At 43.6% G+C, this 71,940-nt stretch overlaps 1 protein-coding gene and 1 non-coding gene across 5 annotated transcripts; both read right to left on the reverse strand.

Moving 5' to 3' along the window:
• Positions 1-11,444: 11,444 nt before the first annotated feature.
• Positions 11,445-38,476, reverse strand: Cldn18 (claudin 18). Of its 4 annotated transcripts, none has more exons than XM_021207504.1 (5): positions 38,211-38,476; positions 19,230-19,394; positions 18,502-18,628; positions 16,424-16,534; positions 11,445-13,488 (listed from the first exon to the last, which is right to left on the reverse strand). In XM_021207504.1, exons 1-5 carry the CDS (start codon positions 38,428-38,430, stop codon positions 13,317-13,319), a joined length of 795 nt encoding a protein of 264 aa, XP_021063163.1. In that variant the 5' UTR covers positions 38,431-38,476; the 3' UTR covers positions 11,445-13,316. The 4 variants fall into 4 exon arrangements, with proteins under 4 accessions (XP_021063163.1, XP_021063165.1, XP_021063162.1 ...); XM_021207506.1 differs by having other exon boundaries at positions 16,412-16,534; XM_021207503.1 differs by lacking the exon at positions 38,211-38,476 and adding an exon at positions 29,917-30,246.
• Positions 38,477-65,026: 26,550 nt separating this feature from the next.
• Positions 65,027-65,154, reverse strand: LOC115064915. Its single transcript, XR_003844735.1, has one exon. It is a non-coding gene; the product is annotated as a small nucleolar RNA SNORA17 (small nucleolar RNA).
• Between the last annotated feature and the right edge of the window lie 6,786 nt (positions 65,155-71,940).

A 71,940-nucleotide genomic window follows, 5' to 3' on the forward strand; every position in this document is an offset into this window, starting at 1 on the left:
GGCTCCAGAATAAACTATCTCTTAACCCCTGTATGATAAGAGCTATGGTTTTTATGTCAACACTACATTTACACCTTATGACTAAGGAATACAAATCTAGACTCTCGTGTCTGTCTATTGCCTGTCTGAACCTTTTGGGCTGTGGCTGTGGCGTTCCCCAAACTGACCTCTTTCGCTGTTGAGACACCCTTGTCTTTCTCACACAACCACCCACACAATGTTGGAATGAGAAGTACTATGTGTGCCCGTTGATCAGGGAATGTCCTAACACTCTCCACCAGGCCATATAACAAATGCGAGGGTGCAGCATTACCATGTCTGGAGGAAAGAGATGGCATTGGTTGTGGGGTACCATTTTGAATCATTCACTGAGTCTCATAGGTTTTCAGAGAAGGTAAAGATGAGATCACAGTCAGAAGGCTGCAGAGCAGGCTGGAGAGATGGCTCACGGGTTAAGAGCCCTGACTGTTCTTCTGGAGGTCCTGAGTTCAAATCCCAGCAACCACATAGTGGCTCACAACCAGCTGTAATGGGATTGGATGCCCTCTTCTGGTGTGTCTGAAGACAGCTACAGTGTACTTACATATAATAAATAAATAAATATTTTTTTAAAAAAAAGTATTTTAAGATGGCTGCAGAGTACATTCACGGAACCTGTGAGGAGTTGGGAGTCTGCTGTAGGAGGCCCAAAGTGAACAGTGCTCTCTGCCACTGGATGCTGCAGAACTGGTGAATTCTGTGAGCAGTGTATGGGGGAGGATGCTTGGGTTCACACGTGATGGTGGGCAGATCCCTGAGTTTACTATGTAAAAAAGCAGAGCGAGTCACTTACCCCAGATGGGCATTGTACAGCATTTTAGGTGTTCACAGCCTGTGCTCTCGGCCTGGTAAATCTGCCCCTTTATGTTTCTATCATGGAGTGGGGTCAGGGTGGACTTGGGGGGGCGGTTGGGCTATGATGCCATCTGGGCTTTTCCTGTCCATCTTCACAGGCTTCACCCAACTTCAGCTCTCTAACCTGGGGTATCAATTTTGATTATCTGGATACAGTGTAAACATTCTTATTTGTAAGTGCCTGTAAGCTTAAAAAAAAAAATCACATTTAAGATACATTTTCAGGGCAGAATGTAACCTGCAGGCGTTCACACTTAGAGCTGTTGACTCAGTCTGGGCCTGCAGGGCCTCCTAAGGACACAGCTGATGCTTCCTGTGATTTTAAAACATGTTTACTGTTATTGTCATGAAGCTATAATTCATACAACATAACCTCATCACTTTAAAGGGTAGAATTCAGTTATCTGCACAATGTTAGATCATTCTTTTCACTACTCTCCTATTTAAAGGTTTTGTTTGTTGGTCGGTTTTTGTTTTTTAAATTAAAAACTCCAGGAAGTGCTGCCTGTCTCTGCCACTCAGCCTTGGGAGCAAGATTTACTGACAATGAAGGAGGCAGGTAAAACCTTTTATTTGAAGGGTCACTCATGTAGTGCTGAATGATGATAGCCATGAATGGCATGGGGCTCTGTGTTCTTCAATGCCCATCAAATCCTGTTCCTTAGTCACCCCCCTCCACCCCTCCCCAACACTTTGGAAGCTGCTCTTGAGAATTTGAAACTTCATTATGCTGTGTGGATTATTACTAGAAGAAGCAAGGATAGAGCCATCCAGCCGTAGAAACCTCAGAACCACTAAGGACTACACAGCTTAGAAACCCAGAGTAGAAGGGGCCGGCTTTACTTTTATCAGGTCTCCGTGTGGAGGCGTGTGCCCTGTGAGTTCCCTTGTTCACATACACATTTGTTGTGGCTTTAACAAATAAAGTCAGCATTCCCGCAGAGACCAACAAAAGCTGGATCCGTAGTGAGTTTGTGTCTTTCTGCAGAGACCGATTCTAGGCAGCGCAGATAATACCTTTCCACCCAGTGCCGCTATCAGGGGCGGTTCAGGGCCATATCCAACCTATGCTGTTCCTCGCTTTCATACAAATTCACAAGCAGGCTTAAACAAAGGGGAGTCCTCGCTTCGTCCCTGGCCAGCAACACCGCCAAATGAAGATCTTGAAGGAGGAAAGCAAGCCTTTGAACTTGCATCTACTGCAAGATTTTCTTTTATTAAAGACTCTCCCTGGCCCCCAATGGAGGAGCTAGAGAAAGGACCCAGGGAGCTGCAGAGGTTTGCAGCCCCATAGAAGGAAGGACAATACGAACCAACCAGTACTTCCAGAGCCTAAACCACCAGCCAAAGAGTACACATGGAGGGATCCATGGCTCCAGCTGCATATGTAGCAGAGGATGGCCTTGTCAGACATCAATGGGAGGAGAGGCCCTGGGCCCTGTGAATTCTCGATGCCCCAGTGTAAGGGAATGCCAGGACAGAGAAATGGGAGTGGGTGGGTTGGTGAGGGTGGGGGAATGGGATAGGGGGGTTTTGGAGGGGAAATGAGGAAAGGGGGATAACATTTGAAATGCAAATAAAGAAACTAATAAAAAAATTTTTAAAAAGAAACGTAAATAAAATAGTGAATAAAAAAATGAAGATGCTAGGTGGATTGTTAGGTAGAATTTGGTTCTAATCTTATAATGTTCTTATATAATCAAACATGCAGTGTTGATATTAAATTTAAACCTCATGGATGTACTGAAAGTAAGTGACATTTTGTTAAACAAACAAACAAACAAACAAACAAACAAAAAGACTCTTCCGAGAATTTGGGGACAACCTTCTTAAATCCTTGTGGCAAAAATCTTGTTGGCTTAGATTCTAGATCTTTTAATCTGTACTCATGACAAGTTCCAAGAATTCGATGTGTATGTGAATGGTGTCTGTTTCTTTGAGAAATGTTAGTTTGTACTGCTCTGAATAACGGTGACCTTTCTGCAAAATGGAGCACCACACAGAAGGAGCATTACGAGACTCTTCAATCCTTACAACAATCTTAGAGGGTTGTTATGAGCCTCTGGTGACAGGGTTCCTCAGGCTCAGAGGCAAGTAACTGGATCACAATCCTACAGCTTTCTAGGAAGCCTCTGGGCCCTTAATTTCCCAAGTTCCCTTCCCTGCTCTTTCCTGTGAATCAACAATATGCTGAATTAATGTCACAGTGAATGGAAACATAGACATTAATGGAAGTCGCACTTCCATTAATCAGTAGACGAGAAACCAGGCAGGTCAGCTCCCATGCCTTGGTTTTCTCGGCTGTAATTGTGATAATGATACTTTGAGAGCCTATTGTGGGAATGGGACGAACACTTCGAAGTTCCAGCACGGTCGGTATTGGTACATTGTGTAGCACATCAGAATTTCAATAAACGATGCTTCCTCCTTTCTTCCATATTCATTTTTGTACCTGCTGTAGCACCTGCCATGAAGGAGATACTCAAGAAATATTTGTGGAAATATTCAAACGATTCTCCGTGGCCTTGTTCCATGAGGACATCGTGAGGTTGGACCCTCTCCAGAAGCTTTCCCCGGGAGAACAAAAGAGCCTCGAAGCAAGTCAACGCGTCTCACGGTTGCAATCTGTAGGATGAAGCGGAGACAAGAAGAATGCTAAAAATAACAACAGCACTAAAATCCTGAAGTCTGATCCACTAGGCGGAGAGTTGTTCTCTGAGAAGCGGCAGCCCTTGAGGACTGTCAAGGATCCTGAAGCCCAGAGACAATAATGCGACACGAACGAGCTCCTGGGCTCGGTGGATTGTTTGACAATGACCGCACTGGTTAGAGCAGAGAGGGTGCACTTCTGTAAGTGTATCCTTGCTCAAGAAGAGAGAAGAAAAGAAAGGAGTCTTAAATGTGCACCGGTGGTAGGGGGAGCACATCCTCATTGTGATGGAGGAGGGGTGGTTGTGGAGGTTCAGCTGCAGGTGGATTTGGGAGTGAGTTTGTGTGACGCTGTGTGCTTTCGGTCCCCAGCCATGCCCCTGACAGCCATTGATAACCGGTCAGGACTGTTTTCATGCATCATCAGTTGGAGTGTCCCTGGTCTGACTACTTGTCCTGGGCTCCAAAACGGAGGCTCTTCATGACTACTCAATGCTCAGCGTTTCAGAGTCTTTTCGCTTCCCCTCGAAGCTTCAGCTGAGTTTCCGACAAGGCTGGGGCTTAACCTGAGCACTTTGAGAATGGAGAAGCGACCATTGATATTTTTACTTCTTCTCTCAGTTTACCTGTCCTAGAACTCAGATATCTGCCTGTGCACCACAGAGGATGGACAATCACAATGGCAACCGTTCCATTACATCTAGAACGGGCCCTCCCCTTCCTTCACGCAAACATTTTGAATTTTTTTCTTTTATTTTTTTTTTTGTCATTTTTCTTCTCTGAGATGAGGCTTTCTAAGATGTTCATTCCTTATGCTCTGGAGTCTACCAGATCCACTCATTGCATTATGAAACTGCATTATGGGCCTGCCCCTCTAAGATCCTGGTTACCGTCTGAACAAAAACTACCAAGCTATGCCCCTTTATAGGTTTTCTCAGGGACAAAGACTTGAGAAGCCATACTGCCTGTGACTTCACAGCCTTGAATTTATGGTTCTACCTCATACCTGGCTCCTTCATGCTCCTTGTCACACAGACTGAACCACGTGGTATGGAACTTCCTGCCAGATCCTGAAAGGTTATAATATATTCTTCTTTGTCCAGGGCATTTCTCGGAAGCCCCTCCTTTAGCATCCCCCATCAAATACCGTCTATGATATCTTTCTTTCCTTCACTTTAAGGGCTTCCCTGGGTTTTAAAGGGAAACTTCTCTTTTACATGAAAGCCTCATTCCTGTTGTCTTGATATGATATCCTGCCTCTTTTTAATGTGTTCCCACCCCGAGGCCCAGCAGTTACTCTTGACAATCATAGCAGCTCTGGGAGGCTCAGTGCTCTTGGACTGCCCTGTATGTACAAACGCACACACCTGGGTTCTCTGCATCCAGGAGCTCCAAGTTTGCTTATCAAAAATTTCCAGAAAAATTTGCATATGAAAAATTTGCCCATGAACAGGGTGTTTAGATAGTTGTCTTAGGAGCGTGTGCAGAGTTTATATTTCATATGTGCAGGAAGAATCTGGGTCTTATAGGAACTTAGTAAACTGTATTAAGAGCTAAGCAATTCCAGCCCAGTTTGGATTGGCTGGAACTGTTCATGTCCTGAACTCAGTTCTCCACAACAGCAGTATGTGTTCTTCTTACGTTTTTTTGTTTTTTGTTTTTTAAATGGTTTCTTCATTCTCCTCTTCCTTCTTCTTTAAATATATATATGCATTTTGTTTTCTGTTTTGTTCATTTGTTTGTTTTTGAGACAGGATTTCTTCGTGTAGACCAGGCTGGCCTCAAACTCAGACATCTACCTGCCTTTGCCTCCTTGCGGAGAGTACTATGATTAGATGGTGAGTGTCACCACACCTAGCTATTGTCTGTGCATTTCACCACACCATAGTATAATTCCTTCTCTGCAGCTGGAACTCTCCCTCTCCCTCTCTCTCTTCTCCCTCTTCCTTTCCCCCTCTCTCTTCCTCTCCTTCTCCCTCTTCTTCTCTCCTGCCTTTCTCTTCCTCTCCCTCTCTCTCTCCTGCCCCTCTCCTGCCTCTCTCTCCCCCTGCCTCCTGCTCTCTCCTGCCCCCTTTCCCTTGCCTCTCTCTCGCCTGCCTCTCTCTCCCCCTTTCTCCCCTTCCCTCTCTCTCTCTCTGTCTTCCTCTCTCTCTCTCTCTCTCTCTCTCTCTCTCTCTCTCTCTCTCTCTCTCTGTGTGTGTGTGTGTGTGTCTGTGACTCTCCTCCCAGCCCTCCACCTTGTGTTTTACACAATGAAAATCAACCATGCATTGAAGTTCACTGCCACAGCCCTTTGTGGATTGAGGGTGATTTCCTTTGTACAGATTCCTAAGAAATCCTCATGGGCATGGGGTCAAAGAGAAGGAGCAGGTGCAGTGTTGCTGTGTGGGACCAAGGAGGCTGTCAGAGTCACTTACTGTCAGTGAACTCCTGGTAACTCTCTCTGGGGTTCTTTCTACCATTGGCTATACCTCTCTGTGGATAAATGAATGGGGTTGGTGGGTCTGAACTGGTGTGGACTGGCGGTGGGGAAGGATGGCTGTTCCTACAGTCCTCATAAAACACATGGTCGCATCTACTCACCAAGAGCCTCCACTCGTTCGCACCCACCCCTGCCTTTTGCAGTGTTTGTTTAACATCAGACATTTTTTTCCCCACTCTCTATTAATGATAACTTGGCTCCTAAGACTTGGGCAAACATTCCTTGTATCATGGAGATTTTTTCAGGCTGGCTCAGCAGCCTGTGCTCCATTATGGTATTTTAGTCACCCTTCAGCCAAGCTCTATCCTCTTCACAGGGGCATTGCCATGGCAACCTCCCTTCTTTGGCAGTAAATATGGGTGGCAAGTCCTACATGCTTAATATGTTTGATATTTTACTCTCAAGATAGTCTTTAGGGGAAGTTCAAATTGGGCCGCTGAACAAAATAAATAAGATTTTGTCATCAACAAGGGCTAAAGGCGGCAGCTTTGATAACGGGCAAGACCAGGACTGGTCAAAAACTCGAAACCAGGGTGAGCCAGTCACTTCTAGCTGCACTTGAGACAGCAAAGGAATGGGCAGGCACTCAGGAAGAAGGGATACTGACGCCCCCTCCCAACCCCCCACCAAATGCGATTAGAGAACCCTCAAAGTCAAGGGGCTTTCAGGGATGAAGTGGATCCAGTTTGAGCTTTCGGCTGCCTCGGCTGGAGGACACAGCTGTTTCTTCTACACACAGTGCCGTTTCGGGGCTGCATCAAACCACAGTTGCCTTTAGAGTGGCAGCCCTTAGGTGTGCACACGCACCACAGAACATGCTGAGAACTTCCCAGGGGCTGAGTGTTGCTGGGAGGGACAAGCTGGCCACATGCCCTTCGCTGCATTGGGAAACCGTGTGCCCTTAGGATGCACTTGCTCCTTCTTAACGGTTTTTGAAATCAGAGAATTAAAACTAAAAAACTGTAGCAGATTGGCTTAAGTGTTGTGTTTCTTAGCTTCATATCCTTCCTCTCTCCCTTGTTTATTTACCTTTCCCTCCTTTCTTTTCTCCCTCCCAATGCTTTTATGTGTCCATGTGCATTTTTCCCATTCCTTGGTACCTCTCTTGTGTAATTGGGAGAGAGTGCGGTGTGGTAGAACACAAGCTCCCCTATTTACTGGCCGGGCAGTCTTGGCACTGCTGTCTCGTTTTCTGATTGCTGAGAGATTTTCCAGAACACAGGACTTTGGTGCTAAGTCCAGCATAGCCCTGGGGATGATGGGGCAGTTACTTAGTCAAAATAATTGACCTTTTAAAACTGGTTTCTTTACCTCTAAAACAAAGACGGCAACACCTCATAGGGGCCAGGTAAGGACTAGGGTTAGAGTTAAGGGTAATGTGACACTTGGGGTTAGGGCTAGGGCTAAGACTAGGGCAGGTTTGGGGCTATGGTTAGGGTTAGGGCTAGGGCCTGGATTAGGGCTAGACTTAGGGCTAAGGTTAGGGCTAGTGTTAACATTAGGGTTAGGGTTAGTGTTCGTGTTTGAGCTTGGGTTAAGGTTTAGGTCTAGGATAGGGTTAAGGTTAAAGTCTGTTAGGAGTAAGGGTAGGATTAAGGTTTAACTATTGTTAGGGTTAGGTTTTGGGTTAGAGCCAGGTTCAGCTATAGGTTAGAAGTTAATATTCAGTTACTTTCAAAAATGCCCCAAACTATTTTGTGGGATTGACAGATTCTCAATAGATGCTAATGACCTCAATGTTAATTGAATTTTTTTCTACAGTTTTAAAAGTTCAAGTGACATTGCACTATCATTGTACTTTTAAATTTCCTGTCCGTCCAAGGTATTGGGGTCTGTTTTCTTATGATACTTGTTTCTACAGCTTTCCTCTACTAAAAAGCCAGCTTTTCCCTCAGCTTCGGAACAACCCAAATGGCTTCTACACAAACGGACACTTAGACGATCCTCTGAAACCCGCCGAGTACCCCTAAATCTTCTTTAGAGATACTGTTTCTTCTGCTCAGCTCATGTGGGGCCCCTTGTTTGTAGACTCAGTTTAGTGAATTCCAGTTGTTACATGTTTGGGTCTGGCTCTCATCTCTTCCTGGGCTCCCACACAGTTGGATTGGTTTGGCCTCCACCAGCTGCCAGCAGTAGGTTTCCTTCCTGGAAACATCCCAACATTTTTCTACTTGTCTGGTTCTTCTGTCCAGGAAATGGTGTTGGGAGCTGGTGGGAGTGGAGTGAAGGTGAAGATTATGCGGCCTCTCTGAGCAGTCCAAAGGGTTAACTGGACTCCTTAGTTCTTGTTTTGGCCTGAGCAAAAGCTTTGAGTATGGTCTATCTCCTTTGTGGTCTTTTTCCTTAACAGGGATGTGGGTCTCAGTGAGTGGAGGTGACTGAGTGGAGAGATGAACACCGAAGTGTCTCGGAAGGAACAAGAATCAGGGCACTCAGTGTGAGGGAAGTTCCTGGGTTCACTATTACTTCATTTCTCCTTTCAAGATGCCTGAAATATAGTTTTTGCCTTTAAAAATCTGCTTTCAGCCTTTAGTTTTTGTCTAGATATACTTAAAAAAAATCTTTTGTTTTGAGACAGGCTCTTACTATACAGCTGTAGCTGGCCTAGAACTAAGTATACCAAGACTGGTCTCCAACTCACAAGGTCTGCCTGCTTCTGCCTTCAGAAGTTTGGGATTGAAGACATTCACCACCATACCTGGTTAGAACCTTCATTCTTATTAAATAAAGAGGAAAATTGTATCTTTAACCAGAAGCAACCAATTAATATTTTAGAATATATTTCCAGGGCACTTTTCAATGTATTACTTAATAATTCATATTAGGAAAAATTAAGAATGTATTTAAAAATATTTTTGCTTGTATGTGAGTATGGCATGCATGTGTGTGTATATGAATGTGTGATTGCCTGTGTGAGGGTGCATGTGCTCAGAGGTACGTGTAAGTATGTGCCTGTGTTCGTGTGTGTGTGTGTGTGTGTGTGTGTGTGTGTGTGTGTGTGCCCCACTGTGAGGAGGCTGAAAATTGATTTCAGATGTCTTCTCTGATTGCTCACCATTGCGTTTACTGGTTCAGGTCCTCTCGCAGAACCTGGAGCTTGCTGATTCCAGTTTGTCTAGGTAATTAACCAGCTTGTCTGGGAGATAGCCTACCTCTGTCTTGTGGGTGCTGGTATTACAGGTTGGCCATCACATTGCCTGGCTCTTGTGGTTCTGAGCATCCAAACTCAGGTCTACATGTTCCCCACGGTGGTGTAGGCAGTGCTTCATAAGTTGAGCTATATCCCCAGCTCTAGTAAAATATCTTACTAATTTTAATAGCTGCACCACAGCATGTATATGTACATGTATATGTATATGAGATTTTTGTTTTGTTTTGTTTTGAATTGGGGTCTTGTTGTCTTGTGACAATGTTCAGGCTGGTGTCCAGCTCACAACCTTTCTTCCCACCCCTGTCTCCTGAGGGAGGGTTAGGATTAGAGGCATGTCCCATACACCTGGCTGAAGTGTAGTCTCCAATTCTTGACCCCTTCCCTGCTCATTTTGTGCCTGCTTGGTACATTATGAATAGAATACCTTGTTCCTTTTCAACTCTGGATTGTGAGGTGTTGAAAATCAGCTTGACTGAAGCTAGGAGGAATATAGCAATTCAAAACCATTCCCGGGGCATGCGCACATGCAAATTGTTAAGAATAGAAAAAATCAAAGACATGATGATCCTCGAGGAAGACCCTGAAATCTTGCTGTGTCCGTGCGAGAGCGTCTGTGGGCATCTGATTCCTGATGACTGCCTAGAGGTTTTGGGCCTCTCAGGCTGAGGCACAGCCTGGAGATTGTCCAAGAAGTCAACAAAGTAAGAAAAAAAAAACCATAAATATTTGTCATCGATCCTGCAAACACTAAGTGACATACCTGAGGACTATTTCTCCCCCTCGGTTCCTTCCCGCTCGCCCTTCCTTTCTGTTTTCTTTTTGGTGCTGGACACTGAATCAAGGGCCTCACAGGCACAGTCTCTCCCACTGCGTTACACTCATTAGCAATTACTTTTCTAACTTCACACACTTAAAATTAAGTGCAAACTAAGACTTTCAATTGTTTTATTTAAATCTTCATCACTTTTCTTTGAGCACGGAGGGACTCTTTTAGGTCCTCTTTTCCATACCATGTGATGGTTGGTAATTAGAGAGACCCAGACAGACATTTGACCTCTGAAATTTTTCTTGCGATTCAGGTTCAAGCTAAGGATCGAGAAGCGAGACAACCACATTCACATTCCGGCCGGTGGCCCTAGTTAAAACTAGTGAGTCAAAAAGCAAAAGGAACATAAAAAGGTGTGACCGTGGGAGGGGGACTTGGTGGGACGGGGGAGTCAGGGAAAGAGGGAGGAGAGTAAGAGAGGGAGGGCAGGGGGAGGATGAGGCATGTGGGGGGGAAGAGTGTGACTAGAATGTTTTGCATATGTGCATACAACTGTTGAGGAATATGTTAATTATGCAAATAAATTTAGAGAAATGAGGCGAACAGTGTCCTATGGACTCAGTCTTTGCAGCACATAACAGTCTGCCTTTTGATTGGGCATTCCGGACTAAGAACTGATGTTCCAGTCAAGGAGGTGGCTTTGGGATGGAAAGGATTCATAGTCCAATGGATTTTGTTAGGACTTCTGCCTTGACTGTTGGCAAGGGCTTTCTGCTTGCCATATGATTAGCGCTCCCAACACCACTTGACCTTCTCAGGAAACCAAACAACAGAGAAGAAAAGAGAATTGAGGTGTGGGGTAGACCCTGCTCATGTCCCTCAGTGCAGCTATGCCTGAGCCAACCTTGGCTTCAGCTAGCCTGGGTATGTATTTAAGCTAATAAACTGTTTGTCTTAAAGTTGTGTAAGTGTGCACTTGTCCTTCATGAGGGCCCTGCATGTGCATTATTCCAGGGTCCTTATTATGCACACATTATAAATAAGGGAACGGAGATTCAGGACTTGAGGTGGAAGACGGCTGTCGTGACTTAGCAACTCATTCCATTTCTATCACTGGATATAGATTCAGTGGTTACAGCTCATCATGCTTTCATCCCAGCCCCAGGTCAGACTCTCTTGTCTCCCAGGGCTATGGCTAAGTGTCCTGGTGCGTCCATGGTCAGACAGGCTAAGCTGTCTTAGGTCCCTGAGCTTCACCCCTGCTTGTCCCAAGAACCTCCCTTCATGAGGGCTTCCAAGTACTCAGAAACCATTAACCAGGCTGGGTCCAGACCCAAGTGGCCTCCAGGCACCCAGGCTTCTTTGCTCTGGCAGACACAGATTCTGCCAGCAAGAGCAATTCTGAGAAAATGCATGCATCTTTGAAATAGTGAAACTTTTTACATCCACACCTCAAAACTTAGAGGGGTGGGGGTGGGGGAGAAGAAAAGGACAATTATTCAAATGGACATTAACAGTGTTTTAATATTTAAGTTACAAAACATGGAGGTTGATAACGCAGACAACAAGACAGCAATGGCGGAAACCGGCAAAGCACGGTGTATGGGAAAGCTTTGAAACAGCCAGGCTCTACACAGAGACCCACTAACTGAAAACAGCTGATTCTCACTGCCTCGAATCCAACTAGGGACTTTCTGGTGGGTGGGCAGGTAGGGGCAGGGGTGGGGCCCATTGTGTCCATGACCTCAAAGGGATGACCTTCCATTTGGACCCCAAGAACTTTAACAATCTTCATGCCCTAGATTGCTCATTTCTACCTCCTTACCCCCACCCCCTCCCCTTAAATTGTTTGGTCTGTTCATCCTTTATACCATTTCAGATGATTTTCTGGAGGGCCTTCTTCAATGTAGCCTAAAATCACTGTTGTCCCAGTAGGAAAATCTCTGTGTATTAACCAGGCTCTTGGTCAACACAGCTCCTTAGATGGTCTGCGCAGACTGGAGCCACCCCTGGGTATTACCCTTATGTATGCACTTTAGTGTAAGGACTGCCCTTTTCTCCATAGGAACCCGTTGGCCAGGCTCTTACAGCACAGCGCTATGGCTGTTCCTGGCTCGGGTGGGTTTTAGAGAGCACCCTGGGAGCATTCAGGCTGCTCACGGAGACAGAGTTCTCCTTGAAAGGGTCATCCTACAAGCACAGAGAAGGGTGTGGTCTGCATAGTAATGCCTGGCGCAGCTGTCAGAACCGCAAAACTGGCCACGGGACCAAAGAAGTGCCCTTGTCGATTGGCAGTAACTGTAGCTAACACCCAGGCTCACTATTGGTTTTTTGAAAAAGGAACCAATTTTAAGCTACTTTCATTTTTTTTCTTCTAAACAGGGGCTGCATCTGTGAGTACTAAGGCTATGGAGACCTCAAAAGAAAACAACTAGGCTCAGTGAGCTTTTGTTGAAGTTTGGATTTATCTAGGATCTTACGCTATAGACAATGCCAAGGGATGCTTTTTGTTTTTTTCCAGCTTTTTCTATATGTAAGGCTGAAACTAATTCACTGAGATATCAAACCATTTTGCCAATATACTATTTATAATAACTATACATAGGACTCAGGTTACCCAAAAGAATCTATTTCTTACTCTTCTAGGGGGAATTTGTGACTTCTGAGAGAAGGATGACTTCCAGTGGAAAGCTCTGGAAAGGCCTTGCTGGAATCAGCAGATGCCAAGGAGCGGACAGGCTTGCTTGCCTTCTTTGAAAATCATTGTGGCGAGTAATGTTCTAGATCACCGCGGATGGGGACTCAGATGACTGGCTGGGGGGTGGGGTGGGGCAGCACAACTGTCTTTCTTCTGGCATTCTTTCTTTAACTGGTGTTCATTATTATTATCAGTCAAGTTGGGGGTGGGTAAGGCACAATTGAGTAGGAAATAGTGCCTTTTAATCTATTTATTTTTTTTCCTTTTAAAATTTCCCTTGGTGGTCAAGCTGGAAAAGAGAGCATCAGCAGGCTTATTAAGTATGAGGAAGGAGAATTTCTCTAAATCATCCAAGTATTAGTCTGTGAGTCAAATTCCATTCCATCACCAGGTGAAAAAAAAAAAGCCTATGGTAAAAAAGCAGAGGATTGGGATAAGTGAGTGTTATGGCCTCTAACTCATAAATAATAACTCAGCTGTTTTGTGATGGGATATTTAGAGGCAGACACATGTGGCCAAGACTGTCTAGCCTCCCCACGGATGAAAGTAAGGCTTTACCAACTTTCAGATGTCAGTCGAAAGCAACAAGGGAACGAGGTAGACCTCCCCTTGCTTTGGGATGAGCTCTTCTTGGGGAAGGGTTCCTCCTGCACACGTGTTGGCGGGTCTTAGAGCACTACACATAGTCATACTTGGTAGGATGAGATTGTTCGTCATCTTCTGTGCGGGCACCCCCATCGTAGATCTTCTTGTTTCTGGTGTTGGACCCAAAGCCAGTGCTGGCCTTAAAGCCTCCAGGCCTGTAGGCAACATTTTGGCCAGAGGCATGGTAAGACACAGCTTTGAAGCTGAAAGACAAGGAAAGAGTCCATGAGTACTTGGGCGATTAGTAGGGGGACATAATCCATGTGCGTTTAGTAGGACTGACTTCCCCATTTACTCCTGATTGTTTCTGTCTTAGCAGGGGACAGTCCAGTGTTTGAAGAGGTATAATAGTCTTGATCAGACCAAGGTACCATGTTCTTAGGGAACATAAGCTTTCTGTGGTGGAGCAGAAATTCTTGCTTTTACATCAGGTCTTCAAAGAAGAGAGGAAACTTGGTGGGGGGAGGGAGAGATTTAAAGCAAGAGAAGAAGGGTGTCCAAGAGGGTGATGGAGTACACGTGACATGAAAGCAGGAGGGAAAGAGGGGATCAGCAAGGATGGAGGGGAGATGGGACACGTGGGGGGGGGGTGATGCGAGAAATAAGGGCAAAACTGGGCACGTGTCTGGAAATGTCATAATGAAACCTGTCAAGATTTTATGTTTCCTGCAAACTTAAACGAGATTAGCCTGTTCTTGTTCGTCTTCCTTCCTTCCTTCCTTCCTTCCTTCCTTCCTTCCTTCCTTCCTTCCTTCCTCCCTTCCTTCTTTCCTTCCTCCCTTCCTTCCTCCTTCCCTTCCCCCTCCCTCTCTTTCTTTCTTTCTTTCTTTCTTTCTTTCTTTCTTTCTTTCTTTCTTTCTTTCTTTCTTTCTTTCTGACAGTAGCCCACGTAAGTCAGGTTGAGCTTCTAACTTGCTGTGTAGCTGAGGATGACTTTGAACTCTTGACAACCCCCTGCCTCCACCTCCTCAGTGCTGACCTTACAAATGTGAACCTCCATGGCTTTGTTTGTTTTTGGTTCTAACCTAAAAAACTAATAAAACATTCTCTCTGCCTGTCTGTCTGTCCATCTGCATTATACATGTTTGAGCTGTAAGGAGATGGTTGTTACTGACCACAGAGTTGTTTCTGTTATTTAAAATGAAGGTGACAGTGTCCAGTGGGATCTAGAGGCAGGCGGATTTCTGAGTTCGAGGCCAGCCTGGTCTACAAAGTGAGTTCCAGGACAGCCGGGGTTAAACAGAGAAACCATGTCTTGAAAAAACAAACAAACAAACAAACAAACAAACAAGAGAGAGAGAGAGAGAGAGAGAGAGAGAGAGAGAGAGAGAGAGAGACTCACAGACCCTGTCGGCTGGAATGCACATGCATGCAACTTCTAATTTGTTTTTCTTATGGACAAGTTAGCAGAGGCTACTGTTGTGTGAATATGTACCCTCTAAAATTCACAGGAAACTTAGTCCCCCGGTTTGATGATGCTAAGGAATGGGCCTTTGGGAGATGATGGTGTCACACACCTCTAATCCCAGCACTCGGAAGGCAGAGGTAGGTGGATCTCTGAGTTCGAGGCCAGCCTGGTCTATAGAGTGAGTTCCAAGATAGCCAGGGCTACACAAAGAAACTCTGCCTCAAAAAAAAAAAAAATCAGGAAAAAAAGAGAAATGGGCCTTTGGAAACATGATCAAACCAAGAGAGGTTTGGATTTTGTAAAAGGCTCCAGGTTGAAGGGGTTTCTTCCTCGCCCTCCATTCCTTCTCCCATGCGAAGAGTCTTCCTCCCCTGCAGACAATGCAGGGAGGTCCCATGTCAGCCGCAGAGACTGGGCTCTTACCGGAGAAAGCTCTTGGACTTCCCAGCACTAGAGCCAGAATAAGTACAGGTTTTGTTTATAAATTAGCAACTGTAGGGTGTTGTGCTCTAAGAGTCCTAAGGCACTCGGTCAGAGGCCAGGAGAGCAGAAAGGACCTGTCGTGGTTGCAGGGTTGGTGAGTAGTAGAACCACCACACAATCCTGTAGGTATAATGTCCCTGAGCACGGTGTAAAGGTATGCGGTGATGAGTTATTCAAGTGCTCTCGTTATTCAAATGCTGGTTTCTCTGCCCTCATATCTTGTTTCAATCTGGACATGACATTGCAATGTCTATGTCAATCAAGAAGCTCCAGTTTCAAGTTTGTGTGAATGCTGATCACCTAATAGCTGGGCAGAAGGGGGAGGGACTTCTGCCAGCCAGTGAAGGGAGAGAGAGAAGGGAGAGGGGAGAGAGTGGGAGAGAGGGGAGAGGGGAGAGGGGAGAGGGGAGACGGGAGGTTGGAATGAGACCCACGAGAAGAGGCTCCGAGAAGACACCATGGGAAGAAACATCTGAAGCAAAGAGAGCTGGCACAGTATTAAAATGCAAGTATCTTGTGGATGGCTGGTTCATAGTCAGATTAGCATACGGGGTTGAGGTAAATCTTTTAACTGCCCAGGTATTGAAGTGCAGCTTGAAATAAATCTTAGTTTCTTTGTGTGGTTATTGGAGTCTAACAAAGGTAAAAACAAACAAACAACAACAACAAAAACAAAAAACCAAAACAAAACAAAAAGATACAGCTACTGGATTAATTCACTGATCACATTTATATTTATATTAAAATAATTCATTTTACACCGTCTGGCTCCACCAATCCCAGGGCCTTGAGAGCAGACTTGACATCAGAGCTGATCCTTTGTGGTGAGATTGGTCCTACGCATCACTGGGTGTCCACCCTAGACATATTCTCACTAGAAACCAGATTCCTTTCCCCTACCATTACCAAAGCAATCAAATATTTTCAGATGTTGCCAAATATCTCTGCAGGCGGGAGTGATGCAAAAATCTCTTCCAGTGTAGGATTACAGAGTTAGGAAGTGCTAGAGTTGGAGGGAACTTAGCGGGATTTACCTCTATCCTGCCCCCACCCCACAATTCCAAAGAGTATCCATTAAACATCCCCTGGGGGATCTTGTTCTATTTCTTAGGTTCCCTATAAAGGAGGAAGTTCATTGGTCCCTTAGTCAATGCCATTCTTCCATATATGTGGACCAATTATTCTGGCTACAAAGTATACATCAAATGATGTATGCAGTGGGAGGGAGGACTCACGGGAGGACTCACTTGCTGTCATCTGGTGTCAGGCCACGGCAGGCGATGCACATCATCACTCCCCCAATCAGTGTGAGGCCTCCAGCGACCCAGCCCACGAACAGAGCTGCACCAAAGGTGTACCTGAGAGAGGAGATGTTGTGATGACAGTCGTCCAAACCCTTCACGTTCTTCCTCTTGCTTCCAGTTATGCTCCTTCCTATTTAGTCCCCACTTTGTCTCTCTGCTGTTCAATGAGAGAGCCTACAACTCTTGGCCAGAAGGCGCTTTTGAGTGATGGAATCACCCTCAGTTCTTTCTGAAGAAGTTTTGGTGTTTCGAGTTTTCATAGTAGACCTTATCTCAGGTGGCATTACATAGCCCAAGATACGTCTTCCCTAAGGGCCCAGGCATTAAAGGCTGGTGTCCAAGGCAGTACTATTGGGAGATGATGGGCATTAGGAATTGGAACCTATGGGAGATTTTAGGTCATTGAGGGTGTGCTTTTAAAGGATGTGAGACTCTTAGGATTAAAATTGAGAAAGTCTCCTGCAAACAGGAATGACTTTATCAGTGACTTCCAGGTTGTTCTTCCTTCCTTCCTTCCTTCCTTCCTTCCTTCCTTCCTTCCTTCCTTCCTTCCCTCCTTCCTTCCTTCCTTCCTTTCTTTCTTTCTTCATTACTTTTTGAATATTATATATACATACATACAGATATGTGTATATATATATATATATATATATATATATATATATATATATATATATGTGTGTGTGTGTGTGTGTGTGTGTGTATGTGTATGAGTACTTTGTAGCGTACTTTGTAGCTGTCTTCAGACACACCAGAAGAGGGCATCAGATCCTATTACAGATGATTGTGAGCCACCCGTGGTTGGTGGGAATTGAGCTCAGGACCTCTGGAAGAGCAGTCAGTGCTCTTCACCTCTGAGCCATCTCTCCAGCCCCAGGTTGTTCCTTCTAACCAAGAAACTATGGGAGAGACACAAAGAATAATAACAGCTTCTGGGATCACTTTCCTTCTCAGTCCTGAAACAAGGCAGGCCCATGCCTGGGGCCTGGAGTTCCCGAGAGTCAGAACATGATGGCTGTATCATCTCCATACCCTGTCCTTTCCTCTTGATGGCTGGAGAAATACCAGGCACTTGCATGTACAGGATTTACACCACTCTCCTTTGGGTTTTGGCTGGTGCTTACTGATGAGATGCATCAATCTGATACTTGGGCTAAACAAATATAGGTATCGATGTTGCCAAATATAGGTATTGATATTGCCTTTCCATTAAACATTTTTCTGTGGCTGGAGAGAGGGCTCAGCGGCTGCTTTTCCAGAGGACCTGGGTTCAATTCTCAGCACCCACATGGCATCTCTGAACCATCTGTCACTCCAGCCTCAAGGGATATGACACCCTCTTCTGGTCTCCTCAGGCACTGCACAATGTGATGTATAGGCATACACAGAGGCAAACATTCATACACATAGAATAAAAAGAAATAAAATCTCAAAAATTAAAAAAAGGTCCTGCTCCCCCCCCCCCAGGTATAGTGAGGATTCATCTCTGTCTCCTAGCTCCCACATGAGTGGGGATGTGACTGCCTCTTGCACTCTGATCTCTGCCTGGGCCACAGTAGGTATTCAACACATTTGTTGAACAAATGAATGAGAGAGAGAAGGCGGCAGCAGTACAGGAGGGAGTACCAGTTTCCTCACCTGTAGGGCACCATACTTCTTTCTCCTGAAGATTTTCCCTGCTCCCACCAAGCTGCCATTATGGACTGAGGGTCTAAGTTGACATTCATTAACATTGTGAGTTAGCCACCACAATGAGGCCCGTGTAAGCATGCTAGATAAATACTGCGAACTGTCACTGTATTTCAGGGCAAATGCCAGATCAGCTTCAAGTCATATCAGCAAAGGTATTTCATGGAAATGAAGTTTTTGAATTTACAGATCATTGTTGAGTTACAGTACGGCATGGTTGCCTCTGATAAATGTTTGCTATTTCAGGCACTGACAGTCACGTTAAGCACATGGTTTAATCATCCTCTTTCAATATTCACTGTGGATCACGATGAAGTGGACTAGCGGGTTACCTGGTCTGAACGGTCTGCACCATGCCACCCATGCCACCCATGCCGCTGTACATGTTAGCTGTGGACATCCAGAAGTTGGTCACCAGCATGTTGGCAAACACAGACACACCAATGATTGCACAGATTCCTGTGGGCGAAGAACAAGGACCAGCTTAAGGGATCGCAATGTTTCTGTGGCAGTTTATGCTGAAATGAGTTCAGATGAAGACTGTAGGCTATTCCATTCCTGTAACAGAATGGCTGACTAACCATTGACCATTGAATTCCTACTTTGTGTGAGATAGTGGCCAAGATACTTATATTTAATTCTGGAAGGATTCATGTGCATGCACGCAGAAAGAGATGCTTCCACACACCTTGGGACCAAGCGCAAATAACCCAAGCATTTGGGGGATGATCTTTGGTTACTGGCAAGAGCTTTCCCCTTAAAACTACTTTCTAGAGTTTTACCTAGAAAATGCTTTTTAAGGGCTTGGGTCTATGTTTGCCTGTGACATTCTTATTATAGTGTCGGAGGCAGCTAAGAGGGTCCTTAGAGCTGGTTAGAGTGTAATTTGGCTTACACACACACACACACACACACACACACACACACACACACACTTAGATCTCGAATCCCAGTGTGAAACACCTTGAGCTCTGTTCAGTAGTGGGGAGGGACCACTTTTCTTCTATCAGGATAATTTCTTCTGACATTTGCAGGTGCATGAGAGTGGGGATCTGTTTACCGGAGATGATGAACAAGATTCCAGAAGTCAGAGTCATCTTGGCCTTGGCAGAGTCATCCATGCTACCAATGCGAATGCACTTCAGGGCGAATATGGACACGAGGATACCGATGACCCCCAGAACAATGCCCACGATCATCAGGGCTCGTACGGCTTGCAGCATGGCTGTAGGAGAAGGGGTGTGACACAGGCAGATCATAACTACACCGAGTAGGTTTTATGTTGGCAAAACTCAGCAACCCCAACTAACCAGTGCTGACCTTTGAGGACCTCAAGACTATAAACTGTTTTCTTGGACTCTGTGCAAAAATGTGGAGTTGTGGGAAATGTCGAAAGGCATCACTTGTAACTCCTCTGAGGGATGAAGGATGCGCTGAGATGCCCATAGAAGGAGAGATGCCGTTAAGAGAGCTCTGGGTATTTATTAGTATCATTTCAAAATTTTATAATCTGAGCCCAGAAAGGGAAAACATTTGTCTAACGTGATCAATAAATTATTTATCAAGTTGTCAGAAAACTCAAGTAACCCAAACATCATTCTACTTGGCTTTGCATAGGAACTGAAAGAAATTGCAGAGAAACTTAGCACTAAGTCTAGCATGAAGTAGTCAAGGTACTAACATTATACCAACGGTGCTTTATTTTTTTGTATATTAAGCCTTTCAACATGATCACAGTTTATCAACAGTGTCCCCTTTCTAGAATCAATTGTTAATGTAGGTCCTAGTGGACCTCACCTCCAGATATGCCCAACCCAGTTTCCATTTTATTATTGAAAGACAGTAAATCATCTATCTCAACAGTCACTCACCAAGACTCTCACATGGGGTATGGAACGTCAGTAGTGAACACTTTACGAAATATGGAGACACATGCTGTTACTTAAGAGGGCTAAACACCTTTTTATTCCTTGGGATCAAGGAGTTGTTCTGACATCATTAAAAAACACATTTTGAAGCTCATTCCTGTTGAGACTCTTAATTGAAATCAGGAGATTCTAAATTATGCAAGACACGTTCATTGGTGTTATTCTTGAAAGTTCAATTGTTGGACAGTTTCCAAAGCATGATCATTGCTGAAGGTCCTTGCTGATGGGAGGGGATGTGACATCACAGGATGTCACAACCACAGGAACCACATCCTACATTTCAATGTCAGTGGGCAGATAGAAAGATCTTTTTTCTCTTGCTTGAAACCACTGAAATTATTTCCTAATTATATAAGCACCAAATGCTCATTATAAACATCTCTGAGCTAGGAGTAACCTCCCAAAGAGTCCTTATCTAATTTTTTTTTTTTTTTTGTGGGAGGTGGGGGGAGATAACTATCTGTAGCATCTTGGTGAGTCATTTTTCTGGGAAACATTTCTTCTTAGAGAAGAGAAACAAAGCCCCACTGGGGGTCACATTCCTGTCTATTCCCAAGGCACCAAATCAGGAGCCAATTAGAGATGTATGGAGACTTCTAGGCCCTACAATGTTCTAATGATGAGGGGGGGGTCACCTGAAAGATATTATTCTTAGTATCAGTGAGACCGGTTAATAATTTCCAGGTGAAATTCAAAATTTGGGAGTAGAAAAGAAACAGCAGAAAAGCTTCCTGGTGGCCTTCTTACCATGGCTCTGGTGGCCTTCTTACCATGGCTCTGGTGGCCTTCTTATCATGGCTGTTGGCTGGCTGAGATGAGATCCCACTGACTCTAGCTCAACAGTGCAGACCTCCATCTACTTTGTCCTAATTCTCTTCTCCCTCAGGAACTCGAGGTTAATTTTTAACTTTGCTTCTCTGCTGGGAGAAGTGTTCTGTAAGCCACTGTCACTAGCTGTGGTCTCACCAGCAGGTACATTTCCAGTACAAGTTTCTGTGAGCTGTCTGTCCAATCGTGCTTGGGAGAACTAAGAAGTTTGGCATCTTGAGGTCGCAGTTGGGTTCTGTGTTAGTGTAATTGACAACTCCAATGAGACACAAAGAACACACAAGCGCTGAAGGGGTGCTAAGACTTGTCTACTTGTAAAATATGATTCAGCTCTATATTTCAGAGCCATGCCCAGTGGCTTTGTTGGCCGTGCAAGGTGCTAAGAGCAAATACATTGCTTGTTTCCTTATCAATACATGCAAATGCATATGCATGCCATCTACTGGGGTATTTGTTTCTGTCTTTGTGTTTTTAGAGGCAGCACACACTGAACTATTGTAGCCGTGAATTAATGACGCCTTGACATACTTGTCTATGGACTTGTTCATTCATCATGTTTTAGGAATTTTTCTTTTGCTTTTCTTTTGTTTAGAATTTTATAGTGTATCCAAGGATAGCCCTGGACTTGCCATGTAGTCCAGGTTGGCCTTGAATTCTCAACAGTCCTTCTACCTCAGCCTGTCAAATATTGGGACTACAGGTGCTCACCAACAGGCCTGCCTTTCATCAAATACTTAGAGCTCAAATCCTTTGCAAAACTTCCCCCAGACACTGTAGGGAAATGAACTTTCCAGAGAAACGACCTGCCTTCAAGCCTATGGGGTTCTGAGATTGGCTGTTTCCACAGTCCTGGGCTTTATATTTTTTCTTACCTTGGGAATGCTCTGGCTGAGTAAATGCCAGAGGACTTGGTGATAGTAGCTCATGGCGTGGGTCTGGTTGTCTTTTGTACACACAGTTGAATGACACAGTGATTTTGTGGTTCAGAACTGTGACATAGAGGACATTTGTAAGAGAGTCCACACCCTCAGGAAATAAATATCCTCAGGCTGTCCTGCTTTTACACGTTACCATCAGGAAACTGGACGTTTGAGAAAAAAAAAAAAAAAAAAGACTGGAGGCATCACCTCTGTCTTGCTCCCGCTGGCCCCTTTGAAGTTTTCAGTCTATCCAAGATCCTACTAAAAGTTTAAAAAGCTACTCTAGTTTTGATCTTTCAACTCCTAAGCTGCTAAAACAACAACAACAACAACAACAACAACAACAACAACAACAACCACCACCACCATAATTTATTCATGTTGAGAAACACGTGGCCAAGCATCCGGTTAAGGTAACACAATCAGAATCAACTGAGCCCCAGTGAACCAATCAAACCACCCCAAAGGCTGAAGGTGGTGGTCCTCTCCCTGATCCTATGGAAGTTATGTTTCTTCCACCCTCAGCAAGGATGAAGCCCCTGACTCCATTGGGTGGCTTTAATAATCTGTTCCCAGGAACATATCTTAAGTATGCTGTGTCAGGGGGTATCTGTGATATTATTGGATGAGGAGCAATGTGGGGGTGGCAGGCAGAGGGCAAAAGTGCAGTGGGAGTGGCTGCAGGAACCCTGGGGATTGGAGCCCTGGGCAGACAGCTTTGTGCCAGGTTTTCAGGTTCTTCCTTCTTGTTTGCTCTTTTTTTCTTTTTATTCTTTTAAAAATTTGTTTGGCTTTTTTATTTTTTATTTATTTATTTTTATTTTTATTTTTTTTATTTTTTGAGACAGGGTTTCTCTNTGTAGCCCTGGCTGTTCTGGAACTCACTCTGTAGACCAGGCTGGCCTTGAACTCAGGAATCTGCCTGCCTCTGCCTCCCGAGTGCTGGGATTAAAGGCGTGCGCCACCAGAGTTGTTTGCTCTTTCTTGACCTGCGATGTGGGCAGGACTTGCTTTGAGTTCCAGGGTTCCAGCATGTCCCTGAGCCCCTTCTTATTTTTCAGAACCTCTTCGTTACTTTTGCCCCCTCTTCTCTAGGGGGTCTGAAGGGCTACAACATTGATTTGTGACTTGAGGTTTAGGAACCTAGGCTTGAATGGATGGATCGAGGCCTTCTCTGCTTAGAAACCCCTAGTGTGACAGAGGCAGGTAACAGGAAGTGGGTGGACAAGTGCTGCACCATCTATAACGATCTTGGAGAGACAAGAAGGTGATCTGAGCTCCCCTTTTAGCTTAAAGAGTCTATCTTCTGAAATCCAAACCCTTCTCCATAGACAGAAACAGGAAAATTACTCAGAACCGTAGGTTTCTCTTTTTGCCACTGAGTCTCTTATTTGATATTTTGATCAAATGGCAAGAGCTTGTCAAATGATAAGGCGTGAGTCAGTAGGCTCTGTCCTCTGATTCCCCCTCACCAAAGGTGTGACTACAACATTCTTCCCAGTGAATAATTAGCCTTATCAGCCAGAAGGGCGGGCAAGGCTCTGGCCTGATAAAAGCAAACAGAAAGGTTGGGACTCAGAATTCCCCTTCCTGTTGCAAAATCTCTCATTCAGAAGAGTAGCTGTGGACTGAGGGGCAAGGGGCACCAAGGTGTGGGGCTCAGTCCTGGTTGCATCTAAGCATGCCCAGAATCTTCAGAGACATGACAATGGCCTTGCCTCATTCAGAGCCTGTCACTGGGTTGTTCTGCAGTGTAAGACTTTTTAGAGTGAGGCGTGACAATGGTCCTGAGGGATGCTCAAGGAGGAAAGAGCGCCCAGATCTGTGAGCACTGAGCTGGCATCAGAGTAACTCTGTGAAGACAGTAGTTTGCTGAGAACCAAAGGCCCATGGATTGGGCCTTGGAGGAGCAGAGAGAGAGAGAGAGCCCACAATTTTAGGCAGCTGGGTCTCTGACTGGAGGCAGGAAGGGATAGAGGGGGATTCCACATACCACATAGGGAAGTCTGTGGCTGACCTCAGAGGGAAGTTTCAGAACAAAGCAGACCTGGGTTCTCCAAAGAGCTCAAGGAATCAATAGGAAGACCCTCAGGTCTCTGAAATTCTACCATACTATGATGATAGCTGAGTGTCCCCAGGATAGTCATTTGATTCCAGGGATGTAGGTCTCTCAGCTCTGGAGTTTGAAGTAAAGATGTCTCTTGCAGAGAGATGTACAAGGCCTGGGTACCACTTGGTATCTGCATCAAATTAAGCCAGGCTTGATAAATTACAGTTTACTCTGTTTCCCTAAAAGAGCCATTTCCACATGGCTTTGGCTTGTGCAAACTATACATGAACATGTGATAAAACTAGCAAGACTGTGTGACTGTGAAGAGCAAAAGAAAAAAATGGCTGAGAAGAGGGAGGCTGGACCTAGTGGCAGCAGGGAGGGTTAAAAGCACAGACAAAGTGGGGGACTGGGACACAGGATCTGGCCAGCAGTGAACAGAAGAGTCAAATGCACTTAATCCCCAATACAATAGTTATAAATAGTATAAAGAGGTGGGGTTTGAAAGGAGGGTTCAATCTTATGAATGACAGAAGGTTTTATCTAAGGTGTGGGAAGTCTGGTTGTACCTTTTGGCCATTTCTTCCCGCTCACTGTGAGAGAGAGAACACAGCAAGAGGTAACATCTTTCAGGAGGAAGCAGACCTGCTGTGACCTTGACCCTGGACTTCCCAGCTTCCAGAGAGGTGAGAGATAAGCGGAGGGGGCAGTTCATACATCTCCCAGTCTACGGTACTTCTGTTATAGTATTTTCTCAGCCTTTCGGGTGAGACACAGCTATATAACTCTAGGGACATGTCTCTCCACCAAGAAACAATGCTGTACCCTGACAAGGCCAGCCTCGGCTTGCCACTTTGTGGTGGCTGGCCCTGCCATGGAGACCAGGACCACCAGGGCGGCAAGCTGAGCACGCATTCTGGTCCTTAAGCCTCGGCTTTACTTCCTGAGAAACTGGGGCAAGCAGCCTCGTTTTAACCTAAGTTCCAGGTCCTCAGGAGCTCTGTGGACATGGGCTTGACTCTTGTGGCTCTTCCTTCACTTGTGTGATGATGTAGAGACATTGGAATGCTTGTTCTTAGAGTAAAAGACATCCTGTGCTTTTTCTCTTCTCTGTTCTCTTTCTTTTCTGTTCTCTCCTTCCTTCCTTCCTTCCTTCCTTCCTTCCTTCCTTCCTTCCTTCCTTCCTTCCTTCCTTCCTTCCTTCCTTCCTTTCTAGTTTGAAGGGAGGGAAAACAGCTTGTTTAAAAACCACAAGGCACTCCCAGATCCCAGCTTAACTTGGTGATTAATAGACTCATCCATCTCCCAGGGCCATGTTTTTCTGTTAGCAACTGGAAATAGAGCAGCTGGCTTCACATGAGCGCGAGCACTAGGCTTCATGAGAACACCTTCAGACAAGGGCGAGAAGAAACGAGCAGGACAGTTTTAGAAAAGATTCTTCAGAATTGTCATACAGTTTTTCCCCCTTGCAGGTTTTGGGGCTCAATGCTGACGTGCCTATAAATGTGATTCACTGGTTGGTGGGAAACTCTCCAGTTCTCTAGTGTGGTGGCTTTTAGGCAGTGATGCAGAAGCAGGGAGCTGAAACTTCTCATATGGAAACTCCCAAGGTTTTTAGTGTCTGTGGCAGGGCTGCGAAATCTGAAGGCCCCTGGACACAGATGTGACAGGCATGGAGAAGAAAAGACCAGCACTCTAAGTCATCTTTACTCTGAATATTTCGGGTGGTATAGCCACAATGATGACTTAGCACTGCTTTTGTGAATAGGCTGCTTAGCTTTTAACACACACGACTTAGAGTTGGGGAAAATTAAGCCAGGAGATGTGAGGGGCCAAGATATCCCTAACACACCCGCCTCTAACCCTAGGGCTTGGCATTGCCCTAAATATGGTCCAAATGTGTGCAGACATATTAAGCAAGTAGTATCTGACGGTAATGTCTCCATGAGGGCAGTGAGTGGTACGGGGTTGGTAGAAGTTGCTCTCTCTCCCCTGCTTGCTGAACGATCTTTGCTTTGCCGTTGCACTGTCTCCAGGAAGTACTGGAAACTGTGCACCCATCACCCTCTGGATAGAGGCGGTACTCTCTTGTGCACAGTTAATTGTGCTATATAAGGAACATGGGTGATGAAGTATCTTTTATGCTCATTGTCCTCGAGGGCAGACCATCTCTCGTCAGGTCTCAAAAAGCCAATCCCCAGCTGGGACTAGAGCCAGGCCACACAGGAGGAAAGGATGGTTTAGAAAAATCACCGAGACTTGTGGCTTGTCCACACATGTGATTTTGGCCACATTCCATTTCCTTTCCCTCAGTTTCTATGTTTTAAGAATACAGCAGTACTACATGCTTCCCTCTAAGAGAGTCTTGGGGCAGCCCAGCATGTGGCCACTCCCTTCACATCTGGGCACTGCAGGCTGCATAGACTGGCACACAGCAAGAGGAAGTCAGCTCTCAGGCACACAGAGCTGATGAAGAAGAGTAGCGACATTCAGCGGCACGAAGCGCATTGCTGTGGGACCTTAACACTTATTTTTGCAGTCCTTGCTCACTGTGTCCTAAAACTCAACATAGCCCAGGACTCTCCCTGCCTCCCCTCCCCCCACCAGCAAGTTTGAAACATCTCAGGGCTTTTTTATGGTGTGAACCGGGCTTCTTCTTTAAAGCTGCCCGACTGTCTTGACATGGAATAAGGTACTGCCAAGTGTCCCTTCCTTCCATCTAAGTTTTGGGGGAAGAAGCTTGAGTCTCTGCTCCATGGTCATATTTATACGCACCCCCCCCATACCATATTCTTGTATCAGACTACATATCACACGCAGAGGAATTTAGCAATCTTTGCTGAAGACATGAGTAGACATCCATGGTATGCCTTTTCTCGCACACTCCTATAGCCTTGGACCATTGTGCAGTTGAGGAATTACCTGCTTTGTAGACTGAGATCAGTGTGGAAGTGAGGCTAGGATTGTAGCTCAATGGAGAGCAGTTACCTAGTGAGTGTAAAGGCCTCGCCCTAGGTTCCATGTCCAATAAAGCAAGAACCACAGTCCGCTTACACAAAACCAAACCAAACCAGAATGAAACAACAACAACAAAAACCAAAATCAATGGTGTAGAAAGCAGAAGGGGGTGTTGGGAGGTTAGCATGGTGGGTGGACTGCAGCCTGGACAGTTACTGCTCAAAGGACCTCTGTGGCTAAGGTGATCATTGCTTATCCAAATAGCTGTAAGCCCCCACATCTCTCACTGTCCAGGTCCATGTGTCTAGTTCTAGGCAATGCTTTCTACGTGGAGGTGACACATGTCACTTCCAGGCTGATGTCTAAGAGCTCATGTGCTTCTGATACGACTTTCTCTTGCTTTGGCTGAGTAGCATATCAACAAATAATCTAGGATCTTTTCCCACGGACTTCAGGTGGGCAGATGGCAAATTTACATTGTGTGAAGCTACTGAGTTGTGCAGTGTGGTTGTCGCAGCAGCTAGCATTAACTACTCTTAACTGTCTTCAAAACTCTACTCCATGCAATAAGCATGTAGAAGATAATGAGACTGGGTGATCAAGTGTCTACTTCAGAAGGAGGAGGACCAGGTCATTTTCTACACATGGAATCTCAACAGTAAAGTCCAAAAGCAAAAATCCATCTTCTGCCTTTTGGGAGAGGAAATTTCTTATCTGTAATTTTGTGTGTGTGTGTGTGTGTGTGTGTGTAAATAGCTTGCATAACCATTGAATTAAATTCTAATTATTCAGTTCAACCTAATTTATCAACCATTTGCTGAATAGTTTCCCTACCAGGCCCTATGCTTAGAACTGGGAGGAGACTCTTGCTCTGGTTCACAGAGGTGTTAACACACAGCTGAATGGGACAAATGTATAACTAATGAAGTTAATAGTCTAAAGTTCAGACTCAGTCTGCCTCCCCCACCGATGAATAATCATTTTCTTCCTGCTCCTGTTAACATCTGTGTCAAAGTACCATCAAAGCCACTGCTTTCTCATAGACATAGCTACACACTCATGTCCCCTCCACCATGATTTACAGGTAACCACAAGTTTGAATTGAGTCCTCTGAGATATGCAAGAGCTACTGCTGAGATTCATGAACAGAGTCAAAGGGGCAGGAGAATTTGATGCTCTGAGCATTCTCTTGGGCTGCTCCAGTTTGTGGGTCACATCAAATCTGAAGATGAGGGAAAGCTTCAGATAAGATTTGTGGAAAGGCCAGTTGGGGGTGGTGAAAGGAGAGATTCTGAGCAGCTGGGCCAGAGAACACTGAGAGCAGAGAGAGAAGAATGGGATGGAGCAGAAGCCTTAGGGAGACTTAGCAGAGGAGGCAGGAGGGGGATGAGGAGAGGCTCCTGTGGTAGGCTCACATCTACTCACTAATCAAGCAGGGAATAGCCTGGGGCTTAACATGAATAGGAGACCAAGGACTGCAAGAATTAATCACCCCAACCCCTGTGCTATGGTCAAAGAAGCAGAGAAGCTAGGACACGGGATCAAAACCAGACTGCGGGAGTGGATGAGTTTGTCTAGAAGTACTGGGAAAAGCTAGACTTTTAATTCGGCTGTCAGTCACTAGGAAGGAGATAGACCTTGACAATGGTTAGAAACGGGAAGCCACTTTCCAGGAAAGGAGGGCAGGAGCCCAGGTTAGCAGGAGAGGTTGGAGGATGTGAAGAGAGGGGCGGCTCAGCAGGACTGGCTCCTAGACAGGAAGACGAAGGGCCTCCAGAACATGGGTGGAAGGTAAGTTTTGTGGAACTATGGGGCAGGGAGGAGATTCTCATCATGGGGAGAAAGGATCCCGCAGCAGGACAGGATCGAAGGTGCTGCAATGGGGTTAAGCCACACGGGTGAGTCGGGCTTGGAATGTTCGGAGCAGACATTGCGATAGGAAGCACGTGATCGGCAGTGTTTGGTGGGTGCTAGAAAAAGGGTACTGAGCACGGGACAGACACGGAGGTAACACATGAATATGATCTCAGTCTATTTTAGCATGGGTGTGGCTAGCCATGCAGAAATCCAGGTTTTGCATGGTCTCCCCATGACCTATCCCTTCAGCATAGTATAATCTCTCCCGGCGGTCTGTTTCCCTTCCCTCGGGCTATTTCTTCCTCCCTTGCCTCCCTGCTTAGGTTTCTCATCCAGTCTATGACTGTGACCCTGCACGGAGTGGCTTTCCAAGACAGAGTCCACCCTGACACTACTCAAAACAAAGGTGGACTAATCGAATTGCTTGTCATAATTCCGTTCCAAGAGCTTCACAACCCCTTAGCACCTTGTAGATTTGTTTCATCTCTCCAAGGGGCTTGCTTCAGAGAATCAAAGCCACACCTATGCCCTTGCTCGCTGTTTTGTTAAATACAAGTTGAGTTTGCGAATTATCAAGAATGCAAAGTCCCTACGATGCATGAAACAATTATCCATATTAGAAGCAAAATTCAACTTTATCTTCAAAGGTGAAATGGGGTCATATAGTATATTCTACATTGTTATATCATAATCTGACAACTCTTGTTTTTAAGGCAAGTAATAGATATTTTAATTGCAAATGCAGAAAAAGGAAATCGTAATTTAATGATAATGATCGTATTTTTCCACCTCACAGAGATCCTGCTTTAAAAAAAGTAATCAAATCGAAAGTACAATGAAAGTCACTCTCAATAAATTTCTCTGTCTTTAACAAAATACCACCCCCCTTCCCTACTCTCAAGTCTTCAGGCAGAAGCGAGTCTCTTGCTAACGGAAAGAAGCCTTTTATGTTCTTAAACAAGGTTCAAACTAGCCCTCACCAGCACGTCCTTATACTAGACCCACTCTATTTGGCTGCTGTATGAATTCTCCTATCTCCTACGTGGCTACTGTTCCCTTTGATGCAATGCCAATTTCTCAATTCACACCTTTTATTGGGAGCCAAGGCTGCCACAGTCACACCTGAGGCTGGATTGCTCAGTCCTGGGAGTTTCTGAGGATGCGCAGCCCCTCAAGTCTTTCCGATCCCTCGATCACTTCGCCTACCTGGAAGGCCCAGGATGGTGAAATATGGCCGGCACTCGGTGAACCCCGAGCTCTGTTGCACGCAACTCCTCCAGAGCCCTTCATACTGGAACACGGCGGTGACTGGGTTATCATACAGGTCCTGAGTGCTCCACATGTCCATCCCAGTGGCGGCTATGCAGCCGGCCAGACCCAGGAGGGACAGGAGAAGCCCCACCACCTGGCACGTGGTGGTGGCCATGGCTTTAGCTGCTAGGTGCAGGCTTCCAGGAGTAAGCCACCACCCTCCTGCTGGGAAGGTTCATGGGCCTCGCTGGGGAGCGCTCTTAATCAGAATCTCTCCTCAGCTCAGTGTTTGCTCATACTGTTTTCCTTAGATAGTTCAGTTTCACTCCTGCTTCAAGGGCATGGTTTTCATTTGTTGGGGAAGCAGCCCCAAGAGGCACTTGTCTGCTTGAGCTTTGCAGCCCGGATGGTTGGAACGCGGAGCAGGCTGAGTGGACAAACCGACTCTCCCCTCCTTCAGGCCCTCCCGGCTCTACCTCTGCCCAGAATGCACCATCAAGGGGAAATCAAAGTTTGTCCACTCCCATGACAGCATGAGGAGAGACCACCAAGGCTGACCCTATCTATAACAAAACTTCCCGGGATGTACCCATTTGTCCCTATTGTAATTCAGACTGTAATACATTCTCCTCACACTTCTATGTCACCTTTCGTAAAGAGGTGGAAAAGGAATTTGTCCAGATGTTTTGAATTACAAGTACTGTAAGAGGCAGCAGTAGTGGTTCCTACCCTTTACTTCCAGACTAGCGCTCCTTCTCTATTGCCACACGAGAGGTCAGAACAAGCGAAGTTGAGAAGAGGAAGTCAGGTTGTGGAGATGCACCCTTGATCTGCAGGTATTGGGGTGGCCCAAGGAGCTGTCCCTCATAAAATGGAACTATACAAATACCAAATATCAAACACCACACACACACACACACACACACACACACACACACACACACACACACACACACACACGTGTTGCTGTGAAGATGAAAAGAAGAGTCAGGGATGACTGGAGTCCCTGACCTGACCACTGAGAAGCACAGGGGCTGCTCCCTACAGCGTCCCCAGCTCTGTTTGGTGATTTGGTCTTTGTAGATCAGTTTCTTCATTTGTAGAGAACTAAAGAGAACATTCCAGAGCCCATTTCTCATCTCACTAGCTTCCAGGTGTAGAAAAGTCTTCACTACAGAAGGTGAATTTATTGGAAGCTGTATGATCAAGTAGAGAGAACCCTGACTGAAGAGGTCAGAGTTGTGTTTTTGCTCTGCAGCCACGTTCTGTTGGAGATTTATCAACCTGTTGCCTCATGCGGGTCCTGAACTTTTGACTTCTGAATTCAAGACATTTTAATTAGAAGTTCTTGGGGTATTGAAACACACACACACACACACACACACGCATGCACACACACACACACACACACACACACACACACACACACAGAGCCACACCCTCTCTCCCCTGCCACTTCTCTAGACATGGCAAGTTCTCCAGGAAGTCAGCCCATATTTGACTGTTATTTTGGATGCACCCAGTCCTTACTCCCAAGACTTTATCTCGATAAACACACACAAAAATAGTTAACATGGTTGGTCTCCTTGGGCAACCCTCTCCTTGACTGCACATTACTTCCTGTGGTTGGTATTTGTAGAGAGTGAAGCATGAACCAGAACAATCCCAATGAGGGAACAAGCCAGCCGTGACAAATGAGACGCTCTGAGTGCTGCTGAGCCAAGCTACAAGGCTGAGACAATTGTCAATGCCATAGGCTTCTGCTGGGGGACTGAGGTTGATCGATTAGGTTGAATAAGTTGGTGGAATGTATTCTAGATTAATTCTCAACATTGCTTCTCGGGGTACTGCCAACCTTGGTTCTACTGGAGACCATATCCATCATTCCCACAGAGCTCTGTGTGTGTGGTTCTCAGCTATCTGATTTATCACTCATTCTTCCTAAACACTCGTTGTAGTGCTACCAAAATAGGTTGAAAAGAGATTTAAAAATTGATTTATCTATTTTTATTTGCAGCAGTTTCTGTATGATTTTTTTTTTGAGACAGGGTTTCTCTGTGTAGTCTTGGCTGTCCTGGAACTCACTTTGTAGACCAGGCTGGCCTCGAACTCAGAAATCTGCCTGCTTCTGCCTCCCGAGTGCTGGGATTAAAGGCGTGCGTCACCACACCCGGCTCTCTATGATGTTTTACACTGACTTTTAAAGTTGGGGAGAGAATCTTATTTCAGTAATATGCTTTCTTTCTTGGTTGAAATGTGACAATGAATTTTTTTTTTTTTAGGAAAAATTAAATTTAAGTGCTAAACTAAAGCTAAATCTACCTACACAGAATCTGAATGAAAAGAGAGAAATTATAAGTCTACATACTTTAGGGGATATGTTTAAAACACTTGGAAGGTGAAAATTTTACTTTCTGGGTGTGGTTTCTGTGCTCTGAATGAGTGACCACTGCTTTAGTTGTCTCTGCCAGAGAGTGACTGGTGGTCCAGGGAGGAGAATCTGAGTTCCTGTTTGTGACAACAGGTGTTGTTAAAATGGACCACATATCCCTGTGTAAGTTCAGCCCCTAGGTCTGATCCTATTTACAGTAATAGCTTCGGTACAACTTTGTTTAATACTCTCTAGAACGGAGAGAGATATGTTGCTGACATCCTCAGGGGAAATCACCTGGTGTTCAGCTTAAACACAGCTCCATGCCACTTTGGCCAATGCCTTTCCAGGCGCTGATGTCATTTGGCCGGCACTGGAGAGATGATTCTCTCTGTTTTCTTAACCTTTTCAGCTAGAACAGCAACTGAGTAATTTGTCAAGAATGGTGATCCAAAGAGCAATGAAAACATTATAGGTAGGTATTACTTCAGCTAGCTAGGAGAATAAATGGCATGTTTATTAATTTCAAAAAATCACTACATTGAATATTAAACTTCTGATTCTAAAAGTGTGGTGTTTGTAATAGATTTGGAGTCATTTAAACAAATCACTTGGGCTGGAGAGATGGCTCAGCGGTTAGGGGCACTGACTGCTCTTCCTAGAGGTCCTGAGTTCAATTCCCAGCAACCACATGGTGGCTCACAACCATCTGTAATGGGATCCAAGGCCCTCTTCTGGTGTGTCTGACAGCTACAGTGTACTCATATAAATAAAATAAGTGAAAAAAAAAAAAAAAACAAATCACTTACATTTTAAAACTCCAGACAAACTATTGGATATACTTTGTTAGCAGTTCTCTGGATGAATCATTTTGGTAAAGAGATTATAATTTACATGATCAAGAGATGATATGTCTGATAATTTGCTATCCTCATTTAGTTATGCTTTGTCTTCAAAGTTCTTGCAAGGATACTTTCTACAACTTACTAGTCCTTTACATAGATGTACTGCTATTCACATAAAGATTTTCAGTTCTCTGTACCTAGATTTTTATCTTTCTCTAATTTTCTTTTATATGAATGCAATGTCACAATAAACATCTAATATGCAACTTTTCCCAGCATTTCTGGTCATTCTTTTAAGATAGACTCTTAGGTGAACTAAGTTGTCAAAGAGTGTGAAGTATTAAAACAATATCTCTTTTATGTAGAATGACATTCCCCTGTACCTTCTATTCACAACATCGGTATTTAAAAAGATTGTTCTAGGTGCTGGAGAGGTGGTTCTGTGGTCAAGAAGCCTGACTACTCTTCCAGAGGCCTGAGGCTATTCCCAGAACCCACATGATGCTTCACAGTTGTCTGTAACTCCAGTTTCAGGGGCTCTGATGCCTTCTTTTGGCCTCAGAGGTCATTGAAAGCACACAGAGCACAGACATATATGCAGGTGAAATACTCACACATATAAAATAAAGACAAAAGGGAGAATAGTTCTATACTTTCACTTACTTTGTGAAATTAGTTAAGTTATACATGATCCTTTGTTTTAATTTGTGTCTCTTCGTTTTGAGTTTGAGCACTTAAAAGCTTATTTTATTATTGTGGGTTTGGACTGCACGCACGTATGTGTACAAGATACATTTCTGGTGGTCAGAGGACAACTTCCAAGACTGTTAGTTCTCTCCTTCATTGTGAGACCCAGGGATTGAACTCAGACCAACGATATTTGCATACTAAGCACTTCTACTGCCTGAGCCCTTGTCACTGGCCCTGAGGCCCTGAAGGTTTTTTTGTTTCTTTTAGAAAACCTTTTGGGCCAAGTGAGATGGAGCACACCTTTAAACCAGTCTCTTGGTGGGGGTTGGGTGGGCTTTGAATTCAAGGCCACTGTGGTTTATAAATTGAGTCCTAGGCCAGCCAGGGCCACAAAGAGAGACCCCTGCTCAAGAAACTCATGACAACAAAATCCTTACAAAGTAGGTTTTTCTTTCTTGAATTGGTGTCTGCACTGTTCATTCGTTCATTCACCAACACTTTAACATCTCTTACCATCATTTGATGTGAACTACTTGTGAATTGCAGTAATACACTCTATTGTAGTAAGTATAACAAACATGTTTAATGGCTTTTCACCTTAACTTCCAGTTTTGGAAAAAAATACAATGTATTCTATTTTATCTGTCTTTCAGTATCTGTCACATATAATGTGCTCAGTTAAGTGTTTGTTGAATGATGTAGCCAAATGAATTGATTTTTCCTTCATGCTTTCCTCTGTTGGTTTTATTCTTAGAGTGATATTTCCCACACAGGAGGCAAAAACATTATACATTATAATTAAAAATATTTAAAGAGTAGTTAATGTATTTTTACATTTAATTAATATTGAATTTATTTTGGTATGTGATGGTTGATAATTCCATTTTCTTCCCATTAACCCCACTCAATAATTTCTGCAGCATTTTTTGAATAGCCCCCTTCCCCCTGTATTTTGTAAAGCTGCCTACACCTTCCATTAAACCCACATTTGTGTCTTTTAACTTTTGTTCCATTAACCTGTTTGCTCATCTTTGTGGCAAAACACAACTCTAATTATGGGAACATTAAAATTGGGTTGAATATCTGTATAGAATAATGAAGACCATCACTTCATTATTTCTAAACAAAAAATGGTTAAGCAGTCCTCATTCGAATCTTCTCATTGATAAGTACTCAGTCAAATTATCGGAGGGAAACCTTGTGTCTTTGATTAGAAGTCCTGTGATGCCCAGTGGCCCAGGCTCTGCAGAAAGCAGCTCGAGGGGGACCCTGACCTGCCATTCATACTGCAGGGCCACTTGGCAAATTCTTTTTTTTTTTTTTAGCATCAAACTCATACTTTTTTTTTTTTTTTTTTAGATATTTCCTTTATTTACATTTCAAATGTTATCCCCTTTCCTGGTTTCCCCTCTGAAAATGCCCTATCCCCTCCTGCCTCCCCCTACTCCCAACCCACCCACTCCTGTTTCCTAGCCCTGGCATTCTTCTATACTGGGGCATAGAACCTTCACAGGACCAAGGGCCTCTCCTCCCATTGATGACCGACTAGGCCATCCTCTGCTACATATTTGGCAAATTCTTTAACCACTTGATGCCTCTATCTCCTCAGTGTGTACAACGGAGGAAATAAGTTCTTATTTCATGGGATTGTTGAAAATATTAAAGTATAGGCTATTTAATTTAATGAATATATAATAATGTAAAATATATACCAACATATACCGATTTTCTTAAAATAATGCCCAACACACAGCAAGGACCGAGACACCCAGTATTATTACCTACTTTATTAGTCGAAGACAAATAAATAATTAATAATATTCTCACTAGGAATCTGAAGAATTTAAGAAATGTCACGTTGGCAAGACATTTTTACTTTTTCTTCTCGACACCTGTCAACTGTTTGTAAGTGTTATTCCTTAAGTATTGTGGCCTATGGCTGTGCTGTGTGGTTCCCCCTTCCCCTGACCCTCCTTCCCTAACCCTCCTCCCCTCACTCCTATCACACAGAGCCTGTTTTTTTCCATTCTCTCTTACCTCACTGTCTTTTCTCAGATAGGAGTTTCCCTTTCTGGAAAACTCTTCCTTTGCCTTTCTTTCCTCCTCCTCCTCCCCTCCTCCTCTTCCTCTTCCTCCTCCTCCTCCTCCTCCTCTTTCTCTTCCTTCTCCTCTTCCTCCTCCTCTTCTTCCTCCTCCCCCTCCTCTTCCTCCTCCTCCTTCTCTCTCTCCCTTCCTTCCTCCTTCCCTTCCTTCTTCTTCCTCCCTCCTTCTCTCCCCCTCCCTTTCTTTCTTTCTTTCTTTCTTTCTTTCTTTCTTTCTTTCTTTCTTTCTTTCTTTCTTTCTTTCAGAAATGAATTGTCTTTAATATATCTGCATGAAATAGTTCACTAAAAGCATGATTACATAAATCTAACACATTTGACCCAAACTTTTTTTAAAAAAATGATGACATCTATTTTAAAAAATAGATGACAAAAGTCTCTAGCTTTTCAAGGCCCTTGATAATTATGTTATCCATACAAGAAAACTTGAACTATGTTGGTGCTCAGCAAACGTTCATTGAACGTTTCATTGAATTTCTTCTAATGCCACCATTCTATGAGATCATTTAGCCCCGCCATGATTTCCAACTGTGTGAGGGAATCAGAGGGTGTGCTTTTCCTTCCTTGGGTCCCCCAAGAGGGAATCTTGTCTACACTGTCATCTTGGAACAGGTTGACCTCTGGGTGTGAGCCCAGTGAAATGCCTCCTTTTCTAGGAAGGCAACAGGCAGTCCTATGCCTAGAGTTCTTTTAGAGCAGTGGTTCCCAACCTGTGGGTCACAACCCCTTGGGGACAAATGACCTTTTCACAGGGATCACCTAAGACTATCAGAAAACACAGTTATTTACCTTATGATTCATAACAGTAGCAAAATTATAGTTATGAGGTAGCAGTGACAGTAAGTTTATGGTTCAGGGAGTCACCTAAACATGAGTGACTGTTTTAAGGGGTCACAGCATTAGGAAGGGCGAGGGCTGCTGCTCTGGAGGGCTGTGTTGTGTTCAAGTGTTTCTTGCTGAGCCCGAGACTATGTCTGCATTCCAGCAGAAACTTTAAAACGTTGGTGCTTTCTTTCAGGGACAATGAAAAAGAAACTCAAACGGTAGTGCCCCGGGTTCTCTGGTTAGCCCCAGATCATTCCTGTGTCTACAGGGGCCAGCGAACTGATGTCCTTGATTACCAAAGAGCATTTTGGCTGGAAGGGCGTTGCCCACCCTGCAGCACCAGCGCCTAAGCTTGAAGGCTGTGCCTGGCAGTCAGTGCTGACTGCATTATTTTACAACCTGCTTTTTTTTTTTTTTTTTTTTTTTGTTGTTTTTTTTTTTTTTTTTTTTTTTTTTGCACAGACCGGATGGCAGCCATTACCAACAGAAATACAGAGTGCAGAGGGGAGACCTTTGCCCGTTGGATTCCCAGAACTAACTGTTGGAGCTATATTTCAGGAGTGCCATGGCCGTCTTTCCTCAGATGGACAAGCCCACGCCAAGGAAGCATCAGGTTTCAGACGTCTTATGGCCGCAGACATTTTGTAAAACAAACCCATTGAGTTAGGGTCTCTGCATCTACCATCGGAATGGTGGGTCTCTACAGAGGGAGACCCTATGAAGGGATAAAAAGTTAAAAAGACCAAATCCAGTAGGCACAAACCCTACATGGCCAACATGCCAATCTGGGGGAAAGGGCTTGGCAGCCCACAACTTTTCCTCATGGCAGAACTCATTTGTCAGGCAGACATTCCATTCTGGGAGGGTCTGGAGTCCTGTTCCTTGAGACCAATACTTTCTGGAGGTCAGGGCCTTCCTGACCCCCAAGCCCTGGCCCATCCACTGCACCCCTGAGAATCATGCCTCTTTCCTTCAGGTCTTTTTCATGTCCTATTTCTATTCTTGTTGTTAGCTTCAGAATTCCTGGAAGCGGGGACCAGGCACAGGAGGCCTGGATGTAGAATTTGTTCAGGAGGTATGCGGTCATATGACTCAGCAAGGGGGCTCTTGGCTCTATAAGGAGAACATGGTGAGTATCTGGGTCTCCTCAGTTCTGTCCTTGAGGGTGGTTGAGACTATGCCATCGCTCATGTAAGAGCTATTAGAAAAATGTGTCCTTGGGAGAACTGGTCTCCAGAAGGTTCCTCTCCCTATGCTTCTATTCCAACCATTGTGGTAGTAGTGACTGTTGCTCCTGTCAAAGTGGAATCTTAGTTTCGCTTGCTTTTTGGTCCCTCTCTAGGTGTCTCAGGCACAGGCTGCTGCCTTTTTTTTTTTTTTTTTTTTTGCTACCCCCAGCCACCCTATGGTCTTTACCTGGCAACCCCAACAGGGTGAAGTAGCCTCGGCACTCCGTGAAGCCAGAGCTCTCTCGGACGCACGAACGCCATAGCCCTTGGTAGTTGAATACAGCGGTCACCGGGTTGTTGTATAAGTCCTGGGTGCTCCACTGGTCCATACAAGTGGCTGCAATGATGCCCGCAAACCCGATCAGTGACACCACGAACCCCAGACCCTGGCAGGCGGTCACCGACATGATGGAGCACAGAGTCCACACAAATGGAGAGGACAAGAGACAGGCAGGTTCTGAGGGCACTGAGTATAGGGATGGCGTTTTCTCTGAGAGGCTGGTGCACACGTCACGAATGGACGGTGTAATGGGGTGGGGGTGGGGGGAACTCACCAGCGCCGCCTGGGCTTGCCCTGCTTCTTTATCTACCTAAGCGAGATAATTTCCACAACATGGTACCAAGAGCCATTTGTTTTCCGCCATATGTACACTCTACTCACTGTTTGCCTTTGAAGGGAGTTTCTGTTCTGATTAACCAGCTTCTCCTCCGTAGGGGGTGAGCAACTAGGGGTGGGGGTGGCTGCTTGGAAGGTGTGGCATGTTGGTCAGGGGGGCTTCCAGGGGCTGAACCATAAAACCTTGAAGATGCAGTGCCTCATCGATGTACACCTTTGGGTACTTCCTACAACACTGCCTCCTTAGTTAAAAACTTCGGCAAAATAGGTTGCAATAAAATTGACTCTCATTCTTCATGGTCATTATGTTAAAAAGAATCACAATACCGAATCAGTAAATTCTGAAACATTGCCTATAGGGAAAACACATCACTAGGTTCTTGTGAATCTCTGGTCAAATTTTCATCAATAATGGATAACCTTATTTTATGTGTACTTCTATTTAATGATATGTAATTTAATATATAGTTTTGATTTATTAGCATTTGAAATTATAGTCAATAGTAATATAATTTATGCCTACAATCTCACTTATGTATTTTCTCCACGGGAAATGTGGTAGCCTACTGAGGCTTATCAAAAGCAGAAAGAACTTCAGCACTTTCTATGGTGAACCATTTAAGACAGCAAAATCAATGGGAAGTGCCAAAACAGGAGAAAGGACTCACTAAATACACTTCAGAAAGAAGGCTTATTTACAGTATTGGAGCAAAAACAGAAGGCGTTAGGTACCCTGCTCTCCCTCCATTGGGGGCATACGACTCGGGTAACCCGAATCCTTACCTTCTGCACGTGCCTACTTACGGCTGTGGAAGTGCCATGAGTATTTAGTTAAGATAAATTTTTACAAAATTGGCAAACATGGAATATGTATATAGTGAAAATCAACTCTATTAAATGTTTAATGGAATGGACTAGTTAATGTGGCTAAGTCCTTTGCAGCTTCGATGGCATCAGAATAAATTCTGTGCAAATCAACAGACAGGCGGTGACAGAGAGAGCTGAAGTAAGTTACAAGAAGATCTTCGAGTTCTGGAACTGGGTAGTCTGGACTCAATGCCCACCTCATTGCTTAATATCCAAATATAGACAACTGCAGCCCGCTTAAATCTGTGAGCCTCAATGCCTCCATCTGCAAAATGAGGTAGAAACAGTGTTGGGTGATCTGGATTGTCTTGTAGATTACACGTGAGACTAAACGTGCAGTGCCATGCATCACACACAGAACTACTACTCAGAAGGCGCTAGCAAACATCAGGATTCCAGAGAGACTGATGATATTACCAGCAGTCACTTTAGCCACTGGTAATAACTGTCATGCTGTATTTCTTCACGCGAATCACAAATTAAACCTCAGCCTTCTCTCACAAGATGTCTCTACTAACAGAAAGAATAAAGTTTTTGGTCCATGTATTATTTCTACATTTTTTTTGTTGTTGGTGGTGTTGTATGTAGTGTGTGTAAACACTGCAAGTAAACTCGTGTTCCCTTGAGACAGGGCCTCTCACTGAACTTGAAACTAGGCTGGAGACCAGCAAGCCCTGTGCTGCCTCCTCCTGTCTCTTTCATGGCGCTGGAGTTCCATGCACACAACCCTGCATAGTTTTTTATGAGAGTGCAGGGGATAGGAACTCAAGCCATCATGCGTGCATAGTGTCATGCGTGCACAGTAGGGGCTCTTGCCTGCAGAGCTGGCTCTGCAGCCCCATTTCTATTTTGGCTCTGGGTTCAAGAGTCAACACTCTTCTATAACTCTGTGATCTGTTTTACATCATTAGTTAACTTTTCTGTGCTCCAGTTTCTCTATTTCTATTTCTATTCTATTCTATTATTTTGAGGGAGGGCTTCATTTAGCTTAGGCTGGTCTTGGTTCTCTATATAGCAGAGTATGACCTTGAACCTCTGTTCCTGACATCTCCACCTTGTAAGTGTTGTGATTATAGTTGTGTGGTACCACATCTGGTCAACTTAAGTAGTGGGTGGGGCATTGCATTTAGAGGTGGCTACTAAAATGTAAGATTCCTAGATATTCTGACAAATCCTGGGGAGGGCAGAAGAATTTTCTAGGGTATGATGTGAAGATTCAAACCAGTCTCATTTAGGTCTCAGGACTGGAGAATTCCCAAAGGAAATCTTGTACAACATGTTAAAAGGTCTTCAGGTCTCAAAGACAAACTGCATCTTGGTGACTGACTCGGCCATGAAAACAATTCTTTTCTCCTGCCTTTCTTCCTTCCTTCCTCCCTCCCTCCCCTCCCTCCCTCCTTCTTCCTTCCCTCTCTCTATCTCTCCTTCCTTCCCTTTTCCTTCTCTTTTTTTCTTCTGACCATTTTTCTACATTGCCCAGTCTTATTGCCAACACACAATTTTCTATCTTACAGATACGGACCACTGTGTCTGTTTGAGACTATCTTTTGTCTACAGCCTAAAGATACATTGAAAAATGACAAACCAAACATTTCTACATTCAGAGGTCTTTAGCATTAAGTGTGGGCTCTGATATGTAAATTAAAATGTCCAGGAGGGGGAAGTCTTAGTTGCTTTCTCCAGGTGAAGCAGCCATCCCAGAGCTTATGAAAAATTGAACATGTTCTTGTCATGAGCTCATACAGCCAACTCAGATATGACTCACAGCAATGACCATCAAACCTGAGTTTCAGTCTAATGTGGGTGTTCCAAGTCATGACTCATTTCCACTCGGTTTAGCTTCTGGGAGTCATGAGACAATACCCCTCTGTTTATGTGCTAGGGATAGAAATGTTCATTTACTCTATTCAGTTCAGGATTCAGTTCTAAAGCCAGCAAGCATGAGCAACCAGAAAACTGCCTAGCCCATTAGGGTTTTGTTACTAGTTATTGCTTTATGTACCAGTTGAGTGACTGACAACATATGAATTTTCAACAAAACATAAGAATCAAATCAGCTCATAAACTCAAACAAATTTTTGGGAAAGAATTTTGAATAAAGCATCATACATGCTCTTGGACTCAGCAAGAAGAAGCTCTGTAAATTTTCAACTGTATCTGTAGTTGAAATGCACACATGGAACACATGAAAATGGACATTAGCCAGGATGCTGCTTTTTCTGCTGCCAGCATATGCTTACATGCTGAGACACAGGCTCTTAGAGGGCAGAATTCTTATACAGAGCCAGCCCGTGGCAAGGATGGCTTTCATCACAGGGAACCCTTTCCTCTCTGCCCTTTCTTTAACTCCTTTCCTCTAGCTGGAGCCCACTGTCCCAGGAACCCAATCCACCTAAGCATAGTGGCTGCCTAGAAAGTCTAGCCTGTAACCCTTCAAGTTCTCTCTCCACTGGAAGAACAAGTCAAGTAAAGGATTTTGAGTTTGCAGATGATTTGGTGGTCCCAAGCCTTTACGATTTTTATGAATGAATATGTTTTTTATGTAAAAGAATTAAGAGCATAAAGAAAATTGCCAACTTATTTTTCCAAGCAAAGGATAGATCAATTATTACAAGCATAAGAGAATGCTTTAATACCAAAGCTAGAAAACTACAATCTCAGAATAAAAGAATTTCATCCATGGCTAGGTCTGTATTAATATTTCACATTTTTTTTCCATAGATGCGGCTGTGTGATCATAGGTCAGGGTAATCTAGGGACCAGCATAGGTACAGAAGTCTGGAGCTGCTAGGCTTCTGGCTATAGCCAGTGAAATATTTACTGATAAGGTTCACTGAGTAGCCATGCCAGTGTATGAAGGCCAACAATACAACTCTTGAGTGGGAAGTGAGGGTGGGAGTTTTGGTGGCCCTGGGGGAAGGTGTTAGGCTTGGGGTAGTCAAGCTTAATGACTCTGGATGACATGGCTGTGGGACAGGGACAGAGGTGGGCCGAGTGTTATCTGGGGAAAGCTAGTTCACATCAAGAATAGACAAGAAGGGAAGGAACAAATTGTCCCTGGGAGGGTTTCTTTGATGGACCCGGGTAGTGCTCTGTGGACAGGGATGTGGACTGTCACGAAGTGACTGATGGATTTTAGGTGATCGATTCGATCCATTCATGGATACATTTGTCTAAGAGGTGGCTGTTGGGCTGTGCAGTCAGTCCACTGAGCACTGGCAGTGTAGAAACAAATATGGCATAGTCTTTGGTCCCAGAAATGCATAACTATGTACAAATTACAAATATGGATGTGTTGGCTAGTTTTATGTCAACTTGATGCAAGCTAGAGTTATTTGGAAAGAGGGAACCTGAAGAGAATACTCCTGCCAGATGAGCCTTTGGGCAAGCCTGTTTTTTTTTTTTTTTTGTTTTTTTTTTTTTTTTGTTTTTTTTTTTTGTTGTTGTTGTTGGTTGTTTTTTAATAGTTGATGAGGGAAGGTCCAGCTCACAGGACCATGGCTGGACTGGTTGGTCATGGGTGTTGTAGGAAAGTAGGCTGAGTAAGCTGTGGGGAGCAAGCTAGTAAGCAGTACCCCTCTATGGCCTCTGTTTCAGTTTTGGCCTCCCATTTCCTGAAACGAACCCTTCCCTACCCAGGCTGCACTGTGGGCATTAAGAAAACAAAATGATTGGCAAAATGACTCAGCAGTTAAGTACTCATAACTGCTCTTGTAGAAGACCTGGGTTTGGTTCCCAGAACCTACATTGTAGCTCTCAACTATCTGTGACTCCAGTTCTGGATGACCCGGTAACTTCTTCTGGCCTCTGTATGCACGAGATACACACGTGATGCACATATATACATGCAGGCAAATACGCATACACATAAAAAAATAGATGTTTAGAGAAATCAGGAAGGGAGAGGGTCTTGGAGGGAGGGAAGAAGGTAGTAGAAAGAAGGAGTCTGGAAGAAAAAGAGATAAGGAATAAGCCTGTGTTTAACTGCAATTCAAATAGCAGAAGACAGAATGCAGCAGATACCAGTATGAGCACATAGTCACTGGGAACTCTTTGGAATCACAGAAAGGTACCAATGGTATGCATTTTCAACAAGCTCCAATCATAACAAGATGAATCCTGTTTTCTCTAGGTATATCATGACATGGCAGAAAATCAAAGATAAAGGGGAATTTTAATAAAAACTAGATTCACTTCAAGGGAGTGGCAATTGGCAATAATTAGACTGTCAACAGTGGAGGACAGAAGACACTGTGAGGTAACACACTCTCAGAATGAAAGAAAGGTAGCTGCAACGAACGATTTTAAATTTGGGAAGCAAAATCTTTCAAAAAATAGAGATAAATTTTAAAAACGTTTTCAAACCAATAACATAGAGTGAGTTCTCAAGAGCAGACTTGTAACAAAGAAAATTCTGAAAAAAATGTTTTAAGTCAAGAAAAAAAAGATGTCTATAAACTTTCTAAGTTAAAAAGAAGGTTATAAGAAAAAAACCCATCACTCAGATCAGAAGCAAAAGTAAAATACTTGCTCCATAAGGTTAGGACTAAGTTATATACGTCTGCTTTCGCCATCTTCTTGGAGGTTCTAGACAGCAATTAGGTAAGCAAAAGAAATGACAGGTGTCCAGATTGGAAGAAGAAGCAAAACCATCTTTGTTTGCTGAGGACAGACAGACAGACAGATAGACACAAACATGCACGCATATGTGCACGCACACACATGATACATATATACACATACATGTATATATTCATATATATATATTCCTTAATGACCATACACACAAGAAAAACTTAAAGAACCCATAAAACCCAAATACTAAGTTGCAGGGTTCAAGGTTCATATAAAAATATTTATATACTTTGCAATGAAAAATACAAATAACATTTAGAAAACAATCCAAGTATTTTCAAAAATCAAAAGGATTAAAATATTGAGCTGGGTAGATGGTTCAGTGTACAAAACACCTGCTTTGTAAGTGTGAGATTCTGAGTCCAAATTCCCAGAAGCCATGGAAGAGTCTGGCATGGCGGTACACACCTGTAATCCCAGGGCTTCCACAGTAAGATAAAGTATCCCTGTAACTTCATGGGCCAGCTGGCCTGCTTTACACAGTGGTGAACAAAAGGAGAGACACTAACCTCAAACAAGGTAAACTGAGAACTCACACCTGAGCTTACCCTCTGACTCCCACACTATCACATGCACACACACAAACATGCATACATATACATACAGATACACACAACTTATACACACACATGCACACATTCACATACGGACACATATGCAAATACACACAGAACAAAAAAGCAAAAAAAAATCTTGGAATAAATTTCATAGTGTAAGTACAAAACCTCTTTAAAAAAGATTTGTCTTTATTTATTATTTTTATTTTTGCATATGTGAGGCTTGGGGCCTGTGGAAGAGTGGCAGTACTCGGTATACCCGAGCCATGCACCATGCCCCAAGTCCACTTTTACTCTTTAAACTCTTTAAAGTACAAAGCACCATTGAAATTAAATTTAAAAAGATAGAAATAAGTGGAAATATCTTCTACTTACTGGAAGATTTAATATTATTAAGACGGTAACATTTCCTACTTAGATCCAATACAATCTATTGAAGGTTACCTTCAGCCTTTTCCCCTTCTCTGCTTTCTCCTCCTTCTTCCTCCCTCCCTCCTCCCTCCCCCACTCTCTCTCTTTTTCACTACATAGACCTGGCTTGCTTGGAACTCCCTATATAGACCAAGCTGGCCTCAAAAGTACAGAGAGATCCACCTGGCTCTGTCTCTCCAGTGACTTCTTTGTCAAAATGGACAAGCTTATTCTAAACCCCAAGGAATCTAAGATGGTCCATGAGAAAGAAGAACAAAATTATAGGACTTACCGTTTCTGATTTTAGAACATATTCCAGATCTACAGTGATCAAAACAACATGGCACAAATACAAGAATAGACACATGATTCAATAAATGGAACTCAGAGTTCAAAAATAAGCCCTCATATTGTGGCCAACTGAGTCTTAAAAGAGTTTTCTAAGACAATTCAGCGGAGAAGCACAGTTCCTTCAATGAGGAGGGGGGTCAGCGAAATGTCTGGATTTAAAAGGATAAAGTCGGATCCCTGCCTCACACCACACATGAAAGCCAATTCAAAATGGACCAAAGAACTAAGCACAAGAGCTACAGCTACAAACACCTTAGAAGAAAACATTGACACAGATCTTTATCTCGGAGCAGGGCATAGTTGCTTGGGAATGACACCCATAGTATAACCAACAAATGAAAACGAAAAAAAATTAGACTTTAACAAAATCAAACTCTGTGTGTGTGTGTGTGTGTGTGTGTGTGTGTGTGTATGTGTGTGTGTGTGTGTGTGTGTGTGTGTGTGTGTGTGTGTGTGTGTGTGTGTGTGTGTGTGTGTGTAAGGATATCGTCAAGAAAGTTAAGAAAATTGACTGAATATGGTGCTGTGAGAAACCTTAAGAATTTGGAATAACACTTCACTCTGAAGCATGAAGATAAGCTAAGAAAGAGTACAGCTGGTCCTCTTTGGAAGCTTTCCCTATGTTAAACACTCCCAGGGAAAGGTCTTAGGCCGTGATCACATTCCCCAAAGTGTTCGTGGACATGAACTGAGAAAGAGTCTTTGCTCAAATTTTGATTAATTGGAATGAAGCAAAATTTTAAGTGTAAAATCTACAGTCATCTTTAGCTAACACAGGGAACAAATTAACTCAGTAATGGCAAGCAGAGGAGAGGAGGAGGCCTGTGTGAGAAGCCGTTGGGATAGTGACCATCTATGTCCTGGTTTTCCTACCAGTGCCCACCTCATGTCTTATCGGAGCAAAGGCAGTATCAGGAAGTTCAGGACTGCTTCCTGCTTTCAGGAATCAGCAGCAGAATCAGGCAAGAGCAAACAAGGTGGGAAGCCTGGTTTCTGTTTGACTAGCTGTAGGCCTGCTTGGCTCCCAGCCATCTCCCAATATTCAAGACGAGAACTGCACGATCATGTCGGGGGGTCCTTTTATCCAGGGGAGCTACAAATTTACACAAGGCGTTTTGGAGTCATGGGAGAAATTAAGACTCCAACCTGATTCTCCCCCCCCCCACACACACACCCAGAGACTTACTTTAAATGCCACATTTATTTTTTTCCTTATCAGAAAAGTCATACAAAACACAGAAAAATAAAGAAAAAAAAATGAAAGTGTTTTCCAATATCTAAATGAGGATGACTAGGTGGAACCCAGAGGACTTTCGGGGTATGGAGCTGATTTATGTCATATTCTGTGGTGGTTAGGCACCTGCTGCTAAATATTTGTCTAAACTCCAGAAAGCACAATGCTAAGCCTGAATCCTGTGGGCTCTGTGTGATGATACGTCAATGTAGGCTCATCAGCAGTGAGAAAAACACCAGTTGGTGGGGGTCAGAGATAACGTGGAAGGCCCTGCATTGGACAGGTATGGGATGAGGCATGTATAGGAAATCTCTGTTCCTTCCATTCAGTTTTACCATGAACCTAAAACTATTGTAAAGGTAAAATCTAAGAAAAATAAATACATATAATATAAAAATAAATATATATTTCAAATTTCTAAATCATAAGAGCACAGAAAATAATGTACGATTCTCCCTTTAGGAGTTACCACTTCCAACAGTTTGTCTTCATTTACCTCTAGTTTTCTTTTTCAAATATTGCATACACTTTTACACAGCTGTCTCAGATGACACATGTGATTTTTATTTTGTTTTTGTTTTTCGAGACAGGGTTTCTCTGTGTAGTCCTGGCTGTCCTGGAACTCACTTTGTAGACCAGGCTGGCCTCAAACTCAGAAATCTGCCTGCTGCTGCCTCCCTAGTGCTGGGATTAAAGGCGTGCGCCACCATGCCCGGTGTACATGTGGTTTTTAGTCCTGCTTTTTAAATTTAACTCTATATTTAGAAGTATTGCCTTTCTTTCTTAAGAACTCATTGCTGGAGCCTGTTTTAACATTTTGCCCTGTGGCACCACTAAGTTTGTTTGCTGCTGTTTCCACTGTTGGGTGTTTAGGTTGTTTCCAGAGTTTGCTTCTTATGTGTGGCATGAGGTTTTGAAAAACTGGAAAGTCTGAACTCTCAAATCTTGAAGGGGAAGTTGGAAGCTAGTGTTCAAGATGTGAGCCAGGCTTCACTATTTCACACAACATTGAGGGACTCATAGCCAAAGAAGTCCCCCAGAAACTATGGGAAGTGCTCCTGCTGACTCATGCTATCAGGCTTTTGGACAGTTCAAGACCACCTGCCTAGAGAATGGTGCCGCCCACACTGGGATCAGCTCTTCTATATCAGATAACAATCAAGACAATCTTTTACTGACATGCCCACTGGCCAAGCTGATAAAAAACGAGTGCTCCATTAGACCCTCTTTTCAGGTGATTCTTTTCTGTGTCAGTTGACAGTTGATGCTAACCAGGACAGAAGGGCAAGAGAGAAAATGGGTAAGACAGATCCCTAACATCTAGCATTGGTATCTGAGGGGACTGTGACAGATTTATGGAAGTTAAAAATGCAGCTGAAGGAGGAATCATTTTGGAGGTTATAGAAAGGAAGAGGGCATGGGTGGGCAGAGGCTGTCTCTGAGATATCTTGAGTGGTGTGTGGAGGAGTTCCCTGGTTAGCTGTAGGGATCTGGAGGCACAGACTTCTGAGTTCTCAGCATGTGGATGACACCTGATGAGAGAGGCAAGATGATGGTTAGAGTAATGAGATGGCACAGGAACAGAGTGCAAAAGCAGTTCTACAGAGGGCCCAAATCTGGTCTTTGGAATACTATCAACCCTTAGGTGGGAGGCAGAGTGAGGGACATCAGCAAGAAGAATGGGGGAGGTTGAACACAGAGGTAGAGAAAGCTGTGGATGTAGGGTCACAGAAGGCAAAAGAAGAAAAAGAAGAAGAGGAGAAGGAGGGGAGAAGAGGAGGGAGAAGAGGAGGGAGAAGAGGAAGAGGAGAGGGAAGAGGAGGATAAAAAGGAGAAGGGGGAGGAAATGGAAGAAGGGGGAGGAAGAGGAAGAGGAAGAACAGGAGGGGGAGGAGGGAGGAGGAGGAAGAACAGGAGGAAGAAGAGGAAGAAGAGGAAAAAAGGAAAAAGTGGAAGAAGATGAAAAACAAGAAGAAGGCGAAAGAAGAGGAAAAAGAAGAGAAAAAAGGAAAAAGAAGGAAGAAGAGGAAGAAGAGGAAAGAAGAGGAAAAAGAAGGAAGAAGAGGAAGAAGAGGAAAGAAGAGGAAAAAGAAGGAAGAAGAGGAAGAAAAGGAGGAAAGAAGAGGAAAAAGAAGAGGAAGAAGAGCCGGGCGTGGTGACACAGGCCTTTAATTCCAGCACTTAGGAGGCAGAAGCAGGCGGATTTCTGAGTTCGAGGCCAGCCTGGTCTACAGAGTGAGTTTCAGGACAGCCAGGGCTATACAGAGAAACCCTGTCTTGAAAAACCAATAAATAAATAAATAAATAAATAAATAAATAAATAAATAAATAAATAATAAAAAAGAAGAAGAAGAAGTAGAGGAGGAGGAGAAAGAAGAGGTGAAATATACTTTTTGCTGCTAAAGACCAAACAGGTGAAGGACTGGGGTTATCTTATGGGTTGATTGACAAGGAAGTTCACTCGTGCCTTTTTCAAGGATGCTTTTAGTACAATAGGAAGGATCCTGGGACATAGGGGAAAGGGATGAAAAAGGGGGGAAATTACAGTAGAGACTTTTGTTTTAATCATAAACTTGCTCAAGAAAGGGCAGATGAGAAATAGGATCATGAGAAAGAGCATGGAGTTGGAGGAAATTTTGGAGGGAGTGGAAGGCGTGGTTAGCATGTGTAACTGTGACAGACCGGAAACCGGAAGAGGAGATATACTGGAGTGAGAATCACTGAGGGCTCAAGTCTCTGGGACGACAGGATGAGGTTCAGATAAACAGGGCATTCATACATTCCATTCACTTTAAGTGACCTCTTTATCGTGTTTTCTCCCTGAGCCTCCTTCTCTTCTGCTGACGTTTATGTAGTTCAGAATTTGCTCCGCTCCAAAGTGTGTTTCTCAGGCTGGCCAGCTGATGCAGGGGAGGGGTCAAAGTTCGTGCTAAAAACAGAACTGTATCCCAGAAGGAGAGAACTGACTCCCTAAAGATGTCCTCTGACCTCCACGCGTGTGGAGATCACGGCATGTATGCACCTGTACACACACACATCACAATAACAACAAATACAATTTACTAAAAAAGCTAATTTCTCCTCTTGACCACTCTCAATTTGTTCTTGAATTTACTTATCCAACACTTTTTCATAAGTTCTTATGTGATTCAGGTTCTTGAGCAACCGTTACATTTTGGGATGAGAAGTGAGCGGATTCAGAGCCTGGGATTTAAGGTTGTCTGCCTTGCCCAAGCACACTGGGAAGCCTAATCTTTCTTCTCCATTGTACCTCCTCTTAGCTGTACAATCTTAGTGCTTTTAGACCAGGATGTTTGCTAGCTTGCAGAGAACCTGGTTCAGCAGCCCTGGCAAGGCCGGAGAGCCTGCATTTCAAGTAAGTTTCCAGGTGAAACCTATATTCTAAGTAGCAAGGGTGTAATTGGTGCTGTCTGAGACTCAGGAAGGTGACCAGATAAAAACACAGAATGGCTAATAAAACTTGAATTTCAGATAATAAGGACTTTATTATAAGTATACTCCAAAATTTAGAATTGAACGTATTTATACTTAAACATTCATTAGATATACTAAGAAATTTTGTGTTTACTGGAAATTCATATTTAACAGAGCACCCGGTATTTTTATGTTAAGCATGGCAGCCTTACATATGACTAAAGCTGCAGCTATGAACTACATTTGTGACTCTCTGTTTACTAATAGTTGTGTTTTATAAAGTAAAAAGGAAGAGGAGAATTAAGTAATGTCATGTATTAAACCCACCATTTAAAAAAAAAAAACCTTTCAACAGATAATCCATACGGAAATTCTTTTCCAGTTCTAAGGTTTTGAAATCCAGTGAACATTCTGCATTTCCATCTCAATTAGAATGTTTATTCTTTCCTGCTTTAATATTAAAAAAACCTTGAAAATAAAACAAATAAAAGAAAATAAAGCATCATATACTAGAATGAACTAGACTTAAACTACATAATTTAATGAATTTTACAGTTAGTTGACATTGAAACGGAATCTGTGAAGCTTCATGTTAAATTTATGCATGTAACCACCACCAAAACAAACGTTTAAATAAGATTCTTGATAGAATTAGAACTAGAAAAACATTTAGCTTTATAGATATAAGCTTGTGTCCATTAATTAAGTCCTTTCTTTAAATTTTTTTATTTATTTTATGTATATGAGTACACACTGTAGCTGTACAGATGGTTGTGAACCTTCATCTGGTTGTTGGGAATTGAATTTAGGACCTCTGCTTGCTCTGGTCAACCCGCCCTGCTCGATTCAGCCCAAAGATTAATTTATTATTATAAATAAGTACACTGTAGTTATCTCCAGACACACCAGAAGAGGGTGGCAGATCTCATTAGGGGTGGTTGTGAGCCACCTTGTGGTTGCTGGGATTTGAACTCAGGACCTTCGGAAGAGCAGTGAGTGCTCTTACTTGCTGAGCCATCTCACCAGCCCCAATTAAGTCCTTTCTTATTTCTTTATATTTAGCTTTTTTAAAAAACTTGGTCTCTTTTTCTCATGTTATACTGTACCCATATGTATATTTCTTTACACATACATATATTACATATAGAGCATACACACACACACCCATACANACACACACACACACACACGCGCGCGCAGACTCGATTCCGCATGTGCTAGAGAACGTTACTTCTTTCTAGATTGTGTGATGTCATGATATATATATATATATTTGTTGTTGTTTTTCCTACATTTATTTTTAAACTTCAGTTTTCTTTAGGGTCGAATAGTCGTTGATAGCAGTTCCTGGCTGCTGGTGGCAGTATTGGACAACACAGATCTAGTTCTCTCCAGGTTATGTGGAGTGCAGTGGCCTGTGGCTCCGGAGCTTGTTTTAAAAGCCCTTAGAGGATTCCAATTCAGTTTTGCCTCCAATCTCCCAAAGCTGCCAGAAGGCACGCATTCTGGTGGTGGCAGCCGCCACGAGAGGGAGCCATCAGCTCGGAATAAAGCCTGGTGCAGCTCAGCTCCAGGTTACAGAAACTCACAGTTTGTGTTTGCCACACACCTAGTCAGGGTTTTCCAGACTGAGCCACTCTGGGGGAACTCTGTTGTTTGTTGATTCTTTCTATCGGTAGTATCTTGATCATGGCGGTTCCCTTCAGCTCAATGGGAAGGTAGGAAAAAAAAAAAATCCAAAGCTTGCTCACCAAGGGCTAGTTCTCCCAGTCGTGCTCTGGAAGGGCAGCGGGCGACACAGTAAGAGGGTGAGGACCCTGAGTCCAGCCACTAGACCACACTTCAGTTCCCCTTCCCTACAAAGGCGGTGGGGGTAACTGATGTGCGAATCGCCAATCCTCACCGCTCCTCTAGGCCTGGAATCGGTTCTAGCTGAGGGTACTGGAGTAGGGTTTGCAAGTTCTGCCAATGAGCCCGAGTGGCAGGCTGTGCACATAAGAATCGAAGAAGGAAGGCACAGGGGATTTGGATCCCGGGTCCTGGGTTCAGTGTCTTGCTTTCATTCAAGTCTCTGAGCCTCATCTATGCTGTTCAGTAAAGGAGATGGACAGAAACCTGAGCGGAGGAACGCATGCGCGTAAAGCAGCTGGCGGACCAAGGGCAGGCCTCAGAGGCAGAAATGACAGTGTGACTCTCTTGCTTCTGGCTCAGGTCTTTCTTTTCACTTCTCAACCATCCACGGCTATCTCTTTCCTGCTAGTTGGGGTATCTCGTTCTGTCTCCCTATTAACCAGAGCTGGCCGCATAACCAGGAGCCCTGCCTCCAGTCTTTGGACTTAGATCGAATTTTATCTGTGGTGTCATAATCAAATTCTGGCTTATTTGACTAAGCAAAAGGCCGTTGTCAGAAGAGTGGTAAACATGGCCTCCATCCTGCCCACGAGGAGTGAGACAGCTGGCCATATTCATGGAAGCGAAGTTCAGGGAGCAAAAGGGGGTGTGTGTCAGCGTGGGAGGTTTGGGGGGGGTGGTACGTGGTGCAAATTTCCTGTGAGGGAGAGCCAAAAGGAGAGCTCCTTGCTCATTTTCAGTTGTAGTCTTTTGGATGAAACTGGTTCGATATACAGCAAAACATCAGAAACAAAGACAAAAGACAAGTGTCAAACTGGTCCACAGATTAGCCCATTCAGATTTGGAATTTTGAATACCATCACAGGACATTCTGGTTTATTATATATTTATTTTGCGTGTACCATGTTGCCGTTGTGGAGGTCTCTGGACGACTTGCATGGGGCCAGTCTTTCCTTCCACTGCGTGGGTCCCAGGGATTGAATCCAGGACTTGGCACAAGTGCCTTTACCAGCTGAGTCATCTCGCCAGCTCTGTTCTGTCTGTTTTTAAGTGAGGTCATAATTGTAGCGTCAAGTGATCACAGGGCTGTCTAGTAAGCCCGAGAGAATAAGGAAATCACGAGGCTGCTGTGTTCACTTTTAGTTGGTAAAGAAATGAACACCCTCTGTCCAAATATTAAAATGCCAACAAAGACAAAAATAGAAATTGCATGCGAGTGTGTGTGTGTGTGTGTGTGTGTGTGTGTGTACCCGTTTCTCTGGCTGTATATGTAAATGCTAGAGGCCAATGCTAGTGTCTCCATCTTACTTTTGGAGATATTGTCTCTTACTGACCCTGGAGCTCATAGATTTGGCTGGCCCAGCAAACCTCAGGGATTCTTCTGTCCCTGAACACCCACTGCTGGGATTGCAGGCACACAGCCAGACTCAGCCTTATACACGGATGTTGAAGGTCCAGCTCTTTATACACTGAGCCATTTTCCCAGTCCCTGACTGCATTTTTAGCATGTCAACTACAGCATCTATTCAACATGTTAGCCTTATATCCCATAGCTTTTCTTTCTTTCATTTTTCTTTTTTGACTTAGTAAGTCATGGTACAGCTTTAAGATTTTATTACATAAAGATCAACCTCAAACTTCCAAGAAGCTTAATATTATCTCAACATTTGAGTGTATTTTTATTTAATGCAATTAATGCTGTATTAGTGTATGTACATCTCCAATATTTTCTATTGTAAATGATAATGATACAAGTATCTTAAAACATTAATTATTTCCTGATTGTTTCATTATTTTCTTAGGATAAGCTCTATGAGGCAGAATATTTGATACAGACATAAAACAAGTTGAGATTTGAAAGGATCATTTTCATTCTCTTCAAAGCTAAAACTTTTCAATATTTTTATCGTTTCAGGAACAAGCAGGTGGGGTCATGTCCCTCCTCCTGGACTTGAAGCTTTTGATTTGCTTGCTGATGAACATGGCTTCCTACCTGAGTAGACATTTTTATTTTTCTCTTTTGATTTTGGTATTCATGCTACTGAGTTTAATCAGAATAACAAGTTTTAATCAGAATAACAAACCCACTACAAGGTTGTATTTAGTATCTTTTAAAAGTAAAATTAATATCAAATGAATTGGCAGAAGTAGTCACCCCCAAATTATACATAAAATTAATTCTTACAATTACTATTTTGGATCACTTTTCAGGTTTTTAAAATGCTATATATATTCTTTTTTATTAGGGCTGTAATAATATTGTACAAAGAGTTTTGATCATATCTATGCTCTCCCCCAACTCCTCCCACATCCATCTCTCTCCTGTCTTCCCTCCCTAACCTACCCTCTTTTCTTCGTTCACTCAGGAGTTTATGCTTACCATACATTCACGGACACGTGGCCTTTCATTAAATGTGGTTGACCTGCCAGTGGCAATGCTTTTAGAAAAAAACTGACTCCCCTTCCCAGTGGCTATCAATTGCCAATAGCTCTTTGTTTAGGGGTGGGACTCTATGTCCATCTTGATTCTCTCTGTGCTATGATTGATTAGGTCTGGCGTGGCTTGCATGGGTCTTGTGCATGCAATCACAACTGCTAAAACATAGTCTTAAATTGACTCCTAATAACTTACTGATATACCCATAGATTAGTGCATCAGTCAGCCCTCCTCAGAGAAGACTCTGCTGTCATAGGATTAACACAGAGGCCCACAGCCTCAGAATTTCTTTTCTTTTTCTTTTTTTTCTTTTTTGGAGTTGCTTTGCTGATTTCTTTTTCAGTGTGCCTGTCCTGGTGTTTAGGAAAGCTATGTTTTTTGTGTATAAATTTTGTATGTTGCCGCTTTGCCGAAAATGTTTATTAGCTTTAAGAGTTGTTTTTGGTGGAGTCCTTAGGGTTTCTTCTGTATAGAATCATACAATATGAAAAAAGGATCCTTTAACCTCTTCTCTTCTTACTTGTATCCTTTCTCTTGTCATATTGCTGTGGTCACGACTTTGAGCACCGTATTGGATGAGTTGAGAATGAATACACTTTGGTCCTGATCTTGGTGAGGATGCTTGGAGGGTTTTCTCCATTCATTGTGATGTTGGCTGTAAACTTTTTTCTTCTTTTTTAAATTATTTCGGAGACTTTTTTTACTGACTTAGTCTCTTTGTTGGTATAGGTCTGTTTAAGTTGTCTATTTCATTTTAATCTAATTTTGGGTGGGTCATAGACCTCTAGATTCTAGAAATTCATCTATTTCTTTTATATTTTCTAATTTAGAGGAATTTACATTTAAAAGCATGTCCTTTTGTTGGATTTCATTGGTATCTCTTGTTATGTCTCCATTTTCACCTCTAATTTTGTTAACTTGGGTTTTATCTCTGTTACTTTTGGTGAATTTGGCTAAGGGTTTGCCGGTCTTGTTTATCTTTTCAGGGAATTTTTCATTGATTCTTCATATTGTTTCTATTTATTTATTTTTTAATTAGATATTTTCTTTATTTTATATATATATTTAAGTTTCACTTCTATTTTATGAATTTCCAATCTTAATTATTTCTTCCTATCTACCTACTACTACTTTTGTGTTTTTGAAGGTTTTAAAGTGCATCATCAGTCATTTATTTGAGATCTAATATATATTTTTAAATTATCTATCTATCTATCTATCTATCTATCTATCTATCTATCTATCTATTTATTTATTTCATGTGAGTGCACTGTTGCTCTCTTCAGATACACCAGAAGAAGGTACTGGATCCCATTACAGATAGTTGTGAGCCACCATGTGTTGCTGGGAATTTAACTCAGGACTTCCAGAAGAGCAATCAGTGCTCTTAACCACTGATCCACCTCTCCAGCTGATCTAATAATTCCTTCTGTGGGCACTGAACTCTATAGATGCTTCTTCTAAGATTACCTTTAATTTGTCCCACTTATTTGGCATATTGAATACTCATTTTCATTCAATTATAGGAATTATTTTATTTCTTGATTTATCATTGTGCGTGTGTATGTGTGTGTGCGCGCATGCATGCCTCTGTGTGTGTGTGTGTGTGTGTGTGTGTGTGTGTGTATGTGTGCTGTTTAGTCTCCATGAGTACCTTGTGCCATTCCTACCACTGTGGATATTTAGCCTTGGTTCATTGTGACCAGTGAGAATACATTATTTCCGTTTTACTATATTTGTTAAGGTTTGTTTTTCTTCCTACAAATGACTCCATATGCTCCTGAGAAGAGTGAATTGTATTAGTGCTTGGGTAAAATTTCCTCTTTTAAAAAAGGATTTATTTTTATTTTATGTGTATGACTATTTTGCCTGCATGTATGTAAGTGGGTCATGTGCATTCCTGGTATCTACAGGGGTCTCCAGAGAGTGTAAGATCCCTTGGAACTGGAATTACTGATGGTTGTGACCTATCATAGGGTGCTGGGAACCAAACCTGGGTCCTCTGCAATTGGTAGGCCATCTCTTCTGCCTCTGGGACAAACTTCTTTAAGTATCTGTTAGGTCCATATAATTTATTGCATCATTTTTTGTCTCAATGACCCATTTCTTGGAGAAATAGCATTTATTTTATGAAACTTGGTGAACTTGTATTTTGTGCATATATGTTCAGAACTCTGATATCCTCTTGATAGATTGTCCCCTAGGAGGGTATGGTGTAGCTGTCATTATCTCTGATTTGAAGTCTATTTTGTCAGATATTAGAATAGTTACCCCTGCTTGTCTTTAGTTCTATTTGCTTGTCATACATTTTCCTTTTCTCCAAGGGAGTGTCTAGCCTTTTCAAAAAAGTACTATTTCTTAGAATTATATCCATATGTGTGTCTGTGCACATGTGTGCAGGGGCCTACTGGGACCAGAGGCTTCAGATTTTCTGGACCTAGAGTTACACACAGTTGAGAGCCACCTGGAACAGGTACTGGGGATTAAACTTGAATCCGCTGAAAGAGCAACACACACCAAACCCTTGAGTCATCTCTCCAGCCTCAGTGGTATCTATCTTTGCTGGTGAGATACATTTCTTGAGAGATTTCAGGTGATCAGGAGAGGAAGCAACCTTAGTTGGTCCTTACTGGGCTGTGACAGTTTATCAACCTCCTGTCTCTAGGGTTTGAGACAAGAGTCTTGTTATGTAGCCTGTGCTGTCCTTGAACTGATGATCTTCTTGCCTCCACTGTTTGAGTGCTGGAATTATACATGTACTGGCTACAATATATTTATATATCTTTCTGTATATTTAATTTTAATTTTATTTTATGCATATGAGTGTTTTGCTTGCATGCATGTCTGTGTACCACGTGCATTCTTGTACCTATGGAAGATAGACGAGGGCCTTGGGTTTCCTGTATTTGGAGTTGCAGATGGTTGTGAGCTGCCACATGGATCCGTGGCATAGCGGGCGGTGCTCTGCCACCAGGCTATCTCTCTGACCCCAATTTTTTCTTCTAATGCAAACTATTACAGCGGTGTTTGCATTCTGTTTCCATTTTAAACAGAAGAATATCTTCCTGTGGTTTCCTAAAATGGCAGGATTGTAGTACATCCTAATTTAACAATAACACTGTTATTGGGCTTCCCCATCTCTGGCTGACAGATGGGAACACGCAGTTCTCTAGGCAGCCAGACATGTTCAAGTGTGCCTAAAGCGAGCACATGTGATCCAGGCCCTTCAGAACATACACCTGAAACAAATATGTCCAAGTATGTCTGTGCACCTTGGGGCCAACGGGGAATATTCTTTTTTTTTTTTTTTTTTTTTTTTTTTTTTTTGGTATTTTGAGACAGGGTTTCTCTGTATAGTCCTGGCTGTCCTGGAACTCACTCTGTAGACCAGGCTGGCCTCAAACTCAGAAATCCGCCTGCCTCTGCCTCCCAAGTGCTGGGATTAAAGGCGTGCGCCACCACGCCCGGCTGGGAATATTCTTAATTAACTTCTCAATACAAAGTGCTTATTCAAAGAGAAATAGTAAAAACATGCCTCCTGGAAACTTACATATGTATTATCAAAAATTATTTAGATGTTAAAACTACAAAAGTGCTTTAGGGAGGAATATTTGTTTTTTTTTGTTTTTTTTTGTTTTTTTTTTTATCAATGTCAGCAATGGAAAGGTCACACAAAGACAATAGAAACCAGGGCTTAAGTGAATGTGATTATTGCCTTTAAATTCTCCACAGGCACTGCCTCTCTGATGCTTCTCTATCTTCTTTAGTCTTCAAGAAAACCCAGCAGTCTCCAGATTCTGTCACTGATAAACTGAGTCACAAAAATTCTTTTTATTTACTAAACGTCGTTAGTTATTTTCTCTTGCATCGAAGTTCATGGCTGGAGGCCTGTGCCCAGTGATTTGCTCTTCTGGAAACTTCTTCTGTGTTTTGTGGCTTTTCCTCTCATCTGAGTGGTAGAGCTTCCTCACGGTGTCATTTTTCTTGTTGGGATAGAAGAGATTTTTAAGCACTCGTTTTGAAGTGAAGGGCCATCTTGTGAATGGGAACCAAACAGAATATAGACCTCTCACCTCACAGGCAAAACCTGAAATGTGTATCCCCGATGTACAGTTTTCAAAACACTCAAGGGATGTTCATGTTTCCAAGTTCAGCATCAACTAGCCTCAGAGGGCCTTTTCCTTCTCACCTCCCTCCCTTGGTTTGGAGCATCACACACCCTATTGTCTTTGGCTTTTCCTGGCTTAAGACTGCTCCCAGGAGCTAAAATGGCCAGCAAGCAGTTGACTGCTAAACTCAGGAAAGCTTCACCTGTATGCCTATGGCACAATTGTAAGGGTTCTGTAGCTGCAGAGGGGGGTTTTCTTGGGGACCAACAGCACCTTCCCTGAGTAGTGAAATTCAGCATGGCTTTGCTAATGACTGTTGGTGACTATGGTCTTCAATCACGATGGTCTTTGGTGATGCTTCAGCACACACTTATCTCTCAAATCCTTGAGGGGATATGATCCATGTGCTATCCCACTGGGCCTGATAAGTCTCCAAAGCCTCCCTGGGTGCGATGCCGATGCCAAGAAGGCACGGCAGGAACTAAAGGATGGGTTTTTTTCTCCCTGAGGTCTGGGGGTACATTTATCTTCTAGCTAATGTCACAGTTGGTGCTTTCTTTTGCCAAGCTTCATAATAGCTGGACCTCCTCTTCTTTTATAGCCTCGTAATAAGATGAGAGGAGGGTTCACAAGCACCCCTCTTCCCCAAATCTGGTAAGCAGGAAAGAATGCTAGCTAAATATCCATTAGATCTAATGAGTCAGATTCATTTCAAAGGCATCATGTTGACCTACCACAGGTCCTTCTGAAGCTGTGGCCTAGAAGAGGCACGGGGCCTTTTGTCCACAGTGGCTGGTGGGAGGGAGGCTGGGCAGCCAGGATGATGCCCTGCTGGACAATGGGGAGCATTGACGAAGTGCTCCCATTTATTGGCTGAGCGACTGCATCAGTCATTCATTCACAGACACAAGGTCTAAATTGCAGAACCAATTAACAGCACTAATAGCCCTTGCCTGAATTAATCTTTGAGACAAAAGGGAGGAGAAGTGGAAGTGCTATTAGCAAATCAAGCTGTACCATCCCTGCTTTATTGAGGGGATCTCTGTGTCTGTATGTGGCCATTGTGCACTGACTGCAATTACAGCCCTCATTTAAAAATGATTAAGTGGTTATAATTATTTTTCAATTAAAACTTATATCTTTCATTTATGCAACATCTCAGACTTCAATTAAACTTCTTTTTAAAATTGCCACTGAGCCCAAAGATCCCCGCTTCGTCTTCTGCCAGGAAGCCTTAAACTTAACCCGCAGAGAGCTCTCATTTCCAGACTTGAGGAGCCCAGGAAATGTAAGCATTGAGATGAAAGTTAGCAATAATAAAAGTCGAAGTGCCTGTGTGAATTGACCACTCTGTCTCAAGAGGACTGAGATACTGTGACACCGGAGAACAGGGTTCTTACCACTGAACAGTGATGTCACTGGATGAGCTGCTACCTGGGCTCTGTTCTTAGAGTGGCTGCCCCCTTATGACATAGACAAATGAGTGTCTTATTTTTATTTTTGTGTGTCCATGCCATGGCTTGTGGGCAGAAGCAGAGAACAACATGCAGGAGCCAGTATCCACCCAGCGATGGGTTCCAGCGATCAAACTCTGGTCATCAGGTTTAGTGGCAAGTACCTTCTTGCCTACATCTTACTAAGCCAGGATGTGAAGTTCTGAGCAACTCAGTGCATTTGACAGTTAGAGAAGTTTCAGGGTACCCCTCTGAGATGGTTGTCAACTAGGTTGGATTGAGAGACACCTGGGAAACTGGCAAGACAATAGGGTGTGTCTGTGAGGGTGTTTCCAGGGATGTGCAGTACGGAACTGATAGATGGAGACTCACCCTGAATGTTGGGGGTGTTAGCAAATAACTGGGGTCCTTGATGGAGCACAAAGTGGGAAAAGAGGGAGGCTTGCCACAGACAAGACTCATTTTTTAATGGATGCATTTTCCTGCCACAGCCAATGGACACTAGATTCATCAGCTTTTTTTTTTTTTTTTTTTTTTTTTTTTTTTTGGTTTTTCGAGACAGGGTTTCTCTGTGTAGCCCTGGCTGTCCTGGAACTCACTCTGTAGNTTTTTTTTTTTTTGGTTTTTCGAGACAGGGTTTCTCTGTGTAGCCCTGGCTGTCCTGGAACTCACTCTGTAGACTAGGCTGGCCTCGAACTCAGAAATTCACCTGCCTCTGCCTCCCAAGTGCTGGGATTAAAGGCATGTGCCACCATGCCCGGCGGGCCGATTCATCAGCTTTTTTTTTTGTTTGTTTATTTTCAAGCTTTATGATTGCTTTACTATTTTATGAGTGCAAGTGTTTTTTCCTGCAGTATGTCTACCTACCATGTGCATGCCTGGTGCCCATGGAGGCCAGAAGAGGGAGCCAGATCCCCTGGAACTGGAGTTACACGTGTTTCTGGATTTCCATGTGGGTGCTGGGAACGGAATCAGGTCCTCTAGAAGAGTAGCTAATGCCCTTAACCCCCTGGGCCATCTCTCACCCCCAGGTCTTCAGGCTTTCAACGTGGGCTCCTGGTAGCAACTTTCCAGGGTGCTTACAGGCCTTCAGCCTTGGACCCAGGCTGTATTATTGCTTCTTCTTGTCTGGAGCCTTTCAGTTTCTGGGACTGAAAAGATACTGGTTATCTTAACTCTCCATCCTGCGGACTACCACGGTGGGGCCGTTCAGCCTCTTATTGTGTGAGCCAAGCTGCATGTGTGTATGTATGTTGCTGTGTGTGCAGGCAGTATATGCACATGCTTATGTGTATGGCTGTGCATGTGCGTGGAGACCAGAAGTTAAAGTCAAGTGTTTCTTGATTGCTTTCCAACTTGTCTTTCTTTGGTTTTGCTTTTGTTTTTTTTTTTGAGACAAGTTCTCTCATGGAACCTGGAACTCATTGACTAAGGTAGGCAGAATGGCCAGTAAGCTTCAGGGAATCTCTTATCTTCTCTCTCCTTCTCCCCCCCACCCCCCAATGGAGTTACAGACATCTGCCCCACTCCCAACTCCTTGACATTTTCTGTGGGAGCTGGGGATCCATTCGAGTCTTCTTGCTTCTCTGGCTGGCACTCTACTAACAGCTATGGTCTAGACACCTCAATCTAATAAATTCTTTCATAATTACACCTATATTGTATTGATTCTACCCCTCCAGAGAGGGCTAATATGCCTCCTAAAACTACCTTTATCTTGTGCTTTCTTGAGGCGTGGGAGGTAGGAGTTATGTATATATCATGGCCCGTTTCATCTTCCTGGCCTATAATCAGTGCATGTTCTTGGGATACGACCCTCATGGGGAGATCGTGCATCTTGTAATGTAGTGTTGGGAATCCTCTGAGGTTTAGACAACTCCAGTCAGGACTGTTTAAAAGGCTATGCCACCAGCTTCAGTGAGGACCAAGAGTAGTGGGAAGAAATACCTGGACTCAGGGAAGCAGTGTGAGGGGTTAGTGTTTACTCTACTCCTGCCTGACCTCGGCTTCCTGTTTCAGCTGGTTTTGGGGGGTTAGCAATCTGAATTTGGATCCATGCTGTTGAAAGCATCTGTGTCACATGTAATGAGTTTTAAAAATCGGACAATTAAAAGAAATTATTTCTAATCTTCTTCCTTTCCTATCAAAGTCATCATTTGTCTAGCATAATTGTGGCACTCACAAAGAGAATTATGCCTCAAGAGAGAGGATGCAATGGCAATATTAAAATCCGGAGCTGGCCACACGGATTAGACTCTGACCTAGAAACTCAGTGAAAACTTACAGCCCTTTCCTGCGCGGAAGAGATGTGCTCCTGCAATATGTCTTTCCTTTTCAAAAGTTAAATAATCTAGACATGGTAGTTCATCCATCTAGCCCAGCATTCGGGGACCGAGGCCTAAGAACCGCCTTGAGTTTGAGGCCAGCCTGGACTACAGAGTGGAACTGTCTCAAAAATAACAATTTTATTATTTATTTCAATGAAATAAATCCTTTTCTTCATTTAATATTGAACATATCTCCAAAGTGCTTTTACTTTTTTTATGGCTGTAAAATATCTGATCCCGGTCTGGCGGTATGATAGGAAAGCTGAGGTAGAAGGCAGAGAGTTCAAGGTTCGACTGGGTTACATGGAAGATTTTGTACTAGAGAATCCTAACTTTTGAAGACCTTAACACTAGGGAAATAAACCTAGGCAGGGTAATCAACCTAGGCAGCCCAGGTCAACAAACTTGTACATTCTCCACTTGAGCTGTAGCTAGGCTCACAGGCAAGAACTGATGGTTTTAATCAGTTCTCTGTGCTGGAAAGTAGGTAGGGAGTGACCAGGCAAAGAAAGCAATCACAACCTCTGGATTCAAAGGCAAATGTGGAGTTACATTTGAGGCAAGCCAGCGTTAGAAACAGAAGGGAGAAAGGGGCAGGCTCAAGGGCCACTAGATTTAATTAATACTTTTAATAAAGCACATTGTACTTTCATTACTGTTTCTAGTAACTAAGATCAAATACATTTCTGCTCTTTAAAAAATGTTCTTCTATTTTTTTCTGATTCAATTACTTTGTGTCATATTTTTTTTAAAAATGTAGTATCTATAATACACCTACAATGTAGATTTTTGAAAACATTTAATTGGTTCTTTGTGGATTTCACATCATGTACCGGATCCCACTCATCTCCCTCCCCTCATACCTGTTCTCCATCCTTGCAACCTACCCCCCACAACAGAGAAAAAAAAATTCACTGTGGGAGCTGCAGTGTGTCCCACCGTGCATCCTTTTGTCCACATTTCTTTGCTTGCAATTTTTTTTTTTTTTGCAATGAGTCACTGGTCTGGTGCGAGGCCTCTGGCTTCTGCTACTCTATCAATTCTGGATCCTCATGAGGACTCAATGGATCCTCCTGAGGATATCCTGATGTTGACCTGTGTCATGGAGACCTTGTAGTTTTGGATCTGTAGGACCAGTCCCTTCATGTACTCCAGCAGTTCATCGATGGGATAGATGTTTAATGGGCGGAGCCAATTTAAAGCCCTGGATCTAGGCCTGAGAGGTCTGTGAGATGGTCAACCTGCCCACTCTCCTACTCTCCCACCCTTGGGGATGGCTCACCAGCAACCTCCCAAATCAGGGCCAGCTCTACTCTGCATCTGTGTGCAGGGTCCACTCTCCTGCTCCCTTGAGTGTTGTAGCTGGCGAGGGACATGACCAGTTCTTCCACTCTCGTGTCCCTGGAGCCAGCTCTTTTGCGTGCCATAGATGGCAAAGGATGAGGGAGGGGAGGCGGGAATTTCTCCCTCATCCGTACCACCGCCCAGCAGACAAGAGGCAGGGTTAGCTCTCCCATACTCATGTCCTCAGGGCTGGTTCATCTGTAGCCCTCATATGCAGTGCCAGCTCTCTTAGGATACCCAGGTAAGGGTTGGGGCCAGTTCTTTCCAATCCTCACACATCAACAAGTCCCTGGGTGACAGCCCAGCCCAGGGACATCTGCCTGGCCTTTGGTGGTAACAGACCCCTGCTATTGCGGGTACAGAGTCTATTCTTCTGCAGAAAGTGAGGGGACAGGAACAGCTCCCCTCTTCTGATGCCCCAGGGCCAGCTCTCCTGTGTGCCGTAGGTGGCGAGGGGTAAGGGGGAACATCTCTCCCTTGCTCATGTCACCACATGGCAAACAGGTGGCAGGGCCAGCTCTCAAATACTCATGCATTCTGGGCCAGCTTGTCTATGCTCACGCCACCAAGATCAGTTCTACTGTTGCTGCCCAGGTGAGGGGTAGGGCTAGCTCTCTGGCTCTCATAACCCCCAGGCCAGGTCTCTCTCCTGCAGTAGGCGGTGAGAGGCGAGTGGGGAGAAGAGGGTCTTGTCCTCATGCATGCCATAGCATGGGAGTGGAAGGGCTCACCCTCCTATGGTCATATCCTTGGGGCCAGCTCACCCATAATTCTCCTCAGTATGTGTGTGTGTGTGTGTGTGTGTGTGTGTGTGTGTGTGTGTCTGCCTGCTCTCCCCAGGACTACAGCTGGCTAGGGGCAGGATCAGCTCTTCTGCCCTCATGCCCCCAGGGCCAGTTCTCCCACTATGCCCAGGTAAGGGTTGGGGCCAGTTCTTCGCAACCCTCACACATCAACAAGTCCCTGAATGACAGTTCAGAGCAGGGACATCTGCCTGGCTTTTGGTGGTAACAGAACTCTGCTACTGCAGGGCCGTGGACCCAGATGTGACACTCCATGCCAGCATAGGTCAGAATCCCATGATGGGCCCCTGTGGCATCGCTGGCTACTCAAATTGGGCTGTTCTTAACTACGCCCAAGTCTCCAGTTCTGACTCTCTTCATTGTGCCCACATCCTTCTGTTTCTCTTTCTCTTCCATTTCTCTACTTTTTCCTTTTAGTGGTGCCTGGGGTCTCTGAGTGTCTGGGGGTGTCTGAGTGTTATGCCCCAGTTGTGTGTTATGACACCAGGCAGGGGTCATCTTCAGTATGGTCTGTCCCCTGAGACCTGCCTGGGGCCAGAATGGTGATTGACCTAGGCTTGCTTTTTTCAGGGGATGTTAGGTTACTAATCAGATGTTGACAGGTCAGAACACTGAGTGCAGGCATAGCCTCTCTCCTCTCTGCCACCTACTGACGCACATGTGACACAGCAGCCACACCTGCCATGCCTCAAGGGGCAGACAACGTAGATGTTTTAAAGCTGAATTTCCAGATGGAGTTGGAGGTTGTGCTGAGGAATTTGCTCCAGGATACAATGCTAACTGGCGTGTCCTCCATAGTGGCACCAGAACCCATCGTTCTTAGTTATGATAGCTTTGTAGAAAGTCTGAAATCTTGTGGGACAATGACTTCCCTCTATGCCCGGGCCCTGGTGGCTCATCCTCTACCTGCCCTGTCCCTCTTCTCCACTCTTTATGCTTCTCTATGAATTTAATGAGACTTTTGTCACCACCTGCTAAGTAAGACCTCCTCTTTTCTACTACGTAAAACTTCCATTGGGATATTGATTAGGCATTGATTAGAATTACATTTAACATATGGGTTACTTCAGGGAAGACTTGCCATCTTTATGAGATGAATGCTTCTCTCCCGTGACTGTAGAAAGTCTCTATTCCTTCAGATCTGCTTTCATGAATTTCAATAATATTTCAGATTTTCCTCCACAAAATATGCTATTTGTTCCAAGGCTCTTTCTATAGACTTTTATATTTTGACACTGTGGATGAACTGTTGCCCTATTATGTTTTCTAGTAAATTATTACCGCATAGCTTCTCTATTGATTTTTCTATATACACTTTGTCTCTAGTGAGCCTGCTGAAGTCTCTTCATTTGCAGAGTTGCTATTCACACCCAGGACCTGATGTGTGCCAGGTAAATGCTTGAGCACTGTGCCCTGCCATGAGGACCTCTTGTTGGAGGGATGGGGTGTCATTTCCTCTTCTCAACTCTTCTCTGCATGTACAGTTAAGTTGTTGGCATTCAAGACAATGGTAGGTAGGAATAGCAGCAAAGACATTTTGCCCTGTTTTTGTCTTAAAGAGACCTCTTCCAACGCCTTACCCTTTAATATGCTGTTTATTTTAGACATGGATGCTATGTCTCAGTGGAGTAAGTGATCTTGGCCCCTGAAAAAGTTCAGTTTCTTCAAACCTTAGCCTGCATTTACTGACTTCACCCTGTTCTCACCTAGTATTATAAACTCCCCCCACCCTCTGGGAATACACGCTACATTATTACAATATATTATGGAATTAAATTTAATGATTTTTTTTAAAAAAAAGATTTATTAATTTTATGAATATGAGTACACCGTCACTGTCTTCAGACACACCAGAAGAGGGCATCAGATCCCATTGCAGATGGTTGTGAGCCTCATGTGGTTGCTGGGAATTGAACTCAGGACCTCTGGAAGAGCAGTCAGTGCTCTTAACTGCTGAGCCATCTCTCCAGCCTCTAATGATTCTTTTTTTGTTTTTTTTTTTTTTAACCTAAGATAGTTTCATCTCCTTTTATAAAGTGATTGGTCCATAGCCCCCTCTCTTGCTTTCTTTCTCCCTTTCTCTTGTCATTTCCTCCCTACTTTTCTTCCTTCTCTCATTTTAATATAGAAAATATACTCACCTGCCTCCAGGAAGTAATTCCTAGCTTTGGGACAATTTGTGGTCATTTCGATTGTTTATTTAGCAGATGTTCATCGGATGCTCAGTGTGTGCCAGGTCCTCTTTTAGTCACTGGGGACACAGTGGCCAACCAGCATCTATCCTCTATTTGACAGGACCCACTCTCTTGCCTCCAGGTGTTTGGGAAGGGGCAAAAGCTTTTGCTTACTATTCATAGTTTTGTCCAAATATTTTATTTTTCTTTTTGGATTTAAAAGTGTGTGTGTGTGCGTGTGTGTGTGTGTGTGTGTGTGTGTGTGTGTGTGCGCGTGCGCGCGCACGCGTCTGTCTGTCTGTCTGTCTGTCTGTCTCTCTGTGTAAGTATGTATGGGTGCCAGAAAAAGATATGGCACTCGAGTTACAATGTGAGCTTCAGCTCTCACATGGGTGCTGGGATCTGGGCTCTATTTTTTTTCCTGGAAGTTGAGGAAGCACCATGTATTGAGCATAAGGTGTGACTTTTGATGTCTTCTATGGATAGAGCTTCATCCTGCACATTCCCTTCCACGGCACCTCTCACGTCTGCCATTTCCTTCTCACACAGTCTGATTAAAAGCTTACTATCATGAAATGCATCACACTAGATTTTTGCAAGCAAGTCTTCCTTTCTTCCCTTCTCTCTGTGCCTCCCCCCCTGCTGTGCTTCTCTGCTGAAACAGTTTCTGTTTCTAGCATCCTGAAATGACTGGAATAACTAACCATCTTATTTCCAAGCTGTCTGTTAGGAAACACATTTCTCCAAGTCACACCACTGCACAGAACTAATGCTTACTGAAGAATGGCTGAGTCCAGATCTGGGGCAGAAAATATACAAAATGATCCTGGAACATCTGTAACAACAGATAACAAAGACCCTACCCAAGAAGAACTGGGCCACAACAATAGGATCTTGATATCTAATTAAAGGCTCTCATTTTCTCTGGCCAACAGTGAGACAATATGACCATCAAACGAGACTCAAGTCTGCAGAGGACTGAAATAGATCATGTTTATTAAAACCCATGAGCTAATAATGATATTAGAAGTATGCCTTACAGTGATATTTAATGTGAGGATGATAGTTCATTATCCTAAAAGCCCTTTAATCAGGGAGAATGTGGCATTTGTTTTGATTTCCTTATACAAGCTGTTCCTACTGGAAAACAGTAGTAGTGCTAAGCTGTGTTTGGAAGAACTTTAGCTAATTATACATGGGGCATCCTTCTTTTGCAGCCCTTAGTGAATATTCAGATATAAGCCATGATCCTTAATGATGCCAAAGCCTGCTGCTTTAATACAGTGGGGAGTGCATGTCACTGCCTGTAAAATGTCCACAGACTTGAACCACAATTAAACCATAAACAAGAGTTTATAGGAAGAAGAGGAAACTCTGAGTGTTTTCAGCGATTCCATGGGACAGGATGTAGGAAATTTTGTTAGAGAAACTTTTTTGTATGCTCCTTTTAATTAAAAAAAAGTATTATGCATGTGTGTTTGCACCATCTATCTATCTATCTGTCTGTCTGTCTGTCTGTCTATCTATCTATCTATCTATCTATCTATCTATCTATCTATCTATCTATCTATTTATCTATCGCCTTTTTCCCCCTGCTTGGAGCCTGTTCTGGCTAACAGCACTGCTTGTCTGCACGACATTCTTAGGCACCATTCTTATTAGGCCCCTGGACTCACTCAGAAATTTGGGCAGAGAACATGGCGGTCTTCCTGCTCCAATGTGTGTCAGGCTCTAGAATAGAAGACAGAAAAGGTTGGAGTGACTGGAAGCTGGACTCATCTGAGATCCATGTCTAGGGGTAGGGCTTACACTAGAGGGGCAGGGCTGATTCCATGGGTGTGGCCTTAGCTGTGACATCGGGGCTCTTGGGGAGCATCTCGGAGTGTGTGTCTAGAGAGCAAGCATCTCACAGACTGAGGAAGACATGCAGGCCTACTCTGATTTTGCTCTGCTGAAGTTTTATAGCATTGCCTCTGTCACATCTTCCATTTCAACCATGTGAGAGTCAACTCAGATCCCAAGGAAAGGAGATCAGACTTTGTCTCTTCTCTGGAAATGGCAGAGTCATATTGCACAAGAGATGTGGGTGAGAGATAGTTTGTGGCCAGACCTGAAAAAGACGATGCACCTCTGAGCCTACTGTTAGGTGTATATTTGTAGCTTTCATCATTACATACTTAAATTTAGGTAGTCATTTCTTATTTTTATGCTATCTTCCTCTTTCCATTTAAAAAAATGCAATTTATAGTGCTTACCTACATTTTCATCTTATGGAACTGGGGATTGAACCCAGGACCTCGGACATGCTAGCTAAGTGATCAACTACTGAGTCACATCCCGAGTCCATTTTGTTTGTTTGTTTTGGGGGTAATCTTTACATGATATAAGGTATGTATTTTTTATTTCTTTATTTTCCATTTTTCTTATGGTTGTAGTTTAGGTTAGCCTTTAAAAAGATTCTCATAACTTTCATGATTAAATTGGAGCATGCATCTTATTTACATGTATTGTGGTTCTTTGCGTTCGAGAATCAACACCACCATCTTAGTTCACCATCTGCAGAAGATGCTGGATGCAGGCAACCTCAAGGAAGGCCAGGTGAATGAATCTGTGGAAGGAAGAATTGGGCTATTCCAGCTACTCCTATCCCTGTTTGCCAGTGCTTGAAAACTGCTTTAAAAGAGAGCAACTCGATTGCTGTGATGGAAGAAAATGAGACTGCGAATATCAATGGATGAAGGTTGGTTATTAATATTTACCCCTCGACCACCAAACAGACATGATAGTTAGCAGCATTAGTCATCAAACAGTGGTTGTTTGTTGTAGTTGATTGGATATTGTTCTAGTGAGGGAATACAGAGATGTACACAAAGAAGGTACTGTCCTGTCCTCATAGAGACTGGGTAGAGGAGAAGACTGTCAGTGAATAAGGCTCATAGTGTGGTCGTTGTAGAAGTTAGGTCTGGTTCTCCCTCCCAGTTTAGTGCTCCCAGAAATAAGACTCAGACTCAAAATATATTTACAAAGACCTCAGCCATATAGCTAGGCTCTTCTCTGACAAGATCATAACTTAAAATAACCCACTTATTCTGATCTACATTCTGGCACGAGGCTGGTTATCTGTACTCATGCTCAGGGACCGTGCGTCTGTCTTGTCACATCTTCCTGTGTAAATCTCCTGTGTCTCATTTTATCCCAGAATTCTTTCTGTTTCTCAGAGGTCCCACCTTCTATTCTACTCTTTCTTATAGGCTGTAGGTTTTTTAATTGACAGGCAGCGCATCCATACAATACACAAGATATTCTCTCTACAGATCTTTGGGTTCTTTAGAGTCATAATCATCAATGCATAGGAAGGAGAATGGTAATCACTCTCACTCTCCAAAAATATAGTTAAATTTTATAATGGGTTACAAAAGAGGAGACTTCCCTGGTTCATTAGGGAGGTCTACTAATGTAATCACACGGTCCTTAAATGCAGAGAATTTTCTCTGGTTGGTGACATAGAGGAGACAAGCATGGGAGACTAGGAAATGTGGCAGAAGTCAGAGAGATACTTGAAACAGGAAGAGTTTGATGTACTGTGGTTGGCTTGGCAGTGCAAAGGACCCCGGACTACCGCAATGGGGGTTTTGATTCTACAACCAATGGGAATTTAATTCTATCCCCTGTGAGACTGGAGGCAGACTCTAGTTCCAGGTGGGAGCCTCAGTTTGTCCACTCACACTTTATCAGCTGGCACAGGTCACACTGTCATGCCTGAATTCAAGAGGTTGTTCTCCTGACAACCTGGCCACGTTCTCTTACCTGTAAGATAGAATGACTGCACCCATTTCATATGATCGCCAGGAGAATGGAATATGTGAATGTCTAGAACTGTGCTGGACACACTACCAAGAGCTTGTTAAATGTCACAGGTTAATTTTCTATCTATGGAATAACAACTCTACATCACACAGCTGTGTGTATTCACCGACACACTCTATAAGCTGGACTAGCAGCCTCTGAAGTAACAAAGCACGTGACAGGCGGCAAGGACCACGGAAGTGGACGATGACACAGGTGCCACCAGCAAAATAAGGAGACGTTGGAGGCCATTTCATGTCCCAAACCTTGACTCACGTTAAGACATACTACAGAAGATTTTAAATTCTTACAAAGATATGACAAACCAATAAACCTACCTATCTGACTTACCTTATGTCAACTAAATGTAAAATGTTGTCTAATTCCGGAGTTCTCAATCTGTGCATCGAGACCCTTTGTGGTATCAAACAACTCTTTCACAGGGGTTGCCTAAGATGGCTCACAACAGTAGCAAATTTATAGTTATGAAGTAGCTATAAAAATGAAGAACTGAATTAAAGGGTTGCAGCATTAGGAGGGTTGAGAACCACTGGTCTAATTTATGATGGCAGCTGTGAGATTTTATTCTTTGTTTTAAATTAGCCAGATGGTAGTTTCAATTGCTGACCTACATTGTGGCATCCTAGTAATAGGTGAAAATAAAGCTTACTCGTTTCACAGTTGAGAGAGCATGGTTCTCCTCCCTTGTCTCTAAGAACAGCAAGTTGTCCTGTAGCCACTAGGGAGCAGGAGCGACTCACTAATCGTGTGTGTGGAGCACCTTCCTCCGGAGAAAGCCAGCATTAGAGACAGTCTGCTAACCGATGAGGAAACTGAGTCTCATGGAGGACACATTGTTTTCTGAAGTCCACTCAGGGATGAGTGGTAAGTTTTGTCATTGAGTTCAAGTTTAGGTTTGTGATCACTAATTTAAAACACATTGTAATGCAGAAAACCAATCTATTTAGCTATCTGAACATAAATAGTACATGTGGGTTTAAAAAAAAAAAAAACCCAGGTTATTGATAAAAAAGGAATAAAGTCCAGTGTGTTGCTTGTCTTTGCGAGTGCTCAAAGGTATCCTGAACCAGAGTAGCATGAGAAAGCTTGGGCATTAGGAGGGGGAGGAAGAATTTTGAGAATTGGCAAGATCAAGTTCAGAGCCAGGCTCCCTGGTATTAAAGATTATTATGAGCCAGGCAGTGGTGGCACATGCCTTTAATCCCAGCACTTGGGAGGCAGAGGCAGGCAGATTTCTGAGTTCAAGGCCAGCCTGGTCTACAGAGTGAGTTCCAGGACAGCCAGGGGTACACAGAGAAACCCTGCCTTGAAAAACAAAACAAAACAAAACAAACAAGATTATTATGTTCTAGAGCAGTTAGGAATAATGACACATACACTACATGCCAGGCAGTCACCACTGGGTACTCAAGCATGGCCTGACCATCAAAGGACTGTGTCGAGAA

Source organism: Mus pahari, chromosome 10, assembly GCF_900095145.1.
Source record: "Mus pahari chromosome 10, PAHARI_EIJ_v1.1, whole genome shotgun sequence".
Taxonomy (NCBI): domain Eukaryota; kingdom Metazoa; phylum Chordata; class Mammalia; order Rodentia; family Muridae; genus Mus; species Mus pahari.

Bases quoted from the DNA above. Each gene is read 5' to 3' on its own strand.
- Cldn18 (XM_021207504.1), bottom strand. From the start codon at position 38,430: ATGTCGGTGACCGCCTGCCAGGGTCTGGGGTTCGTGGTGTCACTGATC. The intron at 19,395-38,210 runs GTAAAGACCATA...CTTCTCCTACAG, and splicing joins CACCCTGTTGGGGTTGCCAG to CCATGCTGCAAGCCGTACGA. The intron at 18,629-19,229 runs GTAAACAGATCC...CTTCGCCCACAG, and splicing joins AATCTTGTTCATCATCTCCG to GAATCTGTGCAATCATTGGT.